Here is a 72,089-nt window from a genome sequence, read left to right on the forward strand (position 1 = left end):
CTCTGAATATATGATTCAGCCCAGCAGTTGCCCTATACAAAAGAGGACTACAGATTTTTTTGTATTATTATTTTTAAAAATATAAATAATTCCCTAACTTTATGTAAAATCTGAAGACCTACCCATTTAAATGCACCAAAGCTATATTGCAAGCTTGTTGATGTAAAAATGCAAGGGTTCTCACTAATGGTAGATAAAATTGCCTCAAGACACATCTAACAACTCACAACTTCTAAACAGTTGTTGCCAAAATCCAGAAAGAACACAGCTTGAAAGAATTAAAACAACCTGAATTTTCTATATCTTTGATTTCTGGGACATTGTTGACATCATGACAATCTTTCAGAGCTTAGTGTTCTTCAGGAGACACCATAAAGTTAAGCATGTCCCAGCTGCTTAACAGCAGCCCCAGAAGCCAATTTTCCCTGGTGACTGTGGGGAGAAGATGCAGTTCTTCAATTTGCACTGCCCTATCTGGCATGGGTTCGCATAAAAGGGATGTTATCAATTCTTTTGGATGTTCCAAACACCTCAACAAAGCTCAGTCAGTATGCACTGGAGAATGAACACATACAGTCTGGAAGGTCTTCTTCCATTAGTACTAGAAATTACAAGGACATCCATAGATTCATATAGGCAAATTTTATAGACATTGGCTGCAGGATAAGTCAGATTCCTGCCTGGTAATTTTGATGAGAAATATGGGATGTGCAAGTTTGGGTTTCACATTATATGGCACATTCAATGAATTTCAAGTGTGAAGAAGTACCTTCTTACTAGACAGAGTCTAGCCTAGAACTGAAAGTCTCAGATGAGAGACTCTTATAACAGATTAATAGCAGGACAGCAGAGTAAGAAATCGTTTGCCTCTTGTCCCCAGGCACACAGAGCATGTGAGATCTAAAAATGCTTTTATCCTTATAACAAGGAGTCAAAACGAATGATCAAAGAAGTGTATAGGCACATTACACACTTTGGATGCAGGATGACTACATTTATTTACCAGGACATCTAAATTCCCTTAAGTCTAAAACTATAGAGGACCATGCCCCTGCCTTAAAGATTTGACTGGTATTCAAATTATGTATCCCACCTCATTTTATCCCACTTGCTCTATTTATACCACTTGAAACATAAGGCTCAGCATGCCCTACAGTTACCAGAGATGTAGAGTCAAGAGGGAATATTCCCTTAATTATCCCATATCCCAGTGGTATATGTCACAAGCCAAAGTGCAAAAAGCTCCTGGCCTGCTTACCATTCACATGCTGTGTGGAATTTATTAAATTCCTTATCCCACGGTCAGTTACTCAGTGGTATTATTGGAATGAGGTATTTACCCCACTGGGTGGTATGGACTGGGGCAGGAAAGTATGCCAGGAACAGCTTTGCTGATGCCTATTTATAATAGATAGTGTAATTATCTTTCACCCTGCCTTTGTTCAGTAAACCAGTTAGTTAGAGCTCCAGCAACAGAGCAGAGTCTATTCCATGTCTTGTTTTCTGCAGTAAATCTCTACTCCTGATGAGTTTTGATCCACAGCCAGTTTAATCTGCCTATTGACTGATAAACTCTGTTTATTGTTTGCACAGGATCTTTAAGAATTAAGCCTTTCTTTCTCCCTCTCCCAGATCCATGTTGGATTTTTTTAAAAAAGGGATTTGGAGCTGGGCTGAATACCTGAGAAAGCCATTTCCTCCAAAATAAAGCTCTTATGGCACTACCTCATGGCCACTGCCCCCAGCCTATCTGGCTGCATATGCTTTAAACAGAGCTTATCATTCAGTCTTCTTACTTGAACAGTTTTCAGACTGACATACAGTCTCCTCACTTGGACAGTCTTCAGGTTCCTTGCTGAGACTGCAGCTTACAACCAGCTATTGTTCTTACGTACATTTCAACCATGCCCTTAACTGTGACGTGAACTTCAGAGCAATACAAATTGTTTCTGTGCATAGTGGGTGACAGTTTCTTTTCCTAACATTGAAGTACTTTGTTTATCCCTACCTACTAAACACCTAAAATAGAGGGGTAAGTCATATGAATCAGTCTTTCTCCCTAGTGATGTGCAGGGAGCCTGAACAACTACCTTACCATTGATTTTTCAAAAAGATGCCCCAACTCCATTTGCATTTATTGCAGTCTACATTGGGCCTCTAGAAGTATGTAACATCTTTACTCTTTTTTCCTGAAGGACTTGCATGACTATTCATCTTTACGCAGGATGCTGTGTTAGATATGTCTCCATCTTTGGTAGATCTCTGGAGAATGGCTAAGTTGCTGTCCTGAGTTCATTTACCTTCATAAAACCATAAGGGAACACTACAGAGTAATAGAGGGATGAAGAAACATCTGGTTACCCAATACATGGGCCACAGGAGTAATGAACCCTGCATTTTAATAGGTAAGTCTGCACCTGCACAAGATTTCCAGCTTCTGCACCAGCAACGGTTCCAAGAGGGATAAATAATTAAGACAAGAAGACTGGGATGGAAAATGGCTGCAATATTTGCTTTCTTTAAGAGCACATTAGGGACATGCATAATATCAGACATGGTTGAGTTTGCTCTAACTGAACTTTGAGTGACCCCAGAAGCCCTCTTAACTGAACAGACTGGTGAATCTACCCTCTGTAATCTGAAAAAGCACTGATTACTCTTTGGCTAGTGCTGAAACCTTGTTGCTCTCTTGCTTGTAATGCCAGAACCCTAAACCATGACTTCAAGCTACCTGGGGCTATGACCTCTGTGTTACACAGCCATCGCACAAGGGCCTGCCATGCTTTTATGGCTATTTCCACACTGAGGCATTTGCCATTCTAGCATATAGGTATGGTGCAATAATGACTTGTATCTGGGGTCTGGAAGAGTCTGGTAACTGTTGCAGTAAAATAGACATGATTCCTGTTGCTGTACTATATTTTTAGAAAATCAGTTTTCCATTGAAATAGCTTCCCCCATGTAAAAATGGTATGGTTTACAGCAATAGTTAGGCGGATGACATCTTCAGTTTCAAAGGCAGGCAAGTTTGAGCAAAGTCAGGTCTAGGAGCGCTGGTCTTGTGGGGTAGACAGAACTGCTTGCTGACATGCACACTAAGATTATTTGAGCTTCCTCAAGAACAATATAGTATGTTGAATTCAAAGGGTCTTGTTCAATTTGAAAACTAACTCAAGTCCTTCTTTTTCTGTGAAATCAATTTGAAGTTAAACTTCTGACCCTCCTGCTACCAAAGAGCCCAACTGAGAAAAAACACATCAGAAGCTTATGGGCTTTTCACCAGTACTCTACATCCCTTTGTATAGAGACATCAACATCGATCAGGTTTCACTACCATAAGAAACAGGCTGGAAGATATTCAAGATCTCAGAAAAGCAGTTCAAAGGACAGCTTGTTATAAAGGTGCAGTGTAACTGGAAAAGAAACGATAATTACATCTTGAAAACTGTTCACACTATTGTAGCTCCTAGCATGCCTAAATCTTGGGCCAAAGTCTCCTTGCTTGGTGCAAATGCAGTGTATGTACAAGGAATCCAGGATAAAAAGCAACAGACACAAATAAACAGGGAAGCGGCACTAAACAGCATCAGCCTTTAGCTGTACTAGCAAACTACCAAGAATGCAAAAAATAAAATAAACCACAGTATTTTACCTCAGAGTTTCCCAAGCAGGGAAATACAGACCTAGGTTTTATCTGACTCTCTTCCCCAAGTAGGTAGCGTACTTTCAGGATCTGTGGTTCTATTTCCCACCCTCAACAATAATTATATATGTGATGGTGGACAAGTCATTGCTTTCTGCCTCCATTTCCCCATCTTTCAAATAGCTTCAGGAGAAAAACTCAGAACTACACTTGCACACAATGCATTACATATGTGCTGTCATCACTGACAGCAATGAACAACATCCAAAATAAACTAACCAAGCTCTATCCCAAATGGAAACAAAACAGATAAAGTTTACCAGAGTATGAACTTAATTTATGAATCCTGCATTCACATTATAAGAAACTCAGTGTACAACAGGATCTTGAAAAAAAAATTGATACTCAACATAACCTGTGAGATAAAGCAAATAACAATAAATAATAGTAATAACAATAGTAATAATACACTGAATAACGTCTCAAATTTCAAGCAAATCAGGGGAGGGTATTTAAAAGAGTGTCTATATTCTTTCTGCCATTATTCAGGGTACAAAAGAACTAACTTAATACACTCCTGAAATTTCAAACTGTGTATATTCTGGTGAAACCTTATTAATAAAGTGTTTATATGTGAAAAGAAGAGACATATTAGTTGTTTTCAGCTTTAAGATTTACACAGTGGTCACATCAGCCCTTCACACGCAACTACGGGCAGATTTTTCTGGAGATTTTCACAATACTTCTACTATGCTCTGATAAAATGTACTGGAGTGCCTTCCAGGCTCTAACAGACTTCTTTGATATATGCTAATGAAAATCCAGAGGTGTGACAGTGGCCACAAGTCTATTGCACCAGTGAAGTGAGAAATACTTTCTTGCTTGCTCACGAACAACAACAACAAAACATTTTCTTTAAATGTTGCATGCTTTTTTATGAATATTTAAATGGCCAAGTAAGCTTTAACTAGAAGTTTCCAAGACTAACACTACTGATTCTGTTATCCCCAAATGATAAACTGGTCACAGAAATCATTCACATTCTTTACTTCAGTTTTTGGACTTTATTTGCTGAGCTGAGGAAGTAATGGTAAGCATCTGTCCTGATAGGTCACTGGTTGATGGATCCACAGTAAACCTCAGACATACTTACAGCGAAGGAAGTTTCCAAATGTGAAATGGTGTTCTGGGAGTGAATAGGTTGGCCAATTGCTCTTGAGTCACAGCAGAGAAATGCAGTATAAGTATGAGCTCATAAAACCTTGGGTGACCTGCAGAATGTAGACATGGAAGCCGTACCACAGAAAAACCCCAGTGCCACATAAATGCCATTTGAATAGCATTAGCTAATTGCAAATCAGTGCTGGCCACTAAAAGAGGAAGTGTCTTTCTATGGTACCACTGTGTGAAAATGAATTGGAAAACTGGAAGCTGTGAGTCTGAATAACCTGCATACAGAATCACCATGGGTGTACTACTCCTGACAAGAAAGGACAGGAAAGATAAGGTGGCCTTGCTTTTAGGATGAAGTTCAGAATTTGGAAACCCATGTTGGACTCCTGGTTTTGCTGAAATATTTCCTAAGTCTGATAAAGTTCTTATGAGATGACATGTGGACACAGTCGTAAATGGAGCTGTTAGCCCTTTTCTACTTCTGGAATACACTGCTGTTAAGGTTAGAGAGAGGCCTGAGCACCAGGGCACCAAAACCAGAGATATCCCATCACATGTAGGTAATCCATGTGTTCCAAAGCTAAGTAAAACCTCTTGGCAATTAAGCAAACAATTGTGCTTGCCAGGCTGTTTCAGCAAAATGGAAAGCCTCAGAGTGAGGCAGAGATGGAACCCATCAGAGAGGTGCAAAGGGAATTCGTAAACATGTTCTCTCAACTATATTGCCATTTATCAAGAGCCTAACAGAGTGACCTGGGTAGCTGGCCAGCATAAACACATGTCATACATATTATGAAAGTTATACTATGAAATGCCAGTTAGGATTAGGAAACCCAAGTTAATTTCATATATTGTTTTTGAAATACTTTGATTGTGATCTAGCGTTCAGCTCTGATTCCCATATTTTAATAATGAACATCTCCAACAATGATCTGAAATGTGTAAAACCTGCTTAAAAGTAAAAAGAATGCAGGTTTCTTTTTCCACATTGTGGCTTGATCTCATAAGATAAAGGGGAGTACATGGAGCATAAGGAAAATATCAGAAGACTCCTTACTTCAGTTATTAGTCACAGGCACAGTTTGAATGTTTACTAGCTTCCACCACTCTCCTGCTCCTCCTCCCCTCCCCACTGCTTTGGCCAATCTACAGCTGAAGTGCCCTGGTTTTGTTTTCTGTTTTTTTATCAGGGAGTGTCAGGCATTTCATGACTACAAAGGGGTTGATTCTTGATCCCTTGAAACCATTGCACTGAGGTTAGCTGTCTCTGAAACAAATATTTCTCAACTTATGCATTGCAAAACCAGGAGAGATAGGGAAGGAAAAGGGAGTGAGGGGTCAGAAAGGCAGTCAAGGGGGTTTATAAGGCATTGAAATGTTATTACAATCCAAGGGCAAGAAAATCTTGCTATTCTCCTCCCTGTACCACCTTCAACTCCAAGGTCAAATATTCCCTGCGAAGATCTCAGTAAAGCTGAGTACAAACATGTTGGAGAGACTTCATCATGTTATCACCAGCAGGTGTTTCGCTCTTATTTTTATGGGGAGTCACAAAAATGATTGACTTCTAGAAAGGGGTTGTGACCTAAGAAGGCTCAGAAGCCTTGTACTTGCTGGACCAGAAATTAGGGGCTAGACTGTGCCTGAACTCAGGGAAATGTCATTAAATAAGCCACAGCAGGAGTATTAATCCCATATTTTAGCATTCACAAAACTTTTTTAACAGGACTAATCATTGAGATGAAATTGCTCGGGTGATTAAGCAGTTTTCTGACTCAGAGTCTACTTGTTTATTGTTGGAAGTTTGGTTTGTTTGGCATTTTTAATTTTTTAATTTATGTTCTCCATATTTAGTCATACCAATGTGAAAACATGGACAAAAGCTCTCCTAAATGCAAATGGAACTAAAAGAAAGTATATTCCTCCATTTTCTGGGCAACTGAATGCAGAGAGAGAGTGGTATAAAATTCATATATTCTGATTTAGTAAAAGTCTGCACATTCACAAACAGATGTTGCCTGGTGGTGTCATCCCACTCTGACTTCTAAGAACTTTTGGAAATAAGTGTCTAAGATACACATCACAATCCAGAATGTATGATATCAAATGCTTATGGGATATTTGCATCACCTTTTGAGCACTATTCTTAGGAGCAGCAAGTGAAGAAATTAAATTAAACTTCATGGATTTTCTTAAGAGTTTGGGTTTGTTTCTCATGGCCCTTCTGATTTTGTTGTTGTTGTTGTTTTAATTACATGATGATTCCTTTTTGCTACACTAAGTTTCTTAGAGATAAGACTGTGTGAAGTAGTCTGAAGAGAAGGACATCCTCACATGGATGAAAATGCAGCTCATTTTGTTTTCAACATATACTTTGCATACCACATATAGCAATGCATACAATACCTTTCAGCTATCTGGCAGTGCCAGGAATCTTTCAGGATTGCTTTCACAGTTGTCTTTGTGCTCACAAAGATGCACTGTAAGCCCATTTCTTGACTGGAGCAACCATAAAGCTGGAGTCTTCTAAGAAAATAAAAACAAAGCAGAGGAAGACTCATTCAAGACTCCAAAAATATAAAGGGGTCTTAATTGCAGGCTAGGAACTGATTAGGTTTTATCCCCTGTTAATTCTTTGTTGAAGTGTGAAAATGCAAAGCAAGGTATGAGTGATCTCCTCCTCCACTTCTGAGAGTGAAATTTTTGTACAGAGCACCACCTTCCTAGATGGATGCCTGATTCTGGCAGGCCTCCATGAAGCATCCTAGAGGTCTTCCCACAGCTCGGTAAGTAGCACTGTGGGTCACGCAATTCAAGCCCAGACCTGGTTGAGGAAAAGGTAGGAGTTTTAAAAGGCTTTTCTTCCTGACTTGCAGCTTCTCCTTCCCGAGTGTTAGTTGAAAAAAATTTACATGCTGCTCTGTTCTTCCTTTTGTGGGGAGTTAAATAGTCTAAAGTGCTTGCATTCACAGGTGGCAAGAACACTGTAGAGCTTGTTGAACGTCAACCTCAAAGAATCTAAACCAGCAGTTTAAATCAATTAAGACTATGAGCCTTTCCCAAAGACCCCTTCCATTCTTCACCCACCTTTCTACCCTGGAGTCAGTCCTGTGCCCTACTCCTTGTGCTGGTTCATTTTAATCTTGAGAGAAAGGGAGGGTATGCCAGGCATGGGGGACATTGCTGCTTCCATAAATGAATAGCTGGCACTTTCAGAGAGGGAGCTGGATGCAAAGTGGATCATGGTGGCATGTTGTGGCCTCTGCTTCAGCAGCCTTTAGCTTGCCCCAGATTTGACAAAATGTCACACGCAGGAGGGAACAAGAGGTTTTCTCCATCTGCTGAAACAAGGATCCCTGTGTGCTTCCCAGTCTGCTGGCCCTTTGGCACAATTCCTTCAGAAACCTGCTGCACATCTGTGCAGGGATGCACTGAAGTCATTACTAGTAGACTGGAAAATGTGCGAAGGCCACTATTGTCTTCTGGGCTGCTGCTCCATTTTGAGTGATTTGCGCTTTAAAGAGCCTGGAGGCTTCTTGAATGTATTCATCTTTGTAAAATTATAAAAACTGACAGTGCAAAGACAGGCAGAATGATTTCATTAGGGCAATGCACACAGTAATTTCTAGCAGTGTCCAGCAAGTTACCAGGGATTGGTAGGAGTATCAGAAGAGTCTGTCCATTCACCACTCCAGTATCTGCAGATCATGGTGATACGTGAGAGACAAAGTGGAGTCCAGCTCTTTTCTCCTCTGCCTCCCTGAACTGATATACTGAAGCAGTCCTCCCTTGTCCCACCTGTACATTGTATCCCTTCTCCTCCCTTCCCAGCCAAGCTTGTAAATTTGTTGCTAACTTGTCCCTTTCTCTTTGCATTTTGTGGGCCTGCTGGGAGAGCAGCTTTGGGCATCTGCCAGAAAACACAAACTAGTTGCTGTGTGAATTTCCTTGTAAAACTTAACAGCATATTTCAGTACTATTTATTATCAAATGTGTGACTCTCCAGGTAAACATGGACCAAGTCTGGGCCCTTTATCTTCTGCGGTGGAGATAATTTTCAATTTTCAATCAATTTTCAGTGTCAGTCTTTAAATCCTGGGATGGAGACAAGGGCAGGAAAGTTTGGTGTAATGGGAGTGCTTGGCAAGTAGAGGAAAGGTTGCTATACACCAAACTGAGTATCAGGAGTACTGGCATTTGTGTTTAAGGCAGATATGGGCTGTAGAAAGAAGAGCATTTATTTCTTTTGATTCAACCTATTTGTTGTATCTGCAGCCTGAGGAGAACAAGCTGATGCCACTGTCTTTGCCAAGACAGTAATCTCATGGATTACAACATGCTGGGAAAGATGATGGGAAAGGTCTGCCTTAGGGTTACATTGTTACATCATATTTCTGTATGACAAAACTTCAGCCATGAAGTGTCCATCTTTGCCCTTCAGGTGCAAGAAAAGAAACATCAATAGAAAATAATGATTAAGACAGAGTGTCTGACACCCAGCAGCACTGGGAACTGCCCAGTAGAGCTGACTTCTGAGAAATTAAATAACACTCTGCCAATGAAAAGGAACATTACCACTGAAAGACTATTTAACACTGAGAAGGGAATCAGCCAGCTACAAGCACCTTATAAACATCCAATTGCAGTGAGCAAAAGTGATGGGGGAATTACTTTATGCCAAGGGAAATTCTACCACATCCTTTAATAATACCTTCAAATTTCACAATTTCAAATAACAACAACTTTTGTCCACATAATGCCTTTCATCCTGGAGGAACCCAAAGAACTTTACCAGTGACTTAGCAAACCATACAACAATACTCACCCCCTCATTCACTTCGAGGTTTAAACTGACTGCAATTGGCAAACCTTCCCTTTTAGTTTCCAATGTTCCATGACTATTTCTCTAGGCCGCTGCTTTTATTTCTTTGTTCAGTTTTAATAGCAAATTTGATATCATGGGGGAAGACAGCTCTTTTCTCAAGGAGAGCTGTATGAATAGAATAAATTTTGAGGGAGCAAGAAAGAAAAAGAGAAGTTTCATGTTACCCCAACACAAAAATGTCAGTTTTTTGCTTTCCAAATGAGAAAAAAAAATTAAGAAAAACCCCACTTGAAGAAAGCACAGAATATTTCATTTGCTGTGAAATAAAATCATTTCTTAATGTTTTCTGAAGACTGAAATTGACTCATTTATAAAACAAATGAGGTTTAAGTTGGCAAGTAGAAATGAAATATTTTGATTTTCAAAATCTAATTTTTCTTTTGGACATGTCTTTAAGAAAATAAGGAAATCCATCTCACCTGGTGGAGTTTTTTTGCCAGGATCTCACAGCAGTGCTTAGGCACAGCCTAAGGAGAGCACAAGTACTCCACTTCCTGCTGTCTTTTCTTCAATGTCCATGCAAACTAGCAGCAGCACCTTCAACAGCCCAAGACAGAATTTTTTCCCCTCCAAGAATTAATTCAGTTCAGCTCTCACCAAAGCTGTGTAAATTTTACTGTTCATGGCATCCTGCAGCCATGGGATACATAGTTTCTGCATTGTGCACAAAAGTACTTTGTTTTGACTGTTTCAGTTTGCTTCTTGGTAATTTGCTAAAAGCAGAAGAAATTCAATGATAGAGTGAACAATAATTTCTTATTCACCATCACCATGCCAATAACCACTTTGCCCTTTCCACAGAGAAAACTTTAGTGTGCATTGTCTACACTCCTGCAGAGGTGCTAAACAATTCCTTTGGCTCCCTCTTTGCTCTTGGGAAGCTACAGTTTTATAGTAGGTTAACTTTATAACCAAATGTGCAAGGGGATCCTGTGACTGAATATATTCTGTTTATCCACCCCAGACCAATCTTTCCATACCACTGGAATGGCTCAGGTACATAAAATATAGACATGGGACAGACACAGGACTTTATTTGACTTCTTACAGTAGGAAACACAGCCGCTTGGGGATCATGGATATGATGAAGACTACAGAAGACATGCACTTCAGAGAAAATCGCATCCAAAATGTACCACATGCCTCTGTACAGGCACATGTTTTTATCTCTGGTAGTTTCCTTTTTGTATAACATCCAAATGTATCAAAAATGCCCATATTTTGTCCCCTTGCTACAAACAAAACTAATGAAAATTACATTCTTCAAGTGGATTCATCTGGTCAACCTAAAAGAGACTGCAATATACCTTAACAGATCACCAGATACTAACCTTAAGAGATGCTTCCTCACATTTCTGGAGTAGAGCTGATGAAGGGCAACTGACCTGTAAAATGAAAAGCAAAATCCTGTCCCAGTTCCTTCTTTAAAAAAAAAAAATAGGTGTTAAGAAACACATTGAGCAGAGTGCGAAGAAAGAACCAGCTCATTCATCCAGCCTTTACAAGCATCTGGGCATGAGCTGAATGGGATTTTGCTGTGCTTTTTGTGTAATGTTATATTATAAAAATGTTATTAGAAGGACAAATTTAGGTATAGCAGGAGGAGAAAAGAGAAAAAAATCCTGAAACCTTGAAAGATAAATCAGCTTCTTTGGAAGAGAGATTTTAAACCTCTCCTTGTGCATTGATTTAAGGTTTTGGCTCTTTCCCCCTACTGACTGGGAAGTTTAGAGCAACGGGGGAAAAATAAAGAAAAAAACCACCTTAATTCCTTTAGGTGCAACATCATTTTCTGAACTCAGTCTACTCAGATAGACCTCAGTTATAGGGCAGTTAGAGCAGAAGAGACCTAGGTCCTGGAGGAGATTCTTCACAAAAACATCTTCCTCTGACTTTGATCATGTTTTATATTGACACAGAGTTAATGAGGAGAGATTCAGTTTGAAGGGGGATCCCCAACATGAGACATAAGCTGAGAACACAGACTTGCAAAAAGGGCTGAAAAACAGAGACTACCTTTTACCTCAATCACCATTCCTTTGCTTTAAGTCTGATGCAGAGGTGAAGGAATGTCCACTTGTTAGAGCTTTAGATGGCCAGCTTAAGACACTTGCCTTTGTTTTCACAGATGGCAAATATCCAAAGGCAAATCGGCAGCTACAGTGCTTAGGGGATTAAACACAAATCTTAAAACATTGAGTAATCACTGAAAATCCCAAATTAGAGGTAATTCAGAAAAACCTCAGTTTCATTTCACTATTCCTTATATTTATCTATCTCAAAAATATCAATTATGTTAATTAATTACTTTCAGCTGCAAAATGTTAAATGCTAAATGAAGTTTTCCCAAAGTGCTGCATTTTAGAATTTAGCATGTCTACCAAGAACAAGAATAAACCTGGTCTGCTTACAAGGCATGAAGTTACTGAAAACCTGTTATTTCCCTTGAGCTTTTATCTTATAGTAGCAAAGAGGCTATGGTGGGTGTTTCAAGCTGACTTGTTAACTGAGTTAAGCCTCTCTTTCTTGAGTTTCTGTGACTTTAGATAAAACAGGTCATTATTTTTTTCCCCCTGGAGTTAGGAACAGAGATTTCGGGTGGATTGCCTGGGTTACCAAGGCCTATCTCCTTGATTACAGCAGCTCTTCAATAACCTTTTACTTAGGGTGACTGCAAATCTGCTATTTCTGATGTTCCCACACAGCAGAGGCTGGAAGATTCTTTCAATTCACAGCAAAATGGAGATTGTAGGAAGAGCTAGGAAACTGCAACAGCTAACAAAAACCATGAAGGACATTACAAAGATTCTAAAAAAGAAACTCATCATATATTTGGAAAATAGACCTTGTCCCTTTCTACAGAGGAGCACAAACACAAATTTGAACTGGGAAAAAATTCACCTCTGTTCCTAGACCCAGCAATTTGATTAACAGTATTTGAGCCAGACGCACCCAAAGCACAATGAGACTGATACAAATAGAGCATGTACATGTGCCCAGGAATGTTCTCTGGCACCAAAATCAACTGGCAGCAAATAACTGGACTGCTGCCTCTTGTTGACCCTCAAAATAAGCTGATTACCTGAAAGCTGCCTCCTGTGAAAGGTTTCTGGGTCAGTCTCCGAACCACACCCGGAAATAAATTTTGGAGAGTATCAGTTGGCATATAAAATGCTGACAAGGTATCATGTGATGTGTTACTCTGAGCAGTGTAAGAATATGGACAATCATATTTCAGTGCCTGAAATAATTTACAATCATTCTTTTCTGCTATAAATGTGGTCTAAGTGGACTCTTGGAAAACTTTTAATGGACTTAATTATACATCTTATTTAATTCTGTGAAACTTACTAGTAGATTTTTTTTAAACCTGCTCAATGCCAGGACTGCAGGTCAGAGTTCCAAGCTGTTATTTTTCAGTACATAGGTTTTATGGCAATGCTTGTGTGTGGCCCATAGGATTAGCCACCAAATATAAACATGAATAATCATAACAAATTTTCACTCAGCAGCTATTCTGCAATATTTTTGTAAAATTTCATTGACCAATAAAATGTTTCACAGTAAGCAAAATTAATACCTTTGAATATGCAGGAAATAGGTCCAAACAGAGCTGAAGAAAAATACAACAGCTAAGTCATTCAGGCACCTCTCTCTAGTAAACACCAACTAGTTCCATGTGATTTGGCCAATTTCAAATACTTAACATGGCTCAAATGAGAAACCTATGGATTTGGCATTCCTTGTATTGTTATTAATTCCATACTTCATAAGACTTCAGCAAAGCTTTTTCAGACTCTGTGCTCTGGTTCATATGTCTTATCTTCCTCTAACTCAAAGACTTTGTGAGCTTCAGACTTTAACTATATACCACAATTAGCAAAAGAAGAGTTCTTACCTAGAGACTTGACATTGTCAGAATACCAATAGCAATAACTGCCAAAAAGCCTGGAGGTTTCAGGATGGGAGTTCCCTGAGAAATGAAACAAATAGTTTGGTGGGTGCCAGATTCAAATAAAAGTCTTTTTATTTCTTCCAGGTGGGTGTCCTCCGCTAGTAAACTTTCCTGCTAACAATTCCATTTGCCCCTTACTTCTCCCCATTCTCAAACCCCCAGAGTACCTTCACATTGTCACATTCTTGAAGTCCATCGCACCTTCAGGTTCATCTCTTTGTGTCTTAACTCTCTTCCATATGTCTTCATCATTCTCATATATTCTTTCTTTTTCCAGTGGGAAAAATATGAATATATTGTGAATAGTTCTGTGTATGTGCCAACCAACCAGCCAGGAAAAAATGGAGAAAACACAAACACACACACACACATGCAAGATAACTACTGAACAGTATTGCAAGCTTTTTTCTTAACAATCACTTTGATTAGTATCTTGGCTGTGCATGACAGCCAATTTTTTACTAAACTTGGTATAAAACTTCCCTGCAATTTCCACCTCTGAAAAATTTCATAGAAATATGTTAACAGCTTAAAATTGTTGTGAGAATATCAAGGTGAAAAGCAGACAAGTAGAGCAAAATCAGGAAAAACTTATTCCTATATGGTTATTAATTCCAAAGCTTTTTGAGATTCTAAATAGAATTTTATCTGTCAGAAATTCAGAAAGTAAGTAAAGAAATGGTAAGAGGAAAAGCACTGTCAGCCATCATTCATGAAGTCTTCAAGTGGTATGTGTATGTGTGTTTGTGTGCATTCACACCCACCAACGGACACCAGTCTCATGAGTAGTACTAACTTCTGTATCCATAGACATTGCGGATGCATGGAGAAGAGTCAAGCTCCAACATATCTCTCTCTTCCCTGCTGCTATGTCTATCTTCAGTCAACTCTGGATGCACTTTCCTTTTATGTATTCCTGGTTAGATATTCCAAACAGAAGTTCATTCATTTTCTGGAAAGAAAAATATTTTGGATATGACAAAGGCAAGTCACCATGTAGAAGACATACCTCTGGCATTTGCCTAGACAGCTTTCAATTGGCCAGGTAAGATGGATGGATTGTTTAAGCAAACTGTACTTGCCTTTTTTAGGCTGTCTCAAGATCACAAAAAGAACTTAAAGCTCATTTTAGGACAGAAAATCCCCTTTTCCTTTCTAGGGAAAACTGGGGTGGTATCATATCTATTCTTAAGGCTGACCCATAACACTTTGTCACCACTGAGTCTTGCTCCTCTGGTGTGCAAACAGGACAAGTAACACATAAATCAGAGGTCTTTGAAAAACATACTGTATTTTCCCAGTGAATAGTAGAGGACTACAGTAAAGTCATGAACCTCCCACTCCTCCAGCTTTCTGCAGAGGTCTTTCACTAGCAGACATGGTTGAGACACAAGCTGGGCTAGAACCTGTTTGCTACAGAGAAGTCTCACATAGACTGACAAGTTAGTCATGCCTCATACAAGATTGCCGCTCGTAAGATCTGCTTATATTTTTCCATCAAAAGTTTTTGTTGTTCTCTCTATGAGAAAATAGAGGGTTTGCCTCAATGGAAAACTGACTTGTGAGGGAATCATTTGCTTTTTGGAATAGAGAATACCAGCTTTTGTCAATAGCTGCAATCCTGCCATAAGGACATTTTCAGAGAACAGCCACAGCTTCCAACCAAAACAGTCAATTTCTGCATTCCTTAAATGAAGCATTGCATTTCCTTTCCTTTATTAAATTTCCAGCCACTGCTTTTCAGCAACCACGATGTCTTGTGAAAATTGTGTTTTCACAGCTTCACACCCCACTACCTCCTTCCCAATAATCTCTTCAGTGAGGCCATCACCTGGTGCACCTATGGCCAGGGTTATGCCAAGAGAAAGGATGGCACACACCCTGAGAGAGACACAGTGTTGATAAAGGGCCTCACTTTGAGGAAGACTGAGTCCAATTTCTAAAATATTGCAGATTTTGTGGATACATCCAAACCAGCTACTGATGTGGCCTCATCAGCAACAAAGCTGCTGTGAAGGCTCTAGCTTGCTATCTTCAAACCTCTAAGATGCTCAGAAATGTCTTGATTTTTGAGCAGAGATGGAAATTGCTTTGGGGAAGCAATACTCTCACATCCCAAAGATGTTGCAGTTGTTGCTCCATCTGAAACACTGGGAGAGTGAAAGGAAAACTGATACTGAAAACTGAAGAAAAATAATGCTTCTGGTAAGATGTTCACAGCTTAACAATCCAAATATCTCTTCCTTCTTTTGACAAATGCCAAACTTATGGGACTTGTCATTGGTGGGTGCTGCCTTCTTTCCACACACTGCTGTACTGATTATGTGCTAATAAACTAAGTGATGACATGCATCTTTATTGAGAGGTCCAGTTACGGTCTGCCTTAACACAGCTCTCCCACAAGGAGAGAGAAGGATATGGCAAGGGTTTGACTTTGTTTTTCAGGTTCACAGCAGGTGGGAGGGTTTCTTTTCTGAAAGCAAAAATGTACTCCCTCCACTGAAAAGAAAAAATTCTGCCTTTTCTGAGCCAATTCTGCTGATTTTTGGCTCAGTGCCTTGTTCCATTTGGAAGCCATATTGCAGTGTGAGCGAGGAAACAGCCAATAAACAAGGGCTCTGTGTGCTGGTTTAAAGGTAAACCGGCAGGAGAAATGAACCCAACACAAAAGAGATTATAAGTCAGAGTTACAATTTAATAACAATATTACAATAAATGCAATGACACAGAGAAAAAATGGTTTTAACCCACAAAACCCCAGAAGTATAACCCAACATCCTGGGGCACAAGCACAAAGGGGTTTGTTAGCCCCTGTGCTGAACCCTATGTGGTTCCCCCAAGTCCAAAGTAAAAGTTCAAAGTGGAAAACCCGTTGCTGCAGCTGACAGTTGCAGTTTGGTGGAGGGTGGTGGTCACAGTCTGGTCAAAAGTGGTGGTCTCCACCTGTCGAGGTTTTTGGTCCTCCTCTGGACCCAACAAGTGAGCCCTGAGGTCTTCTTCCCCCAAGATATGTAACCCCAGGTCCAGGTGGGAGTATCCAGTCCCTCCCCCAGGGAGGGATTCACTCAATGGGTGATCTGACTCTGTGAGTCATGGGGTATTTTGGAACCATTGATGGGCCATTAGCAGACATGCTCCCTCAGGCTGGGTGTGAAGGTGCTAATGACTCCCTGGAGGGGAGTTATCACAGCTCTTATCTCACAGATGTCTTTCACACACAGCTCACAATATGAGGGGTCAGGTATGCCCTGGGCAGCTGCTGCAAATGGTCCATTGTTCTTGGGAAATGACTAGAGGTGTGTAAAATACATAGCTTTTATCACCCACACACAGTGACAAACTGGTCTCACCTGCTGAACTGAGACACTCTGGTATTTACTTCTCTGCAAGTCCCAGGTGAGGTCCATGGCTAAAACACTGTGATCAGGATCCCAGAAACATCTGCTTTGTTTTCAAAACTGAAACATTTTTAAATTTTTTTCTCCCCACCCTCCTCCAGCCCCATAAGCACCTTTTTGCTAGGAGGGAGCTGTGGAGGGAATGGGGGACGAAGGGGAGCTCTCAACTATACAAGGCTGAACAAAGTGAAAACTGAACTCTGCAATCTCTACATAGTTATACCTGGCACCTAAAGGCTAGAGCAGTTATCCTTAAATTTCTTTCACACTCTATTGATGGATGGCGTGCCTGGGGTGTGAAGTCTATTTCCCATTTCCCATCGCTGTCCAAGTGCTGGAGCTACAGGATGAGCTTACTAAAGCTCAACCCTATTTATCAGATGTTGCTTTTTTTTTTTATCTTGGGTCTTTTTTTTTTGGTTGGTTGGGTTTGGTTTGTTGGTTTGTTTTGGGTGGGGTTTTGTTAATATTAACATATGGCTTTAAATAGAAGGGCCACAACATGGGTATGGAATGGAGTGTAGTTTTCAGGCTGCATCCAAAGCTTCTTGCATACATTGGCCTGGAAAATCACAGCTAGGAGCTTAAAAATAGGAACACTTTCAGAGCCTGAAGAGGTGTGTTGTGCTGATAAGTTCTAATGGTTTACTAAATTGTTGTCCAAGTTTTTAAGTCATTGCTGTGAGTGTGATTATTTACATACAGTGATATATCTACACACATGAGTATCTAGACAAATCCTGTAAAAAACAGGGCTTGATGAAGTTTTCCTCACCATCAGTTTTGAAGTCAGGACTGAACTGATTTTTAAAATGTATTTTATATTCTTGTCATAGTTCAAACAGAAATCAATTTTAGAACACTCTTGACTTCTTTGACAGTCACAAGGATTATAAAATCAATCACAAAGGTCTCTTCTGGCTCTGCACTTTATGATTCAAGAAAATATGTATTTGTCCATCAATACACATGCATGTATCTATACATTTTTATGTAAAAGTCATATATGAAAGCCTGCAGTTTGAAAGATGATTTGGGCCTCACTACATTCTCTTGCTAAGAAAAAGTTTTTAATTAAACTGAATTTAGGAAAAGGTGACATTACTTCAATGAGAAAGGTATTTTGTATATAAATAAATAAGTTTTGCTACAAGAAACATTCCAGAGATAATTGTTTGAAAGCAACAAATATGCACGGCAGTCGTTTGTGCCAAATATGAAGTAACAGAAAGTTTCCTCCCAACACTTACCCACACAATGTCAAGCCACAGGTATAATACTGTGTAGCTCATGTTAATTCAAACGTTAAGAGCACTGTCTCTACCCCACTCCAAAATTTATTTTTATGATGTCAATAGATTGGATATTTGTCCTGCTGATAAACCTGCTGGATTGTTTCTGGATCTGTCTTGTATAAAAAGGCACAGTATTACATGATGGATTTCTGAAGTGCAGAAATTATCCAAAATGCTGGAAGTAGATTCACAAAATTAAACTTTTCAGTTTAAGTAAGCTTTTGAACTCAAGTTTCCAGGAGTGATTTATTATTATTATTTCTCAAAATATATTATGGGGGTTTAAAGAGGAAAGCAGAAAGAATTTCTGCACAGCATTCCCCCCCCCTCCCCCCCCCCTTTCTGGTTTACAGTTTCCCCCTTTTCCAGTGAAAAAGTCAAGATTTAATATTTTTAAAAGATATTTATCATAGAAGATTTGGGTTAGAAGTGATTTTTTTTTTCAGTTAAGGAGGATTACATGACTTTTTGAAAGAGGCACATGTATACATGGAGTGAAGTTTTACAGAACATAAAATCAGTGAACCAAAACCTGGAACCTCCTTTCTAGCTAGGAAGAAGGAAGATTTACTGAAAAAAATTTAATTGACTACATTCAGTGCTCAAACACTTAAACACTACGCTGATAATAAATACAAAAGTTAAATCAAAGTTACAATAAATAGCTTTGGGTAAACTGAGACTATATTAAAAATAAAGCAAAACAAAACAAAACCAACAAACAAGCAAAATACCCAATCCAAAAACCTATGGAGTATAGGAAGCAAAATGACAAGGGAGAATTCCAACACTCTTTCTCCTTGAAAGTGCCCTGACATGGCTGTTCCTCTTTGGACAGCACCACTAAGATGAAGCTCAGAAGTCTAAGGAATACAGATTTTTATCTGTTTAGAGATTATACCCAACAAGAACACCGCTCTTACTTTAAATGCAAGCCCCAAGTTGGAAGGATGATGTGGCTGAAGCTGTGTCTCTGAACACAGAGCCTTAGGCAGCCATTCTTGAGATCTTCAAATAGTAGAAAAGATGGAAATTGGCCTTCTGTGAGATGTTTTGCCATGACCTTCATCTCAGGGTGTAGTAGTTTTGGCTTTAGTCAGCATAGGTCCCCATTTAGGCCTCAGTTTTTAGCAGGCCTCAAAGGTTGTGACACAGATTAGAGGGGACAGGCATCATCTGACTTAAGCAGCCATAGAGGTATTTCATATCATCTGACATCATCAGGAAGTGTCGGGGAGTATAACAAGCAAGGTGGGAGGAGTCTCTGGGCTCTTTGGTCCATGCTTCTGACCAGGACGGTTCCCGCTCCCTGACTGCTGATATCAGGCCCTGCTGCCGGTCGGCACGTCTGCTTAGCCGGGGACGTGAGCACATTCCTGTTAATTCCTCTTTCCCTCTCGCTGGGAGGTTTCCTCTGGGGAGGGAGTTTGGTTGGTTTGGAGTTTCACCTGTTAGCTGGGGCGACCTCGGTGAGCCTGTTGTTGTCTCCTGTCACTATGTGCTATTTCATATTCTGTGTTAAGCTCTCCTCTTCTCTGTATAAATATAAAAACCTCACTGTGTTTAAAGCCTCGTTTCTGCTGTTTTCCCTCACTCTCCTGCTCTGGGAGTGGACTTTTTGACTGGGTACCAGGCAGTTGGCATTTTGCCAGCTCAAACTATAACACAGGGTTATATCTGAAGAATGAAGTCAGATTGGCTTTACTAATTGGTTTTTAATCAGTTTCCAGTTGCTTTTATTAACTACCACTCCTCCCTGCTAGAAACCCAGTATTTACAGTATTATTTTCCTCATGAAATATTTGCTGCTTTTGGATTGTAATTATAGCTAGGCAGAAACCATATTCTCCTTTCCTTAGGATACTCTGGCATTTGAAAGAAGACTATTTGTGTTCCAAATCAGAAGAGAAAGCCAATGTTGTGACATTTCTAGTGTAAAGAACACACTAGAATTTTCTACAGGGGACCACTGAAAGTTTTCATAGTCATAAGATCAAAGTATGCTGTCCATGTAAATAAAAACATATTTTAATAAGGAAAAAAAAAGAAAACTGGGTTTCAGGTTAATCATTTTATGCATCTGGACATTCATGTAAATATGATGATTAAGCTCAAATAAATAAAATCTCACATTAACACTTTATAAAAAGTGAAAGGGAACAGCACAAAGAAGAGCAGTTATCAATTGTCATTTATAACCACACCAACAGAAAAAAAACCCAAACAAACACCATTTTTCCCATGACAATTTTCTTTATGAACAATCATTTCCCCGAGATTGAGTGCAATGCAGTGATCCTATCTTTCTGACTTTCTCAAGGCACACTGGATTAGCCTCAGTGCACATCATCTCTTGCCAGGTGGAAAGGACATAAGAAACATGAAGTTATTACAGGGGAGGTAGAAGAAAAGAACATCTGGAAAAGAGGACACAATTCTACAGGAAATCTGGCTTCTATAGTTCAACTGCTCATGCAACAACTTATTATTTCTGGAGATATTGGCTTAGCATGAGAAGCCCCATCTGGGGTGTTCTGCTGCTCTACGAGGTGATGAAGAGGGTAGGAACAGTTATCTTTAAGGATAATACCTGAAGTTGTCATGTCAATAAAGTAGGAAGATTGAAGGAGCCCTGCAAACTGCATGAATGCTGCACTGGGCAGGAAATTTCACCCTCATGATTAGATTGTACCGTGCCCTGCTAAGTTCTAGCCATTTCAAGTTTCCTCTGCACGCAACAAAGAAACTCAAACCTTTTATGAATTCCCAGACACTAACATAAAATTTAGACCCCAGCTGTTTTGAGGCATAGGGGCTCTTTTGTTGGACAGAACATAATGTGATGAAAAAGAATCTTATTTTGAGCTTCTGTACATATTTGATTCTGATTGCAGTGAAGGTAAGCCTGATGGTTTCTATCAAAGACACAAGGACATCTAGCGCAATCTCTGCATATTAATACTGGTCCAAGCACTTCATTTGGAAGACTTCGCCAACCAGTAAACTGTGCTGTTTAGTTGTCCTCAAATCTCCAGTTTCCAGAAGCTTCTATATGCATACTTCACTTCCCTGTGCCAGCAGGTCTGTGCTGCCTCTTGACGCAGCACAAATATATGTGGTTTTGAAGATCAGTATCTAAGATCAGTATCTCTGTCCCTTCCACTGCCTACTCACACAGCTGATGTCCAGAGGATTGTTGTAGATCTGGACCAAGCTGAAATGGCTCTAGTGTAACAAAAGGTAGAAACTTTCTGCTCACAAGCCATCAAAAATCAAGTTGAACAGAAAAAGGAATGACTTACAGATTATGCTTCACGTCAACAAATCTGCTGAGACCAGGCTCAGGTCTCCAAACTCCAACTCCTCCCCATCCTCCTGACCAGCCAATATTCTGTGCAGCAGATGTTACCCACACTCAGAGCCCCAGAAGGATGGCTAGACCTTGAAAACCCCAACGTGCTCCTCCATTCTGAAGCAGGATGCATTCATGTGAGCCAACAGCTACACAGGGAGTTCTTTTGCTGGACTGGTAAGTTTGATGGGAAGTTTAGCTGATGGAAGGAGTCTGTTTTCTTTATATGGAGGTGTTACAGACAGATGTCAGGTAACTACCAAGACAATGTGAGGGAAGAGACTGGGAAATAAATCTCAGTATCTTCTGGCCCTGTATACACATCAAAAACTCCAGCGACTTTGCCTGACTGCTGAGGAGTTCATCCAGAGTGGTAAGAGCACAACTGAGATCACATCCCGAGCCTTAGGTGCAGAAATAAAATGCCTGTTAGTCTGATCAGAAAGGGATATAGAAAACTACACTGACACATTTTTTCCTTATGGTTGTATTTACAAAATTCTTTTCTTTTGCATTCCTGATATTTTCACCTCAAACGTCAGCTTTTTTTTCCCCCCCTTCTCCTTTCCTGCCACGGCAAAGAGATCTTGTAAGGGCCTGGTCAGAACAAAATAAATACTGTTCCACTTACACCGGAGGTGCATCTATATATGCTGATGTCCCTGTTATCAAGCAGGCTGCAGAAGGAAACTCTGCTAATCATCAAGACCTGCAGCATCAAGTACTCAGTGGGCAGGCTGCCCAGCAGGCTGAGGTGTGCCTGTGCATGTGCATGTGCGTGTGCGTGTGTGTGTGTGTGTGTGTGTGTGTGTGCGCTCTTGCCTGCATGCATTTCTTTGCCTGCTTAATATCACGTTGCAAGTTGCCATGTAAAAGATCCTACACATTCCAGAATAGTACAGGCTGTTTCCATACATCCACCAGGGAATGAAAATAAAATCACACTCCTTCTTCCATGCCTCTCAAATCAGGGAAAGATTGTTCTACTTAATTGGACCCAGTCCTTGGGTGGTGTAAAGTGGTGTTGCTGTCTGGGCTACTGTCCTGAGCTCAGTCACTGTCTCAGTGTATCCACTCAGCTTCTGATGTATCTGTACCAAATCTCTGTCTTTCTAAATAAATTCTGAATGAAAGCAAAAGTAGCAAAAATGTGCACAGGGATAAGCAAAGAACTGTTGAGGAAAGCTCACACTGGAGAGCTGGGGCCAGATGGAGGCAAAATGCCTTTACGCTGGCAAGAAAATTGTCACAAAATTTTCACTTGTGCTCATCTGACCTATCTGAGCTACCAATGTAGGAATGTAATTGTCCTATATTCCCTCTGCAGGTTAAAAGAGAACAGATCCAGTTGCACTGGATGACCACGTTTACTTTGGAATTGAGATATTTCTTTGAATCTACCAGTCTCCTTCTCACAGATGTTGATGAAAGTTGCCCTTGGTGGGTCACTGAGTGAAAGCAAAGCTTCAGTTTGGTTCATTACATTTGAATATCATATAATTAGAGAAGAAGCCCAAGGCCAGATTCCAATTAGTCATGTAGATCAGCATATTCCTTTTGGCTGTACTTTCCTCTGTTATCTCTCTGCAAGTGGAAGCAGATTTCAGGACTGTGTAAACCAGGTTTTCACATGATGTAGCACACCAGTGATGTGGACTCAAAAATTGTTGCAATTTGTTCATTTCCTACATACGCACTAACCCTGTTTCCTGGAACAGCAGTTGTAACAAGCTGTATGTGAGCACGTAATTCACTGTAGCAGAATCTAAAAGTGAGGAGAAATGTTCCCTCTTTCCACTGTAGTGGTGTTCAGTCATCTTTTAAAATAGCCCAACCAATACCTCATCCACCACTTATCTCTAGAGGCTGTTCTTCAGCCTGGCACATCTTGCAGTTAGGAAATGATGCAACATAAATGTCCCTTTCCAACTCAGACCTTTTACACATCATGCCCCTTCATAGGTTCAGTTTTTCTTTAATTCCTTTCAAATGTTTAGCTAATGTACATCACCAGACACTGGTCTGAAACTTCCAAACCAGGCTCTGAACATTACCACAGAATATCAGAGATGTCTTCCTTCCAGCTTCATAGATCTGATCAAGGGTGTGCAGTAGATGCAATTTTCAGGGCTAGTTTAAAAATTTGACACAAGCACAACAATCTATCCATTTCTCTCCAAATGCCTCTCCAATGCCTGCTGTGAAAAAGAACATAAATATTTGTCTGTATTGCCTGTCTGAAGCTCCTATTTTAAATAGTTTTCAGTATGGTGGCAAACTCAGAAAAATCAATGTAGTTGAAAAGTTTAAGCTATTTCTTTCCTGGGTTTTTTTGTTTGTTTGGGGGATTTTTTTTAACTTTTGGTGGAGACCAGGGAATACCTACAAAATATTAGTAATGGTCTAAGTCAGCAGTGTGTCTCTCAGTGAATTGTAAGTCATGCTCATTGAAAGCTTTTACCTCCATCAATACATGGTGAAAAATGATAGACCCCAACACAGATATGCTGGTAGTCCCACAGTAACAGTTCTATATGTACACAGATGCTGATCTGTTCAAAAAGACAGTGCGTTTTTCATTTTAAGGAGATCATGTAGTAGTTATGGATTGGGTGGCTATCACCCAGGTCAGCGAGGCAGGTATGATTTATTTATCAGCTTTCCAGCTTTCCACAGAAGATAAGGGGGAGGGGAAGGTCTGAAGAGGGCTGTGGGGAGAGAAAATGAGGAAAGTGGGGGAAGGGGACAGGGAAAAGCATGATTTATATCCAGATGGGAATGCTGAGACAAGGGTGGGAGCCATAGCAGGGAAGGAGCATCCATAATGAATGCTATTCATCAACCCTTGCAGCAACACAGCTCTGAAATGGAAAGGGATAGAAACCATTCCTTCAGCTCCATCCCTGGGGGACTTGGGGTTCCAGTAAGGAAGCAGTTACACTCTGGTAGCTGCACATTTTGAGCTCAAATATCTCATACTGCAATTGCATCTGACTTTGAGGATCACAGAGAAGCTTTTATTACTTTCTTCAACTCCTTGTATATCAGTAACAAAGTACATTCAGCATCTCTTTCATCATCTGTCTCTGAGTAAGGTGGGCTGCAACAAGCCCAATGAAGTAATGAAATAAAAGCACAAGAGCTACAAAAGGTGCGTGGTACTTAAATTTTTAGGATCACAGAAACACAGAACAATTTAAGCTCAAGAAGACCGCACAAGGGCTCTGTTCCAATCCACCTCTTTGGTAGAGATCTCCCAGTTTTAATATCACAGACTCTGTTCCCAGCATGACAAATTACCTTGTTTTCTTGGTTCAATTTGGCTGTTTGTTATCACTGCAGGAAAATTTGTCCTAGCATCTTTGATGATTCAGATCTTTCTTGATTATAAAATCATAAAAAGAATTACAGTACTAGCAAATCAAATAGAAATATTATTATGTGAAAATAATTTATAGTTGCACATTGTCTGAAGCAAATCCAGTTTTCAGAGGAAGATACAATTCATCTGGAAAGTCTCCTAATTTATTGTCACTATTACTATGTGTATTTGCAATGCAGGAACCTGTGGATGCTGAGATACATGATGGTGTAATTTGCCAGATTTACATTTTGCCAAGTGCCAGTAGATTCACTCATTTCAGTGGGATGAGGCAATGAGGTCAGTTTAATAATCCACCAAACATCAGGTCCAAATCTTCTTTTTCTCCTCTTTTCTTTTTCTCTTGTTATTCATTTATAATCTGGCCAGGCTAGCAAGAAAGCAATGACTTCCAAAGAAAACAGTAACTGACACAGAACAATGACCTGGCAGTTGGAGAACCAGACGCTTATCATTTCTTAGAGTACCCAAGTGCCAGTATCTATTTTTAATCAAAATCTTGCCCTGTTTACATAGGCTGGGATTTCCCTATGCATGTAGTGACATAGCAAATGCATGAGTTGTGTGGAGTGCTGGAGATTTCTTTGATTCCATACCATAATGCTCAGTAACCTTCATATCTCCACTGCAAATTTTGATCTTTGATAAGAAAATCCTGCTTATGCCCCTATTAAAATATCTCTTTAAGTAATTTCTCTGTTTATTTCATCCTAAGTCTATGTTCAATAAAAGCCAAAATCTCCATCTAGATTAAAACTCTACATGAACATTTACAAGGTTTACTGGTAACACTGGTAGAAGCAACACATATGACTGCATCATCTGATGTTGTCAGAGTACCGTATCCATGCAGTTCCTACCATTTAGCTTGGGATAGCCTCCACCTCTACTACCATTTTAATACAATCTGATGAGATCTTGCTTGTAAGTGTCCACAGGAATGTCAATGACTGCTGCACAGGGTATGAAATCTTTTTCTTATTTCCTTTATTGAAAAGTCCAGTCTGAACCTCCAAATGGGATACGAATGTTTCAGTATAGTTTTTATTGTGATAATACCACATCCCCTTTTTCTTTGGGTCTTCTATTTATGTCCTTCAGAGACTAAGCTATTGGACACAAAGACCCTAACAGAGATCCAGCGGTAGCATATCTCTGATAATTGCTCTGAAAGTCACCACTTTCTAGAATGCAATCCCCTTGGACAGATATCTTTTCCCTCCATGTCCAAGGCTTTGGTTTCCTTGTTGCAGTTAATAATAAATTTCTGTTTCCTCTAAATACTGTGTGATTCAGCCCCAAATACTCAGTTCAGTTAGAACAGCCAGAGCATGCATTTCTCTCAAAGCATGGGTAAGCTTTCTGGATCTAATACTATGTTTAAAGGGGTTTGTGACTTTCAGTATGATATTATATTATCTGACTAAGCCTACATATTACTCAAGACCTTTCAGAGTAAAGGTGAAAAAAAGAAAAGAACAGAATGACTGGTTCAACGGAGCCCTTTGATGGTAGGATGCCTGAAAGACATTTAATGATTTTCAGCTTCATCTCATAATGCACTAATGGATAAAAGGTTAGGTGTGCAGACTAAATTACTCAGGTAGTCTCCTTGACAAGTTGTAGGAAGAGATTATTCTCTTATTGTAACATCTCATCCCTACCTTAAACAAGCAGGTTTATTTATCCTGCTGAGATGCCTCATAGACTAAAGAGAGAGATTAATTGGCCAGAGTAAAAGTCTGGGTAGAGCACTCTTCTCTTTACAAAGATTTTTTTGCTCTTCCATTTGTCCATGCTAGCCTAGAAAGACCAGTTGCTCTGCCCCAAATCCCTATGCTCAATGCATTAACTCCCAGTGCTGCAGACATTGGGTAGCACTGGGATGACCTTGCACAATATCCTAAGGGCCTCTGTCAGAGGAATGGGGAGGGTGAACTGGGAACAGGAATAAAATCCCCAAGATTTGCTCCCATAAAGACTGAGGGAAAAAAAAAAATCTCAGTAACTCCAACTAAAGGGCTTGAGTGGAAGACATCTGGAGAGCACTGTTCTGAGACTCAGACCTCAGAGGCAATGCACTAGGCCAGGGAGTGACCCCCAACAGAAGAGGAGGTAGAAGAGAAAGTCACCCAAAGCCATGGCAACCTTGTAACCTTAGCTGTTAGTTACAGATTGCTTATGTGAGTGCTCTCCCAAATAATGATAGGAAATGCTATCCTGTCATTGAGGAAATGGCCACTGCTTATTCAGATACAGATGAAGCAGATGGATCTGAACAAAAGTAAGTTAAATATTAGGAACTTAACTACTTTTAGTATCGTATGCTTTTTGGACATCACAATAAGGGTTTTATAGGATGAATGATATACAAAAATCTGATATGTATATCTCCAGTGGCAGATCTATTTTTAAGCAATGTCTTGTCATTGAGCATTTTCTAAGATAGGTTTTAGAAGTATTTCACTTCTATGCTGTCTATAAGCAGAGTACATACAAAATTTTCTTTCCTCAAAAATGTCAAGGTTTCTAATTTTTTCCCTCCCACTCTCATGAGGAAAAAGCCAAAATTCCCATGTTCAAGAACCAATTATTTAAGAAATATTCACGTGGCATGAGTTAAAACATTTCAAAATTGGTTCTGTTCCAATTTTAAACCTTGTTTTTCTTTTAATATATGAAAACAGCTCACCAGAGAGTAGTTTAGAACCCAAAAATCTTCCACCTTCTTTTCATTTTGAAAATGCTGAAATGAGATCTTTCAGTGCAATCTCAAAAGTATTTTTCACTTTCGAATGCAAAGAATAGTCAAAAACAGCTCTTTTCCAAATTCATTAATTTGGATGAATCTACAAATTTGAATAGTAATAAATTCTTTCTGGAAATTCCCTGAGCAGCCTTTCCTCACAAAAAAACTTAAAATGTTTTACAAAAATACCTCTGTCTCTGCACTTGTAACTGAGCCCACATCAAGGCTACATAGTCCTTGGGTCTCAGGATCAACTGTTGTGTAAAATCATAGCAATTTTTGTTTAAAAGGACATCTTAGCTGCTAAACAGTATGTGATGATGATGTCTCCTGAAGTCTCCTGAAGTGGCACCTCAACCTGAGCCTTCATGTGACATTGCTTCTCCTGAGTTTGCTCATGAGGGCCATTCATTCAGCAATGGTGCAGGAAGAGATGGACTTTAGCTGCATGAGGTGCTACTAGATCACAAATTACTGCATTGTCTCTAGTTAATCCCCTTACAAAATTATAATTCAGTTAGTTTGTCTAAGGGTTGAACTTCCTGATTCCTAAAGAATTCCCATAGCGGACATCAATTGAGGCTGGAAATAGACTGATTTGGGCAAACCCAAATGAAATACCTCACTCTTGGTATTTGTAAAACTGTGACTGTAACTGAGTTATGCACAGGGAAAAATAGATATGAAATCTAATCACCACTTGATATTTCCAGCATCCAAGTATTGGAATGCAAGGAAAAAGTTGGCTCCTCCATCTCAGTGACTAAGTCTCAGAGTTCATTTAGGCATGAGCTCAAAATATCTTAAGTACAGAAAACAGAATGAAAGAGTAAAACCAGTCATATGCTATCACCCTTTCTTTGAAATGAGAAATCAGGTGCCACAGGAGCATTTCAACAGATCTGACTAGGACTGGATTTGATCCACTTGCCTATAGATCAAAAGTCACTGTGATGATGACACCAGGAAGCATCCATTCCTTATGATCATTTACAGGGTATTAGACATGAGGGCTCATGACACTGTCATGGAAATGAGGCCATCACTCTGTGAGGAGTCCTACTGACTTCATGCTTTCCTATCCTCACAGCTCTCATATACTGTGCTCATATGCTGTCAGCAGATTTTGCTCCAGGCAGTAGTGAAAACTGGGAGGAACATGGTGCATGCCCCAACTGCAAACACGTGAGAGATTCCTCTACTGATAGTCACCTGGTTTGTCTCCATCCATCCATCCATCCATCCATCCATCCATCCATCCATCCATCCATCCATCCATTCATCCATCTTCTCTTTTCCCCTGGATAAACGAATGGCAATAGCAGTCCCTATTAGCCCTATAGGACTGTGCTGGTTTAAAGGTAAACTGGCAGGAGAAATGAACCCAACACAAAAGAGATTATAAGTCAGAGTTACAATTTAGTAACAATATTACAATAAATGCAATGGCACAAAGAGAAATTGGTTTAAACCCACAAAACCCAGAAGTATGACCCAGCACCCTGAGGCACAAACACAATGGGGTTTGTTAGCTCCTGTGCTGAACCCCCACCTGGTTCCCCCAACTCCAAAGTAAAAGGAAGTGGAAAAACCTGTTGGTGCAACTGATGGTTGCAGTCTGGTGAAGAGTGGTGGTTGCAGTCTCGTCAAAAGTGGTGGTCTCCTCCTGTTGAGGTTCTGGTCCTCCTCTGGATCTGATGAGTGGTTCCCCAAGTCCCAAAACTGCCAAGGTTATATCCCCTCAGGTCCAGGTGGTACTGCCCAGTACCTCCCTCAAGGTGGGGAGTTACACAAGAAGTAATCTCACTCTGTGAGTCATAAGGTTTTTGGCATCATTGATGGCCCATTAGCAGACATGACAACTCAGGCTGGGTGTGGAGGTGCTAACAACTTCCTGGAAGGGAGTTATCACAGCTCTTATCTCACAGATGCCTTTCACATCCAGCTCACAGCCTGAGGGGTTGGGTGTGCCCTAGGCAGGTACTGCAAATGGTCCATTGTTAACAGTTCATGGGAAATGAATAGATGGTGTAGAATACATAGCTTTGGTCACACCCACACAGTGATAAACTGGTCCCAACTACTGAATCAGGACAAGGACTCTTTAAAATATCTCTTGAAAAGGAAGGGAGGTTCAATTCCAGAGTTGTAGCCATGTTGTGGATGCTTGGCTGGACATTGATTACATGTATCTTGTGCCTTACCTCTATAAGACGCAGGAACCCAAGGCAAAGTCTTTCAAGTGTTCACAGGGCCTGTAGACCTGGGTGCTTTAGCAGTATACGGGTATCAAGGGAAAAAAATAAAGAAATAAAACATCAGGCTCAGTGCCCTGCATTTTCTCCTTCTACCTATTGATAAATAAGAAACTTCAGGATGCACCCAGCTGCAGCAGGCAACTGCATCAAGAAGATAAAGCGTGGAAAGCAGGTGGAAAATTAAACAGGAGTGCTGTGTCAAATGGGTCACTGCAGGTTGAAGTAAGACATTGTGATGGAGCAAAGCAGATAATAAACCTGCAGATGGAAGCCGACTCCTGGACTGTCACTGAAAGACTGTTAGTAACTTTCCAGGTCATGTTGAATGATCTGAAGATCCACGGGATCCTGTTGCCTTTAGTATGCAGTGAGAAGTTTGAAAAGATGTTTCATGACAGGCCAAATGAAACTTTAAGTATTAACAAGGATCCATGGCCAGCAGCTGGGAAGCTGGAATCATGTTACTTTCCACTGCTCCACTTAGCAATTATTTCTGAATTCTATGTTACCTTCATATAAAATGTTCAATTAAGAAGTTTATTGGAGGGAAGAATAAAAAATTCACACCATTTTTGGTAAGAGAAAGCTATTAATTCTAGTCATTTTTGATGATAATTTCCATGTTTTTTCTGTAGCACCAGAACAAATGAAAATCCAGTCTCTGCCTTGAAGAGTGCTATTTATAAATAGCACTACACTAATCTTGTGAAGGGCATGAAAGGGTCAAGGAAAGAAAGGAATTACTTAGGGTAGCCCAGGGAAGCAGAGCTCCTAGTGAAAACCTAAGAAGTGGAATTTGAGGCTTAAACATTATCATAGTGCTTCTTGATATGTTTTTGACCTTTAAATGGTCTTCCAAGAGATAAGAGGAGATCTTAAATGCTTGGAACATTTCGCTTAGATTGGATTAAATTCCTAAAATTTGGCAAGTAGTTAGCCTTCAAAAGAGATAAACAAGTTAATGAGCTCCTTTTCCATCTCCAGCTACTGTGGCTTTGTGTGTTGCTTGTGCTGACCTGAGAAAGGAAAACATGGGACATATCTGTGGCGTGGTACTATGCATAGTGCTGTATTTCTATGCACACCATCAGGACCTCTGGCACTGAGCTGGATAAAAAAAAAAAAAGAGTACTCAAAATAAAGTACTCAAGAATAGAAAGGAGAAGACTAACCTTTTCAAAGGGAGCTGATGCAATATAGTTCTTCAGCCCCTAGTATGTTTGATTTCTGAAATACCATTAAAAAATAGTGATGTTCACAAAAAAAATAAAGTTGGTTAGGTTGGCACTGGTCTTTGTGTGTCCCCTAGCACACAATTATTACCTATGAAATACTAAAGTTTTAATAATGGCAGTAGGCAGCTTAAAAAAATATTTTATATATGTATATTATGTGACAAACCAAAAAGGTCTTCTGGAGTCACCATTTTTGATATATAGTAGAATTATGGATTCTTGCCTTCCAGCACAGATTTCTAGGGTATTTGCAACTCTCCCTGGAGGACTGGGGCTGAGAAGCCAGACATGTAGCATCAGGAAGTATTTATAGTTGGAAAATCTCTCCCTCTCCAGACAAATCTTGTCTCAATGATCTTCTCTTGCCATCACAGCCATAGCAACACTACTAGCAAAAGATGAAAGGTATCTGACAACTTTGTTTCTCTGGAACCACAGAGTTTTCTAACATAAGGATAACTTTCATGTGGAAGAGACACAGAACTTTTTCCGGGATTGAGTCCGACACTTTGAAACAAATTCTCATACGATAGGAGAACTCTCCTAAATCTCACCACCTTCAGGTCCATTTGCACATCAAGTGATTTCCTTCTTGCCTTCTGCAGTATAAACATAAAGAAATGCTTGCATACTTGTTTAAGCCTTCCCCAGGTAAGATGTTCCACTACTCCCACCTCTCTTTCTGCTCTTTGCAATGCTTAATCATGACAGGAAAATATGTCAGCATTTATGAACATTATGAATAGTGTAAGAATAAAGAGTAGATAACAGGAATATATTCTCTCTCTTAGCTCAACAGATGGGAGGAATATGGGGAGGGAGAGTGGAAAGAAGACAACTCTACGGAACATCAACTCACAAATGAAAAAAAAACATGAAAAGGAGCCACTGAAGATCTAGTTTGGCACAGCAGATTTATGCGCAGATCAAGCACTCAGAAGTGACACCCCCATGAAAGCTGAGGCAAAGGAAAGTTTGAACATTTTCAGTAAACCACAGCACAAAAGTGGAAAAGGGCCTCTTCCTCCTTTGACAAAGAAATGAAGAGGTAAATTATTCAGCAGGTCTTAGGAAACCAAGGATCAAAAATAGTTTTTAACTTCCCACTAACCCGGATATATTCTGAAGAAGCAGAAAGGCCTTGGCTGTTAAGAAAATAGGTCATGGGGTCTGAAACCAGGGATAATGTAGCAGTGCAGGTTTATGTCAGCAACTACACTTCTCTTTTTCAAAAAAACACAGATGTCTTCCAAAATTACTTGTTCTGGTGAAGTTTTCAACTACCTGGAGCATGTCTGACTCTCTTCCTTATCTCTTTCTCCTTTTTTGTTTCCCCACTTTTCTGTCTATGTAGTGTTTGACAGCTTATTTTACCATTCTAAAAAAACCCCCAGTCGCTTTGTGCATCTACAGTCTGGATACTTGTGACCTGCTCACCCCAAGTACAGCCTGTTTACAACTTTCAAGCAGTGTCCTATTTTTTCTCCCCTCACGGATTTACCAAAAGGATCCTTGGAGCATTGACAGCCATAACCTTTCAGAAAACACTTGCCCACAGACACTGGAAACTGCTAAGTATGACAGTTCTAGGTTGCCACAGAATTGGTACCAGGAAGCATGGGGAAGCTCAACTGGGCTGACCACCATTCAGGGTAGGTTTAGTCCTGCCAGACCTGCTTAGCACTAGAGTCAGGCTGGAAGAACCACACGAGGCTTTCTGGTTTCTGTTCTCTACCCAGCTGTGCCCATATCCTGACCAGTACACCAGAATTATTTTTATTTTTCTGGAAGTTTACAGTTCTATCTCAGACCTTTAAAACTTGCCTCGCACTGGCCATTAATGGTTTCTTCTGTCAGTGCCGATGCCAGCAGCAAGGTAGTGTACATCAGACCTGTGATCTGAGAGGGCTTTACTTGTCAGGCCAGGGGGAGTGACTGGTACAGTCAGGAGCTGCCTGCCTGTACTGCACTTATCCTAAGGAGCTGAGAGCTGGGGTGCTGCAGATAGGAGCTGGGGAAGTGCTGAGTGACTGTGCAGCTGAGAGAGAACAGTCCCTGCCTTATCCTGAAGTGGGAAGTTCAACCAAAAGGGATTTTGCTGTTTCAAATTACAGGCTGGTGGCTTCAGGCAAATATGGAGGGGACTGCCATCTCCTGAAATAGCAGCAGCAGCAAGGGCAGCATGTTCAGATCAGAAGCACCAGGATGACATTTAAGAGTGAGGTTTGCTGCTCGATGGCCTTTGAGTGCCAAGGTCACAACACATCAAAATGCTGCTCATCAGTGTCTGACCCTTCACTCCATCCTCTCCCCACCTTCACTAGGATCCAGTGGAAAGCTTGCAGGGGTCAAACCCCATTGCATCAAAACCCAAGCCAGATCCTGCATCCAGAAGCCCTTCCCTCCTAACAGCTCCCCTATTTCTCACTGAATCAAAAGCCTTTGCCTACATGGGAGCTTAAATATTTTATTGCACCCTGATCACTTACAAGGACATAACAACTGATCCTAACACTTTAATCCTTCCATTGTCTTTAAAAGCTTTTTATATTGTCACCAATAAAGATTGCCTGTCTCAAGGGTTTTCTTCCTTCTCTGGCTGGGTTACAATGGTGGGATGGGAGTAGAGGAATGGAGGTATGGGGAAGGGAACAGGGATGGATCATTGCCAGGCTTTAAAAGGCTGCTTAAGCATTTTTCTGTGGCTTGCAGGGTTTTATTCAGCAAAGTCTTCCAAGCCACAGGATATGCCCCTACTTGTATAATGTTACAAAGTCAGGATGATTAGAGTGTAAGCCTCAGCCCTCTGAAAGTTGCTCTTTTGTCTCTGGGGTGTAACGATGCATTATGTGTCCTTGTCTAGTTTTTATCTTACTAATGCACTGCATTATTTCTTCTCTCCCTCCCTTCCCCACTTCTGTACACACACCTCCCTCTTCTGTACTTCTCTCAATGGAACAAACAATTGTCTTTAACCCTTTTCAAAGCTCCAGACTGTAAGAGAGAGTGTGTGTGCACTGAACACACATGTTGGAATGAAGCCTTCCTTCTCCTCATCTTGCCTTCCCTGGTCTGCTCAGCACACTGTCATATCCACCAGTTGCAAAGTTGCATCTGAGTGCTGCAAAATGCCCCAGCACTCGAAGTCTGTGCTCCACTGGCTAGATTGTCTTTAGCTCAGGGCTCAAACCCTGCCTGTTCACAGCACATGGATCCACAAAACCTCAATACTACATTTAATTTGCTTTTTTTTTCATTTTGTCACCTCCTTCTCACAACATGCCATTGTTCTGTTGTCCCAGGAATTGCCTTTACCTTGCAATATGTTTTGACATGGAGGGAGGGTTCCCCTCCTGTACCTGTGGCACAATGGAGAATCAGGCTAATGGAGGTGGCTTATGACTTCTGAGTGTTTTCATGCAAATGAGAATCACTTGTAAAGGTTTGGTAAGAGTTCACATAGGAGTCACTGGCTTGGGCCAGGAATACTCCACAAGATGATGATCTAGGGAATGGCTCCAGTTGAATTGCAAAAGAAAATCTTCACAGTTTCAGGAAAGTTAATCACTGTGTTTAAAAGAAATGCCAGGATTTAAGAAAAATAGGAAATTCACTTTGGAGTTAAAGCAAAAGAAGGAGTGAGGGTATCCAGGCTCGACTTTTAGCTCTCTCACTGGCTTTTATCATATCTTTGTGAGCATCACATCCTTCCTAGTATGATGTTGAGCAATATCCAAAATGTAGTTCCCTGGTTTGTCCTTACTTCCTGACAATCTGTAGAACATCTTAACCCTTGTCTTCTGCTTCAGTCATGAACCCCTTGGGACCTGGTCTGTCTTTTTTCCTTAGAATTTTGACAGCATCTGGCACACAATGGTCCATGGCAGAGCACCCTCTGGGCGCTGTAAAAATTCAAACCAGCCACTGCAATAAATAGCATTGCAGAAAACAACAGGGGTTAGGATTTAATTTTACTCATCATGCTTCAGGTCCTGGCCACTAAACTGGAAAAGAAATGCAGATGGGCAGTGAAGTACGGATGTCTGTGGAGTTTGCTGACTGGGTGAAATGCTCCAGCATCACTTACTAGAAGTGCTAGGAATCAGAGTGCTCATGGACTACAAAGAGCCAGTAGATCATGCTGCTGTCCTCACTGCAGTCCCTCCCAGATGCTTCCTCTGATCTTTAGTGGTGGCATCTTCATTATTTGACTCCCAGAATTTCCAGGGCTCAGTGTGAGGCCTGCAAACAAGGCTTTGATTGGTATCATTAACATTTCTGACAAAATACTGCCAACTCCTGGCAATATACCCCACAGAGCACCTCAGCAGGGAGAGAAAAGGGGACAGGATGGCCATTTCATTCTACAGGCATGCAGTGGAGGACAGAGTGAGACTGTTTATGACAGACAAGCTTTAAAATGCACAATAGGAATATATTTCAGAGAAAGAAAGGGGGAAAGTTTGTCGCCAAATGCAAAAGCAAAATTCAATCAGAGAAAGCCAAAGGAATCTGTCCCACAAAGTGCTTTCCTGAGGCTGCTCACTGCTCTCTCTGTAGTAACTGAACACCATTGGCAGGAATCCCCTCACAATCTCTCTCTTCCTCTTCCAGGAACCATTACCCCATTCCTGATTTCATTAGAAATTATATAGCCTTTATTTTGTCCTGACTGGGGAGAAGAGGAAGAAGAATTTTACCCAGTAAGCAAGAGTATTTTTTTCTCTTTTTTCCTCCACTCCTCTTAAGATTAACCCTCAAAGTTTCCTCTCTTCCCATCCACAATGGTTGCAGGCTGATCTAGGATCAGGCTGTACCCCAAGCAAGCACAGAAATTCACTCAAAATCTCAGTGCCTGCTCTGTTTTACTGCTTGTTTTCCTGTAAGAGTTTTGGGACAGATTTTAATAGCACGAGTGTCACCAAGACTCAGAAAGAAAAGGGAGAAAAGCTTTACCCAAGTTCTTTCCCTTGGCTTCAGCAATTGGCCAATTTCTAATATTCCCAGTCTGCACAAAGACCAATTGCTGTGTAAAGCAGCAATCACTACTATGCTCAGTATTTTGAATTATGGCAGCATAGTCATGTTGCACAAGGGAAAATGGTACAGAGAAGGAGGCAAGAGGATAAAATAAAAAAGTTTGGTTGATCCTCAGTACCAACTTAAAGAAATGGAGAGTCTTTTTCTTCTCTTTCATAAAATCCCTGTAAACAGTGATGCTAATTTTAAAACCATTTGCATGTTTGTAAAGTTGAGATTCCACAAAACCCAGACTGAATCTAGATGCTCACATTTGGTTTTAAAGGTAAATATTGCTTTCAGACAGGTAATTAATACTGCAATTACTGTAACATTTTGCATATAGCCAAACGTGTAGCAGAAATAGAGTATGTTCAAATTAATTTTTTCTTTCAGCATTTATGGAAAAATGTCTCTTGTGAAATTAAAATATTTGAATTTTGAACATTTATAAATATTTGAGTCAAATATATCACTTGGGAACAAAAATATTTTTGGTACTAACTTATGCCATAGTACTTGCCAAGCGTAGAACTCAGAGTGCTTTACAAAGGAGGCGAGGAACAGGGTTCTGATGTCCCAGATAGGGAAAGAAAGGTCAGGAGAAGTACATGTAGGCATTAGTAGAATTGGGAGTAATTATTTTTGAGGGCCAGGTGTCTGTTTTACTCATGACCTCGATAACCCGTGACTGTCTCCAGCAACTTCACAATGAAAAGCAATTCCTCACCTGCAAGTCCCCTTATAATTTCAAGCATTTCCTCACTTCACTGTTGAGAGAAGACCTGATCCATAAAGCCCCTTGTGGCAGTCTCCACTGGTAACATGCCTGAAAGCAAATTGCATAATCAATGGCTTAATACTATTACTAGTCTGTCTGCTGAATGTTTGTATGCACTTGTTATTCTTTCTTCCAAAATCTGAGCATTGGGAAGAAGGATTGAACTTACATGACAGCAAAGAGCCCAATGGTTGGGCACAAAAGGGGATATTGGGGCGTGTACCTTTACTTTACTGGTCTAAATATTTGTCCAGACTCTGTACTGTGGTATCCAAACTGAAGGCAGGTGAGTCAGACCTAGAAACAGTTTGTTTGCAAAAAGAAACATAGCCACACAAAAATATGACACAAACGTGGGCTGATGTCATCAACTATGTTTGCCCAAGGTAAAAAGGTCTTGAATTTTTCATAAAAGCAAAGAAACAAACATACAAATAAGTATCTCAGGAAAGACTGCAAAAGTTCACTGGGCACAAAGTTTTTGCACCAAGCATTCAAACCTGTCATCAACACCAGTCCTCCCAGATACCGTGTTCTGTGTGTATTGTGTGTGTGTATGTATTTGGTTGCTTAGACAATAAAGGATGGATTTTCTGGCACTAGCAAAGAGGGGTAATGCTGAGCTATGCTAATCACCATCGTCTGGTGAGCCTATCCTCTCTAGCCATTTGAATCAGCTGATTTGCCAGAGCACTGTCCTCTATGTGGGACAGCCTGTTTTCAAGATGGTCGCCTTGCTGAAGTCCACATTCTTGTTGGCAGCCAGTTGCAGATCTTGCCAAGAATTTTCTCTTCCTTCGATGTATTTTTTCCTAGCTCTAAAATGAAAATCTCAGAAAGGAAGGAAGGGAGGGGTCTTAATTGCATCAGGGCTGAACAAAATGTTTCAGGTCCTTTGCTAACTGCACTTCAGCTGTGGGGTAGGACTGCAGCCTGCAATTCGCCATGCTTGAAGCATCCCATATGGTTCCCCAGCCTCTGAGGCAGGTGTAGAAAGTGGTTCTTGCCTGTTTCATAGGCAGCAGGGGAAGCCATGACCTCCTGCTAGCTGTAAAACACAACTTTCCTGCTGGATGTGTTAAAGATTGCTCCAGCTTCTCAGTGCACATGAGCAGCACTTACTCAACTGCATAACACCCTTATGCTCACTGGAGAGACCGGTAATGAGACACAAGCCCTTAATTAACCACTTGTCAGATGTTAGAGTTAATTCCCTTGCAAGGCAGTTATGTGAAACAAAAAAGTTCTGGGACCAGTAAGCAACCATTAGTCCTTCACCAGAGGGAGGTTTCTATTTTGCCAGCCTGTCCTGTTGACATCCATTTCAGAGCAATCTCCAGCTTATGGGAAAACCAGAATGGAGAGTATCTGTAGGAGCATTTGGCTCTCCTCTCAAGTTCCCCTGAGAGCAGGAGTGCAGCATATGTCATGGGGGCTCATCACAGCACGTTTGAGAGGAGCCGGCAAAGGCACACGAATGGCAACTGTTCCCTCGCTTTTGCTTCTTTGTGCTCCTTCCTCCTTACTCTGGGCAGATTTTGCATCTCCATTCCCTCTCATTTTCCTGCTGGAAGCTGCTGGCTTATGCATGGGGAGAAGCTCTCTTAGGTGAGGATAGCTGCCCAGCGACAGCACAGTGGGGGCTTGCTCCACAGGTGAAACTGCTGAACTCCATGTTGGTCTAAATCTAAATGCATTCATACATCCAGAAGACAAAGAAAGAAGCAATCCAAGACTGTGCTACCACACCTCATAAGAATTGTCCTAAAATTTTCTGCATTGTCAGCAGTAGACAACAAAGATTGGACTGCAGACACCAAGTTGCATCCCCCTTCCTTGCTGCGCTCCTGTAGATGTGTGGATAAACTGTGCAGGAGTCATGGCAAGCCTCATGACATTTGACTGGATTGTGGCTATATCTTCATCATTTCTCAAATCACAAAAGTTATGTGGGCAGCAACACAGGAAGACCTTGTGTAACTACAGACAGTGCTGGGATTTATCAAGCCTCCCCATGACACACACACACACACACACACACACACACACACACACACACACACACACACACAAACACAGGCACACACACACAAACACAGGCACACATGCAAGTACACACACACCGCCTTGCCTCCAAAAACATGACGGCAAATTGCAAAGACAGAATTCAGCTGGAAGGAAATACCCATCTGTTCTGGGGTAGGAAAAGTGACAGAATGGAGTGGGTGCAAAGGTAGGATTTCTTGGGCTGATCCCCTCTGGAGGAAATTCCCTCTTCTGCTCAGCTGAAGGGCTGGGAGGGTATGTGTCTAGGGCTGACAGTTTTGTCAGTGATGAGACAAATAAGATCTCCCTGGGACAGAGGCAGGTGGGGACACACTAAGATGAAAAGCTCTCTTTGCTTCCCCTGAGTGTGGGGCATGGGCTTGCCAAAGTTACATCACTTAACCCTTTCCCACCCAGGGGTAGTGTTCATGGTTTAGCAGGTGATGTTCTGCTGTGGCACATGGTGAACCAAATGGGCATGAGACAGTGAGGGAACCACCACACCAACAAAACAGACAAGTAAGGACTTTCTAGGGTTGTAACCTGCAGTCCTGAGCTAACCTAAGTCTAGAAACAGCCTTCACACTTCAAGAGCTGCCTTGAGGCACCAGGTCAACTTCATAAGTTCTACAACCTCTCCCAGATCCAGCACAGAGCTAGGCCAGGCCAGGTCTGCTTTGAAACAAAGGAGACACAGAGAAAGACGTTTCCCATTTGAATCTAAAGAGAAACTCTTCTTTGCCATCAAGTGGAAAAACACTGGCTTGCCTTTCACCTGAATCTTGGAAATCAATCTGAGAATTGCAACAGAACTGGGTGTATTCCTTTGTTTTCTTTTTTTAACTTGTGTCACTGGATAATGCCAACTTTTCCCTCAGAGGAGGGAACTCTTCAAATCAAAATGAAGAATGCAAATCTCTTGGCAATGAGTGCCAAGCCTTCCTTTTCAGAATCCATCCAAGGGGTGACACGAGGGGGAAAGTGAATGAGAAGCAGATGGCAGGAGACACATCCCAGAGAAACGATGGATATTTCTGCTGTGACCCACCAGGGAAAAGTTTGGAAGCGCTGACACTTTTATGGCATTCTGTTTTATTGTGAGAGCATTTTTTTCTTGTTAGTCATATTTTGAGTTCTCTGGGCAACACACTTCTAAAGGGCAAGTGACATGAACCCTACATGTCCATCTGCAGCAGCACAGACACAGACAGCTGGCAAGGAGTGAGCTGGACATTACCTGACCTAAATCTCTCTCAACAGAAAATATCAGTCTTATGCTATGCTAGAAAAATCACCAAACTGAAGGCTCAAGGATCTCCATTTTCACAGCACAGACATGTATCTGATAAAAGACTGGCATGCCCCCCTGCTGTTTGCTGTCCTGCTCTTGTAATAGTGTGTCCTCATTGAACACTAGCAGATTACGCTTTCGTCATCAAATGTGGAATTTACATCAGTTTCCTCACTAACTGATAATGTGACCCTTCATGAATCAAAAGTCACTTCCTACACTTCTGCAAAAGACTCCCAGGACTTCTTCCTTATCCCTTTTCTCAGCCCCATCCAAGGACATTCTTAAGCCATTTATCTGAAGACATCCAACAAACAGTTGTCCTCACCTTCTTCAAACTGTCACAGGGAAAAAACCACACAACCCAAACCCACATATATTTTTGGCCTCTTTTCCCTTAATGTCCTTCAGAAATCCCTGGATGGTTTATGTTTAGAATGACTGTAAAGCAGAGTGAGGATACCCTTAATCTGAAGCTAAGACTTCTATTTAAAATCCAACATAAAATATAGATACTAGAGGTGCAGACCTGAGAAGAGACACGTGCAAAAAGCTCTCAGGTTTAGGGTGCAGAGCTTCTAGGGAGCGCAGCACAGCAGTGGAGAGATCAGGACAGAGAAAACAACACCTCACAGCCAGCATCTGCCAGTGACTTTGCTAATTCATCAAAATAGCCAGATGAAAGCCAGGGACTAACCTCACTGTACATGGTGATTTAACAGCTCTCTGAAGAGAATGAAATAAACACAACTGCTGCTTTTCAAAGCTGTTCTGGTTTTTCTCCTTACAAAGATGATAAGGCTTCCAGGATATCAGAAGAGATATTTACCTCCACGTTTCTTTTAAATACAGAGTTTCCCATAATACAGACAAGAGGATAAAGGGTAGAAGGACAGGCTAACTTTCTAATCATCCTGTTTGTCCATGGGATATTTTGTCTTGGCTGCATACCCCAATAGGTTCCTGCATGTTACCTATCTAGGTGAATGTGGAGATACTAGCAACAAATTCAATCCTTTCCCTGTTGTCAACAGTAGCAACTAAGCTCTAGCAATGTGGACATGATATCCATCTCCTCTGGTGTTACCAGGGAGTCACATTCTCTGGGAAAGACCCTTCAGGGTGTCTGTTGCTACAGGCAACACCACATTGAGAAACTGTGGATCTCGGTGAGCATCACATGATCCGGGGACAAACTCACAAAGAGCCACACACAGAGCAAGTGTGTCAGGAATGCATGTCTACCAAAAGCATTGAACCATCCACTTTTATCAAATGATGAGCTCAAATGATGGTTTAGAACAGCATTTTCACCAAGTTGTGCAGAAGAAGAAGGAAAAAGAAGAAGGAAGAAGAAAGAAGAAGAAAGAAGAAGGAAGAAAGAAGGAAGAAAGAAGAAGGAAGAAGGAAGGAAGAAAGAAGGAAGAAGAAGAAAGAAGAAGACAAAAGAAAGAAGAAGAAAAAAGGAGGAGGAGGAAGAGGAGGAGGAAGAGGAGGAGGAAGAGGAGGAGGAAGAGGAGGAAGAGGAGAAAGAGGAAAAGGAAAGATGAGGAAGAGGAAAGAAGAAGAGGAAAGAAGAAGAGGAAAGAAGAAGAGGAAAGAAGACGAGAAAGGAAAGAAGTAGAAGAAGAGGAAAGAAGAAGAGGAAAGAAGAGGAAATAAGAAGAGGAAAAAATAGGAAGAGGAAATAAGAAGAGGAAAGAAAAAGAGGAAAGAAGAAGAGAAAAGAAGAAGAGAAAGGAAAGAAGTAGAAGAAGAGGAAAGAATAGAAAAGAAGACGAGGAAAGAAGAGGAAGAGGAAATAAGAAGAGGAAAGAAGAAGAGGAAAGAAGAAGCGAAAAGAAGAAGAGAAAGGAAAGAAATAGAAGAAGAGGAAAGAAGAGGAAAGAAGAAGAGGAAAGAAGAGGAAGAGGAAATAAGAAGAGGAAAGAAGAAGAGAAAGTGGAAGAGGAAAGAAGACGAAGGAGGAAGAGGAAAGAAGAAGAAAGAAGGAAGAAAAAAAGAAGAAAAAGGAAGAAAGAGGAAAGAAGAGGAAAGAAGAAAGAGGGAAGAAGAAGCAGAAGCCAGCAAATTTTCCCTCACTGTCCAATTGCAAAATATTTCCACTCTTGTGTTCCAGCTGCTGAATACCAACATCAGGTTTCTATGGTTTTAAAACTAAAGTGACTCTAGAGTAAAATATAGCCAGTTGCAGAGGCTTCATTCATGTGGGTAGTTGATGGCACCAGATAGACTTACTGATATCTTCAACTTGCAGTTCATGTGCCTTTTCTCCGACATCATTGATAGCACCTCTAAACCTGGGTCTCTTACCTTCCTACCCTGGTGAACCAGAGGCTTTCTGGCACAACATTCTTGTCACCAGTGATAGGCAGCCCTCATTAATATTTACCTTCACTGCTGTGGAATCCTTTTCTTCTTAAAGGCCTTCCCAAGAGCTATGAGAAATGTGCACTGGTATCTTTTTAGTCCAATCATAATAACTAAAACCTGCAAATAATCTTGAGGGCTGAACTGCCAGTCAGTTACTAACGGTCATCCAGTTATATTTTCTATTATTATCTCTGACAAAGACCATAACCATGAACACGTCACTTCTGTGTTGGCATCTAGTGTGTAGGCTTTGGTGCTGTCTGCTGAAGAACAATGTGAACTTTGAAAAAAGATATAACTACAACAAAACAAGGCTGTGGGATACTGTTTGGACCTTTTCAATCTCACCACTACTCTTTTTCAGAGAAGCAATGTTACTGCCCTATTTGAACATGAAATCCAGCCCTCAAGAGCCAAATGGGATAGACCAAACACTGTAATTGCACAACATGAAAAATACAGAATTATACAGCAATGAGGGTAAGAACACAGGGAAAAAAGTGCCAGAGGATATGTATATCTAGTTCATTAAATATAGTTTATTTGAAAGTATTTTACATTTTATTAAAGTAAAGCAGACAGGATATAAGGATTATAAACTTTCCCCTGAAAGTATTCATTGCTGGCATTCCACTTGCTTAAATTATTACTTTTTCAAAGGCTGATTAATCCTTGCCCCTCTTAGTTAAAAGAGGAAATAGTATGTTGGGTGTTTTACTTCCTTGGCCAAAGCAAAATTATGCTTCTGCAGGACTGGCAGAGTCTTTCATTTCTTGGGTTTTATTCCTTTGGGAATTTATCTCTGTGTTCTGGCACATGACTACATTTTTTTTTCATGGACACTGTCTCTTGCTTGAGATGTCTTCTGACAAGTCACTGTTTGGATGAGATACATGATTAAAGAGACCAGCTTTTATATTTTATTACAGTAAGTTAATTGCCACTTACTTGTTTCCAACTTACTTGTTACTGTAGGGAAGAAAAATTCTCTTTAAACACCATTTGTGATTTAATTGAAAAATTAACAGGTCAACAAGCAGAAAAGACAAAATAGCAAGAAATATGAGTATTTTTTCATTAGGAAATGCCATTTTGCTGGAATGTATTTTCAGAGAGGGTAAATAATTCTGAAATTAGACTTTCATTTGGACTTCCTTGGAGCATTTCATGGAGCTTGCAATTTATTTGAACTACTTTTTTAAAAAAACAAAGCTTTTAAATTGTGCTATCATGAATTTTGAGCCATTTTTATGTCTTTCTTTAGAATGTGTAGAATTATATTTGGACTATACCAAAATAAAAGATTCCCATATACTTTGGTAGTTCAGAAGTCAAGAAATTTGAAGTTGCATTCTACAAATCATCTGAGTTTTTAATCATTTGGATCAATGCAAGATAATTTATTTAAATCCTCTCTGGACTTCTGACAGGATAAGAATTGCATCCTTGACAACTTTACCTGCAAAGTTGAACATTTATTCTGAACCTGGACCCAACTAAAACTTTCACTCCAGACCCCAGTTCAGTCTTTGTGTTCTATTATTGTACCCAGTGGCATTAGAAGTTCTTCAGAAACAAAAACCTGTGGCACTGCTAAGGTTGACCTCCCACAGGTTGACATTTTGGGCTCCTTTTCCTCTCTCCCAGGAAATCTATCCAAGTGACAGGAATTGGATGGTGAAGTCCCTTGCTGGCATGGACACTGAGTCCTGGATTCAGACACCAGGTGTAACGTGCAGGTATGGGCACAGGCAGAGGAACAGAGGTGTAGAAAGAGAGAGAACAGTGAAAGGAGAGTAGTTGATTCCACTCTCCTGCAGACCCAAGACATGTTTTGTGAGGCCAATGGAACAGGGGAATTACAGTCAAATTCCTCTTTCTCATTCCTAGTAAATTACATTCCTGGCCTACAAGCCAGCTATTCTCAAGATTAGTCAAAGGTAATGGCAGAAAAGTACACATTAGCTGCTGTATCCCAATGTAGTCATCACAGTTTTTAATTTGTCTGTTTTAAGAGTCATGGGTCACCAGAATTAGTTCTATTGGCTACCTCTGAGTCAAAAAAATTAGAAAAGAAATCCTTTTCCCTGTCATTTTGCTGCCTGCAAGGCAGGTGCAAGCTGACAGCTCCATGACTATAAATTGCTACTGGAGCCATTGAAGCCTTTTCTTCAAACCAGATGCTCCTCTTTTCTACATGAGTAGCAGAACACATGCCCTGACCATCTACATCTATTTTTAAAATATGGGTTTCTTCATCACTTGTTTATAGCTTTATGTGTTGAAAAAAAACAGATTTAACTTAAAAGAGGAAAAAATGTCTGTGAGTCAACATGCATCCTCTAGAGGCACTGGAGAGATCTGGAGAATTAAAAAATATATTTGGTTTGTTGCAGGAAACTATAAAGCCAAATTAAAGAGTTAAAAATAAAATAAAATCCTAAAGAGGTTTTCGAGTTAAAAGTGGAGAAGAATGCTAATAGAAAAGAATCTGCCACAGTAAAAAGTTTCAGGCCATTATCCTGCAGCTGCAATTTTCCTAACAACAGTTGTATCACATGTTCGTCAGCTATGCAGGAGCTCAGTCCTTGCCAGGTCACTCAAGGATAATGTACTGAGACTTTGGACTCCATTTTAAGAAACCGTTTCACAGACGCCATCCTTCTTACCGCAGACTCCAGCTTGCCTGTGAAGACACCTCAAGTTTTGCATCTGTAAGGAAGAAAATTAAAACCAGAGGAAGCCCCCACTGATGGCCTGTCATGAATCTAGGAGCTCTGATACAAACAGCATCTCCCCAGTGAAAGAATGACAAAAATGGTTCTCAGAGCTGCAGAACTTGCTGCTGCTTTTTAGCTGTCCCATTGAAGAGGGAGGAAATATGTGTCACTGCAATAAATTATTCTTTTTCCACTGTCAGGGACCCAGGACAACCTCATTACTCATGTGGAGCCATGAACAAGCTGTACAGGTCTTTCCAAACAAGTGATAATAAAATTTTGCTCCTGACCATGCCATCTCCAGGGTTGATGACACATCTTTCTTTGCTTTCATTCAGATTTATGTGGATTTCCTAGGCCTCTCTTCCCTTTCTTTGATGTTGATCACAGACAAAATGATGTCACCCTTGGCTAGAAGCTGGCACCAGGCACAAGTGCAACAGCAAATGAATTTTATCAGTAATTAATGACATGTTGGCAGTGCATGGTTGGCCCTGGGAACCTCTTTGCCCGGGTCTGTGGCCAAGCTGGAGAGAGCAAGAGCTTACACCCAGCCCAAATGTACTTCATTTACTTTTCTCTTTCCTATTCACTCTCATGCTGACACCTGTCTTCCTGATCAATCCTGTACAGCCCTGAACCCATTATGTAAGACTAAAATAAGCCCTCTGCATACTCACTATTTCACAATGCCAAATACCTGAATCCCTGCTGGTCTGTAGGCTCATGCCTACCTGTCCTGATAGGATACATAAAATAGACTATTTTAAAATCTGACAAAATCTGGAAATACTTTGTTCAGGACAACCAAGTGCACCTACAGTTGTAGGTGTATAACTGCTCCCTACCATCAAATTCTATATTAACATTCATTTTTTCAATATTTACTAAGAAAGCTATTTTATCTCCAATATAAATCTTTTGAAAAACTGTGAGTTTCATTCTACTTGTGGTATAGAGATCTCAGCATTACTGAATCACAAAGGAACTTTTATTTGTCATTACTCCTGCACCCAGCTTTGAATACCTGGGCATTTGCCCAGAATTTTACACCTTAAAAATAAAATGGAACACTACTGGGTGCTTTCTTGTCCCACTGGGGTGTTCACTGGCTCAGTGTAAAAGTTCCAAGGCCGCATCTGTGCAAAAATGCACGTGTTCTGCAGGCAGAGGGGTCCCCCATGTCCTGCAATCATTGTGGCAGGTCTCAGTTTGGATCACACTGTTGCCATTCAGCAGCTCTGGGCCTGAGTTTCAGTTGCTTCAGCTCACTGGATGGGGTCCAAGAACTTGTCACACTGCCACAGCTCTGCTGGGGAAGTATCTCTTCTCCTGTGCCAGCTTTATCTCAAAGCTTTTCTTTCTGTATATATTTCGGTGATTTAAGTAGATGACGCAGAGGCACAGGAGTTGGGAGTACTTGCGTGCTGTGTGCGGCACCAGTGGATAAGAAGCATGTGAAGGAAGTGAGTTATCCACCCCCACACAATCAAGGCAGCAATTTGATTTCATTGCCTTTTTTTTTTCCTTTTTTTTTTCTTTTTTGCCATTGGAATTAAAAAAGCTTTTCACTACCTTGATCTCCAAGTTCCTCAACCTCCTCCTCTGTGTGTGTCCATGTTGCTGGGTCCCTTGAATGTTTATTCTGTTGCAAAGTGCAGTGATTTCTGGGCAGGATGTCCAAAGAGAAATGTGGCTTGTGACAAGAGTTAAAAAGATTAGAGTAAGGCCTTGTTTACAAAAGAGAAGAATCAGCTGCTGTTCTTGGAGCTTGTTTAAAATTTTTTTTTAACCATCCTTCTTTGCGTTTAGGTTTGTTAAATAAATAACTGGTAAGGTCTCCATTGATCATCTCCACCCTATGCATATGCCTGAGGAGAGGAGAATGGGAGGGAATTTCATACCTTTTTGGAGAGGCCAGACAATTTCTAGGAAAACTCTGTTAAGCATTAGAGAGTGGCAGTGTTAAATGTAGTTCAGAGCCAACCAAAAAGGTGGAGCAGGTGAGGGAGGAGTCACTTATGATAAACAATATACTTGTGAATATTCATTCACAGCTAAATTTTTCATCTTTATGCTTTCTGTCCTTCCAGAAGAGGGCCTGAACAGTGGCAGCTACTGACTCGACCTGCCTGTGGAGCCATCAGCCTCCTTTCCAGAACAGGAGCCCCAGGATGGAACAGCCAGAACAGCAGTACGGTCTCTGGTAGGTCAAACAGCCTGGCCAAACTAGAGGGTCTTCTGAGTGATGCCTTGTTACCAAAGGGCTGATGAACAGAAAACAGAGATGAAGAGGAAGCTAATGCTGACCTCTGTTGACAAATCAATAGAAGAAAAATTCAAAGACAGCTTCTGGCTCAATCAGTCCTTAGATCACTTCCCAGTGTGACTTTCCATCCTCCTGCATGCTTTCCTTCCCTAGGTTCACACTTCACAGGGACCAACAACAATGCCTGAGGTTTCTTCAGCTCACTGAATGCTCAGCAGTGTTGCCTCCACAGGCACATCCCACTTCTCTACCATTCATTGCCCTGGCTATATGGCAAAGACACATTCGTGCTCTGGGGTTCAGCCCAGTTGTTTGGGACCACTTTGACATACAGAACATAGGACCATATGTCCCTTCCCAATGGTGGAAGCCTTTTTCTTACAACACACAAACAAGTTGTTGTTCAGGAAGATAGATCTGAGATTTTACATTGGAGAGAACAAACTAAATCTCAAACTGCAACAGTGTTTAGAGGACAAAAACAGTGCTTTGCTTAGCTTGGATTTCAAAAAATAAAATAAAAGCAAGGTATGAGGGAGCAAGAGAATAGAGTTCATTTTAGTAGCACAGCATGAACACGTTTGAAGGTCAAGTAGGTGTTGTTTTTTCAATAATGCAGTGATGTATTTCAGGACCTTGAAGTCTGATTCATTGTTAGAACCATACTGTGGAGACCCAAACGCATTCATCAGTGTATATGACCTCTTTACCTATGCTTACCAGGAAATAATAACCAAGAGTGTGTAGGTTTGAAATAAAACAGAAGCTACGACCATTGAAATTCCTCTATGGAATAAGAGCTCCATCTTCAAAGAAGGACTTCCTTCTGCAGTGCCTCTCTCCTAAAAAAAGATCATTGTGAAATAGAGATCATTCTACGTTGTCCGGACTTGCACTACATTTTTTGCAAGTTAAGAAAAAATCTGACAATACTGAGAAGATCTTCTGTAAAATCACCTGGTCACATAACAAGACAAGACCTTTAAGGCTGACAGTTTAAACTATAAGAGTTATTGTGCTTTGATCAAGACCTTTCATTCTGTGTTAATAATTTGTTTGAGTAATCAAGTGTTCAATAATTCCAGGCCTGTAACAGTTATATACATTTTAAATTTATACTGGTAATTGTAGCAGCCCCAAGTTGAGGACATAGAAGAATAGCCAAATATCTTGTTATCTGTTCCTCATGTGGCCTACAGACAATTTTTTTATCCTATTCTATAATGTTCTTGTAATGGCAAAGTGGTCAAACCAAGACATGCCTAAAATGCTACTTTACAGTCTTGGCATTCCAGACCAAGTTTGGCACTGACAGAAATGACATTTTCCCTGGAAGTTTAGTTCCACTCCTGTTCTCCATGATGCCAGAATGGAATCTCTGCAAAATCTTTAAAAGGAGTGAAGCACATTTGTCTCATGACAGCCCTTCACCTGGGGTTAACATCAATGCCTAGCTTTCCTCACTCAGTGCCAACAATGACCAACTAGTTTCCTACCTATCATTTCCATTCAAAGTATTGCCAAACAGCTTATAGCCAACTACTCATTAGGTCCATCAGAAATATGGTAGCTGAGGTTTTCCAGCTCCCATCCATCCCTTTCCCCATAGATTAGGACAAGTATGGCAGCGAGGCAGATGCTCAGAGCACTTTCTAGTTTTCTGTCTCTAATGGCACCATAAGGAAGCTGACAGAACCATTAGGATTAGTTTAGTGGAGGAATTAAGCATCTGGACAAAAATTGGATATGATGGATTTTCCCCATTAAGGTTTTTGGTCTGAGCCCAAGATAAATGATTATCAGTGTAATTACAGGGTGATTATGCTAAGTTAATTAATGGTATGTAGCTTTATTTACAACATATTCTCTTTCCCCAGAGATTCAGATAGTGTCTTCCCCTCCCAGTCCTCCCCTCCTTTAGAATAGTTCTGCACAGACTTTGGCACGCTCCAGAGAATTTAATCAGTTGCTTACTTACAGAAGCTATAAACAGATGTATGGGCTTAGGGATTCACTCATCTGGCCTCTGATCTGGAAACAAGAGGGGCTGTATCTGCTCAGAGCACCTCAGGATGTGGCCCCAAGGCATTTCTCATAGTTCAGAGCTGATCAGCACATAGACCTCAATGCAGCTACAGTGCTGATGGGGATAGAGATATGTCATGACCCGGGGACCTCCTTTCCCTTTCCTAGGAAAGAACATGGATAGTTCCAAGCTGACAGGGGAGACCTAGAGACAGTGTGTAATGATGATAGCCCATTCCCCAGTAAATCTGTTTTTTCTGTAAATATGAAGAGGAGATAAACCAGACACACATAAGCCAAAGTGCTCAAGAGGGAAGAAAAAGAATGAGCAAAACCCAATAACAAATCAAAGACAAAATCCCTGGGGCAACTACATTTGAAAACTCCCTGGGTATCCAGGACAACAATGATATGTAAATAAAGGTTGAAAGACAGTCACTTGCTTTGCTCACTCCTGCTTCTTTGCAGCAAAGGGTATCCTACCCAACAGGAAATCTTAAACAAAAGGAGGGTTGAAAAGGCAGCAGGTGTAAAGGCACCTCCTATACAGATGCACTTGTAGTCAGAGGAGGCACTAAGACTCCTGTGTGTCCCCCATCACTGCAGAGTGAGTTCAGGGTGCCTGTTCCCACTGTGCACTTGGGAAGAAAGCCAGAAAGCAGGACATGTAGGGAACCTCTAAATCATGCTGCAACCTTCAGACTGCACATTTGAGGATAGGTGATGCAGAGGGATGAGAAATGACCTCTCTTGTAAAGCACTCTTCTTCCCCTTTTTTTCAATGCCTTGTACTGGTGATATGAGTACCCAGCTCATACTTTCAGGCTCTGATATATAACACCAGGAATTCTGAGTTTGACCTTTCTTAGGCACTGACTTTACCCTTCTGCAGGTCTTGGTGGATCTCTTGCCTCTTTTAAGATACTAATGACTAAAAGCAGTCAAATACATACATAAATATTTACCTCATTTTGCTAAGGAAACAAGACTTACATGATTGAACTGTGCCTCCTTGAGTCAAATAGTAGATACATTGAGCAACTAAAACTGGTGAGCAGAGGTCTCAAAACACTTTTAGCTGAATGCAACTAGATGACCCATTAGAGAAGAGATACTTAGTCAATGCTAAGATATGTAAGAGTAGCACTGTAATAGGCATCAAAAAGTCACTTGCACAAACAGCATTCAAGTTTGCAAAAGAGATTATGTCATGAGTCATGACTTCTTCATCATGCGTATTTCCTGGTATCTAGTAAGAGGGTTGGCAGCTTGTCATTACTTAGCTGTTACAAAGAACAAGCATCAGATAAAAAGTATTAAAAATTAAACCTTGTTGGAGGTTCATCAAAGGGCCCTCCATCTGTAAAGGCCACTCAAGATGGTTTCAAGTCTTCAGTCATCCCAGTCCATCATGCTTCCCTAACAAAAGCGTGAAGCTTTTATTTAGAGTCTCTTCATACCTTTGTGCCTTCGGTTTCCTTGCAAAGGCTTCCTGTCAGCTGTTCCCAAAGCAAGCCAGTTCCCATTTTAAATGCATGGGGAACTACGTTCCCTCCTCCTTCATTAGGTGCTTCTAAAAGTCTCAGCCTAAGTTATTTACCTGCATCTGTGGCAAAACTAGAAGAGTGTCCCAGGGGTCCCATCCAAATACTTACCCTGGAGAATCATCCTTCTTCTATGGAACCCAAAAAAATCTCTTTCCTGGGCTCTGAAAATGATGGGATATTCCATTTGCCTTTGCATTGCCCAGAAGCCTGACCCTATTAGGAAAAAGTGGTTATTAATACTATAATCCTGAATCTAGTTCAGACCTGAAGCCACAGTGCCTCCATCAGCTACTCAGTCAGCTCTCTGATGAGTGTGTTATCTGACATCCCTGTTCAGACAATATTCACTCTCTAGCCTACAGACATTCACCCACATCTGATTTCTCCTGTCGTTGGGAAACTTCCAAATTTTCCCTACAGAGTGAAGGAAAAGCACAGCCCAGAGGCAAGGGAGAAATTATGTACTCTGCTCTACATCCTTTCTTAGATGCAAAGATCTCACAGGCCTCGAGCTGCTGGGAACATGAAGGGGGAATTACACCTCTTGTCACCTTAGATTTGGGTCCAAAGAACAGCAAGCACATGACTCTTCCATAAATTACTGGAAATTGTGTCCAGTGGTATTGAACACAAGGAAGGAGTACAAATTTCTGAGTCAGGAATTTTGGCATTAAGGCTGAAGGATTTTACGTGGGAAGAAAGGTGGGGACAGACTCTATAAATATATCTCAGACAATGCCAATTCTGTATCTCAAGTGTCCCTAACCCAGGGCAGGAGAAAGAAGCAGTTCTCTGCTTAGAATAAGGAAGCAGAGCCTTGTGTTACTTAGAGAAACCAACCCATTTCCAGTATATGAGGCTCTGGTTTGATTTTGTGTATTTGATTCAAACTCCTGGAGTTAGGTCTGTTGTGCTGTATTGTTCCTGTCTCTTAAGGAGCATCCAGAAACAATTACACCTGAAGGACTGAAGGGCACAACGCAAGGGTAAAGACAGAGCAGGTGTGGAAAGGTGAACTGGAGCCACCAGGACTTTGAATGGAGAGCTGTGCTTCATGAAATATTGATATCAATATGGCAGATCCCTGCAGGGTGGATGATGGAGAGATCAGTATCTATTGAAGGACTATGTGAGCTGTACCACCTCTTTTGGTAGCCAGATACATATCCAGTATCAAGCATAACTCTTGGATGATGAGCCAACTCCAGAGCAAACAGCAAGATCTCTCAGGTTCTTCTGGATTCAAAGGGTAAAAAAGTAGACTCATTTCTCTACAGGTGTGAAATACATAGCTATACTGCCTGATTTCAACCTTAGCCTTTGTTTCCTTTCCATCTGAGACATATAGCTGGGAATATTTCAGATCACAAGAGAGGTTGATGTCTTTTGTGTGCCGCAGTTCTCCTTTCCAAAACACTCATATGAAATCATAGAATCACAGAATTGATTGGGTTGGAAAAGATCTTCAAGGTCATCAAGTCCAACCCTTGGTCCAACTCCAGTCCATTTACTAGATCATGAAGAACCTGGCTAGATATGTGCATAAGTAAGCACAATAGACAAGTACACAGATTTTATCTATGGCTTTTTCAATTTTCAGTGAATGCCTTTACAATTCATTGCAATTCATCTCCCTTGTTCTCAGGCAGAAATAGCATACGTGTCTGGAGACTGGAAAGGCAGGCTGTCTGATTTCATTTGAGGATTCTTAAGTTCTGGACCTAGAGGACTTCCTAACAGCATGTTTACCAAGGGGCAAGGATTTGAAGATATTTGTCGTGTTTCTAGGCTGTCAGTCTCACCAATGAGCAGCCCTTTCTCTCTTAGGTCTCAGAAGCATAATTATTACCAAGGCTCAAATTATGTGTCAATAGAGTCACAGTGATGAATCGCTTAAGCACTGCTAGGAGCAGAGCAATGAGGACTCAAATGGACCTCAGGAGGTCACTACAGCCAGCATTCTTCATTCTGTGGTCCATGGTCTGGTAGGCATCAGGCAGTAGCCAAGAAACTTTGCAACAACTTAATTTTCTAGCATATACACTCATATCTGCATGTGGGAGCAAGCAAGGAAGTCAAGGCAGAGGGGCTGGAAGGGAGCAGGGATGACGACAGTAACGCGGTTCAATGTTTGCACTAGGCTGGAAGTGCAATCTATTGTAGAAACTTTGCACTAGGTGAAATGTAGTTCCTCATGGATCAGAAAGGTGAAGTCATCCTTGGATGAATTAGTAGAGGAGAGGATGAATTAGTAGAGGAGAAGCAAGGGCTGAGGAACACCAGTTGAGTACAATCCCCTGTCCTAAGGCAGGATTCAGCTCTATTAAAACATTTCTGCCAAATACTTTTCTAATGTCTTAAAAAATTCTAATAACACAGATTCCACCCCTTCCCTAGGCAAAGTATTCCAGCATTTAACTATTCTGACTGTGAAAAAGTGTTTCCTGATGTCTAACCTGAATACTTCTCATTGCAATTTAATCCCATTATGTGTTGTCCAATCCATAAGACACCTAGAAAACAATGTAGTCCCTTTCCTAGCCCCAGGCATCATGAGGTAAAACATGTTAGCATAAATCTCACTGAAAGGCATAAGGTATACAATGTAGAGAAACTCAGAGTATTTAGCCCAGACAAATCTGTGTTGCTGGGAACACAAAACAGCATCCTTCTCCTCCTCAGCAAAGACAAATACTTGGTTCATTTTAAAGAAGGTTAAACTGTAAGGCCCAAGATAGCCTTGATCTATTCCCTGAAGTCTTCCTTGGGGGAAAAATCCCATCTATTTGTTCCCCAAATGGCTTACATTTTAAAAAAAGGTACTGAAAGCAAGGTGCCCCCAAGAGGATCCCACTGTCTCCAGAGTTCTCTTATTCCTCCTTTGCTGTATGAAGAAATCAGAAGGACTAATTAAAAAAAAATGTATAGTCTTATGAAAGAAACCTTTGTGGGCAGCTGCTAAAAGAAGGTTGAATGCTTATTTATTTATAACATTGATGGGAAGAGAGAAAAACAAAGAATTGTTTTTGGAGTAGTCCAAAAGCTCCCTGCTGACAGGTTGGCCCCAACCCTTCTCTTTCCAGTGCACAAGGACCCTTTTCAAAGAGAATCACCTGGCCCATAAATTAAAATTTACGGCAATTTAAGAAAACAAATTACCAACTCCAGCCTCTGACAGTGTTTAGGAAAGGCAGGATTAAGCATAGCGATTAAAAAAGAAAAGCACTTCCTTGCCACTTGACTTTGTAGGTGGGATTTCCTCCAATTCTCACAGGTTTGTGGCTTCACTACACAGAGCCTTCAAGGGGTTAAACTAACACAGACTGGGGAGGGGGTTACAAACACTGTGCAGGCTGGGGAAAGGGCAAGAGGAAATTAAGTGGCTTCTTTCTTTCCATCTTCTTTTTTCTAGTTATCTCTAGCCAATCTTCAGAGCACCTATATTTAGACTAGGATACATAAAGAGACACAGATGCACACTTGACACAAGAACATTTCCCATTTTCTATTAAATTGACTAATTTTTAGCTTCTGTGTTGCTTTCTTCAGTGATCTGGAATTTGGCCAAGGACCAAAAAAAAAAAGGTTTTTCAGGGTCACTTACTGAATAAAGATCTTACCCACGACTTAATTACAAATTTTGTGTTCCAGATTGGATAGGCAGTGATGTTGGACTCAACAGGGAGATGTTTCAGTAGCCAGGGACAGATGCTTTGGCTTTGTGGAGCAGAAGAAGAAAGAATATGGGGATGTTACATCCCCTTCAGTCCTCCTGGGATCACATGTCTTCTGATAATAAGCATATTATCCTCTTCTCATAGAGGGCAAAACTCTACCAGAAGGCAAGTTGAATTCTTCATCCCTACTCCTCTTCTGGCAAGACCAGAAGTTTACTTCTCAAATGGTCAGAAATTCTCTCCTTTCCAGTTTTAGTTTTTTCCTGGCCACATTTATCTTTGTGCCTTGTGAAACATTTTCACTTCAGCTTAAATAGCTCTTCCCCTTCTGGCATCTTACTTTCTCTAACCTCAGCATGGTCACAGAAACTTTCTTGACCCTTGTTTTCCTGCAAAAAAAAGCAAGCAAAGTTCCGTGGCTTCTCTTATGAAATAGGGTCTGCAATGCCCTTTTTCTTCACAAAGTTCTACTATTCTAACCTCAGTGTTCTGTGTGTACAGAAATAGGCTTCAAGTCTAGTCATGAAACAGAAACTGTACAGGATCTTGCTTAAAGCCACAGTGCCAAGGCTGTGATACCATGGATGACCTGACAGCAGGTTCTGGGAGAAAAGCTCAGAAGGAACTTTAGTATGTACCCATAGTATTTTATGTGGGTCTGCACCAAGGAATGGCACTCTAAACCTATCAACACATGTCTTCCTGGGCTAATATCCCATATTGCTTCCAAAACTCCATGGTGCATACCAGGACCCCACATCTCACCTAGCCATTTTACTATGGCTTTTCTAGCAAGGAAATTCCATGGGAGATCATTTCTACAGACACACATGGTTCAGGAGTCAGGTTGCCTTTACCTCATGAGTGGATAACAAAAGCTCCCCACACCAGCCAAGCATGATTGTGACATCCACATCTTCCTACCTCTTCCTCACTGTGGACACCTAGTTCTACACTGCCACTCAAAACCTGCCACCACATCAAAGCCCAGGAGTTTGTTCCTCTCACTGCGTTATGTCCCAATCCCTCCTGGCCCAGGCTACATCCTTATTCCCATCAGTCTAGCCCGTCTGGTTTTCACATCCTGTAGTCTCCATGTCCAAGGCAGACTGAGCAGGTTCACTGGAAGCATTTGGGGAGCAGGAGGCTGGCCAGGGTCGGGGCAACAGGGGAGGGTGCAGTCAACACTCCTTGGTGCTGCTGTGGTGACTAAGGTGGACAAGGAAAGGTGTGGGCTTCTCTGAGTCAAGAAATACTAGACAATAGTGATGATGCATGATGGAAAATGCAATCTGGCCAAGGCTGAGCTTGGCCATTGCAGTACCCTGACTTCAAGTTTCCATTATGTTTTTGTTGCTGTTTCCAAGTACAATCATCTTTTTCCTGGGAGAGAGGAAGTGTTGAATAATTTCATTTCCCACCTGGAATTTCTGTGAGTTTTTCTAAAAGTTGAAGGCATGGAGGGAGACCTGCTTGCTTCCTTAAATTCCTTTCTCCTCTTCCTTTTATATCTCTCATTCTTTCAAATACAATTATCTTTTTCACTGAAGCATGACTATCTCCTTTTTCACTTCCTAACCAGATCTGACCTGTATTTTCTTAGGCACAGATTAATATTTAAGATGCCCAATTTAGCCTGCCTGAACTGAGTCTATTTTCCAGAAGATAAAAGTACAGTTCTTTATAAACCCAGTTCCTGTGTTCTTTCTCTCAAGATGTTCCAAATTAATTCTTCCACAACAGAGTCAAAATCACAATCATTTCAGAAAACACTGGTTCTTATCTTTGTACAGTAAAGGCAGTAGTCTGAGCTGTAAAACAAACAAAATTTATTCCCTAAAAAACCACAAAAACCTGAAAGATGCCAGCATATTCATTCCTAAACAAAACTTTTCTAGCTCAACCCTGGACTTCTCAACAAGCTAGGGAACTTTATAGTATGACATCAGTGAACAGATGGCAGGCAAAGCTGCTGGCAATGTGATGAGAAAGCTGGCCATTTATAATGGAAAGTGTCCTGATAAAATGGAATGCGCTTATTTTATTCCATGGTAATGTTTATAAAATTCCTTTCCTCAGGCTTCTTCGAGGATCTTTTCATCATTATTGCATTATTATTAATAATAAAACATATAAAGGAAAAAACATGCATAGCAAATGACATTTTAAATACCCCAGAGGGAAAAGGAAAGGTCTTCAGCACCAGTGGGATTGATTGCATTGTGATGATTTGTTACAAGCTTTACAGTTATAATCCATGATGGCATGGACATTTCTCCCAAGAGGGTTAATCATATAATAACTGGCAAGCTTTCACCCTTCAAGGGAGGACACTGAAGTGTGAAGGCATGCACAGATGCTGCCAAATTTCTGTACCTTGAGAATCTCTGCATGCTGATGTGCCTCAAGTCTTTCAAAGGCAGACTTTGAGCTGGATACAATGCAGGATGGGTCCATTATGTAAGCAGTGGGGAACAAAGCTGGGCCTTCAAAGAGCTTGATGCTGTTAAGGAATAGTTTTGGCCTTGAAAAGCCAAATCCAGGTATTGCAAGTTAATTTCACTAAAATTCATTCTAATAATGTTTTCTGGAAATTTCCAGTGATGGCACATGACACAAAGCTGGGAAGGAAGAGATTCCTCTTACAGATAACCACTGGAAATTCTGCACTAGTGCCTCGCAGTGGGAGACACAGGATATGTTGGGAGTGGCATTCCTTGCCCCACCACAGTGCTGAGTCACGGCATAGAGAAAGGAGACATTTCTTCCCACTCCTCCACATTCCACTCTATTTGCCTTTATTCCAGGAGCTCAAAACCAAATAGGCTTTGCTGAACTTAAAACTTCTTATAAAAGTGATTTCACCTTGATAAGACAGGATGAAGACTTGTGGCTTGGATTAATCCCAACACATTCCCTTCATACATAGCTGAACCAAACTAAGAGAAATGAGTCACAAGGTATAAAAGCAAATAAAGAAGGGGAGCAATTCATAATAATAATTGAAGGGTTATTATCAGATAGTCCTTATCAGTCCTTATCTCCCAGCTGTTTATAAAAGCAATGGATATTATTAATGTCATAGTACAGATAGTGAAACTGAGGTCGAGGGAGAGCAAACAATTGATGTATAGTTGCCTTGCCAGGTAATGGTAGAGTTACTAACCTGTTCAGTCTTTGCCTGTTACACCCTGATACAATACATCCATCACAATAAAAATCTGACAGAATTTGCCCCAGGACAAAATGATAGGAGTCAAAAAGTTATCTTCCAGAGAAAAACCACCTGGGTAGACAGGGTCCCTTTCCAATCTATTTAGCAATAAAACACAGAGAGGGCAGCTACGATTCCATGCTATCCACTCATGACTGACAGGCAGTAACCTTCTGGTGTGTTACAGCAACATAGCTAAACAAACAACTTGCTGTTCCAGCCCCCCTCGAGGTAGATTCCGTAGCGGGGACAAGCTATTTCCAGCATTTTCATATCTAGATCTGGAAGTCATTATATCCCCCTATTCCTACAGTGAGCCACCATAAGTACATCTAAAATCTTTGTCTCATCCTGAACAACATGCCAGAGATCAGCTATGCTGGAGGAAACTTGTTTTCTGGTACAGTCTTGGACTCAAATCTTAGGCATGGAAGACCAGCTAGTCTGGGTGAACTGGATGCTGAATTCTCAACAAGCTCCAGGGCCATGCCTGAAATCCAGTATATCACCATTTTACATTGCTTCCTGCTTCCCCCTTTTCACAATTCTGAGATGTCCTCAATTTACCTGCAGATATGTTAAGAAAGCTCTTATCTTTTGGGCAAAATCTCAACTTGGAAAAACCACAGGAACTATAAACTATACTTCAACAAATTGCCTTCAGCTCTCCAGCTCACTGTGGTTTGATGCCCTGCCTAGTGGACAATTCCATGCCCTCAAATTCATTTGCAAAATATTTTTTTCTGATTTCCTTCCATCCACAGCTTTTTGTGTTCCACCTCCTCTATACAGCCTTGCTGCTTTGGGACAACAATTGTAACAACAATAGAATCTCACAGCAACAGTGTGTTTTATTTCAGGCTCCACTGTGGTCACTTCTCTGCTGAACATGGTAGAGAGACATGGACACAGGCACTGGGTTTCCTCCTTCTCCTACCGAGAATCCAATATCCTGTCCTCAGCTCATACATTTTGGATCTGTCACTGTTTCTGCCAGAAAAAGCTTCATTTTACAGGAGAGGAATGAGAATAAAACAAGAAAGAAAGTAGATGAGGAAGGAAGATTTTTAAAGGGCAGCCAAGGTAATTCCTTCTGGATATTTTGATCTTTTTAAATAATTTGTTCTTGAAGAAACTATATTCTGGTAGCTCTCTGCAAGAGAGTGCCTATAGGAAAAAATCTTATCACATGGGAAAGAAGAAGATGCATGATGATATTGTTCTTTTCTGACTCTAAGAACAAAGGAATTGTTGGATGAGAAAACCCTACTAGGAACAAGAGGAGATTAATCTTTTCAAGTCTGTTGCAGTGCTTTATCTCATATATGGGTAGATGTGTAGGAGACACAAAAAAGGTTAAAAAATAGGTTCAAGTGAAACAAATCAATGCTGGATCCAGAAACAGCCACTAAAAATCACTTTCCCAGAAATTCCTTCTTGCTTTTATCTCCACTGCCAGGAATCATGTCACCTGTTCAGGGCACTGCAATAGCTCCACCTCTGTCCTCTGCTTGCTCAGGTCTACCTCCAGCCATCCTGTGTTTGTACCTAAAAGCTCCCCTGCATATTGTCCAAATTCAGTTAGTGGTCACCTAGAGGCAGAGTCCTCTTCTGTCTCCTTTCTGATGAGGTGGACATGCAGCTCTAGAGCTTGGTAAACAAAGCTCACACCTTTCACTGTGAAAAGCCAACCAAGATCATGACTTCCACCCTTTTCGCCAGGGTATTCCTAGCCTGAGATCTCCTAACTTGTGCCAGTGTCAGAGACCTGCTCAGGTGTGCAAGGAGGTAGCACTAAGATCATCACCCTGAAGATCCAAGTGAAAGACACAAAGGCTGTTTAACACCACAGCTTTCATGGAATAATTCCAGGTTTACATCAGGTTTGATGACAGCAAGCAGAGCCACTCTTTTATTTTTGTTTCCTGAATTTAGCACTACTTCCAATTCATGTTCCCAACCTGTACCCTACTAAAACTAAAGACTTTAAAGTTCTACTTTCTGTAGAGCTGTATTACTTTCTTCATACCAGTGGGAACATTTCTGTAGAGGTCTTACATGGCTCATTACCATTCCCCTAGCTCCAGTTTGTTTTGGAAGTCAAAGGTCTCAAATCGTAAAACTCATCCTAGGTTACAGAAAACTCAAAAAAATCTCTTTTTTATGCTTAGTGGGTTTCTAGACTAGAGACAGGACTTTTACTATTTTTCCAGCTGAAATGATTACACTAATGTTTTAGGTCCTGCAGCTGGCTTGAATTTGACCTCCACTGCAACGACAGCCTACAAGAAGAATGGAATGAAATAACAATTTTGAAACACGCTGATTTTTTCTTTGCTGAACAGTTTAAGTGAAGCTCTGTTTAACGAAGAGTGCAGCAAGAATTCTGCAGGCATTTCAATATCCATAGGCAGTCACCTGCCATTGCAAGGTAGTTAGGTTTAAAAAATGTCATTTGCTATTGTTATATGGCAATGAAGTACATTTAATACATACCATGACCACTTTGAAACTACTTAATTTATTGCAAAAAATTTTCAAATGTTCATTCAGAAAATTAAATTCATATTTCAAGACCATCTTTTCTAAAGCAGCTGCTGAAGACCCTGTAATTTGAACAGCATCTCCTGAAGCTCAAAAACAGCAGAGCTGGAATTTGGTCACGTTACTGTGGCAGCTGAGCCAGTAACCAAAAATTCAGAAATCAGTGTAAAATGATGCCACTAGACTATGAAATTCAACTATTGTGCTGTTGACATTTTCTTGTCATTTTGATCTGAAAAGAATCAAAATGCCTTGAGTCATTTAGACTGTACTTCAAACACAGCCCTATTTTCATTTCAATGTTGTTGATGCATGCAGTAGTAATATTATCTATGCATGCTTCTTGTCAATAACATTAAGAAAAAAACCTATTTATAGATCTCCCCAGTTAAAAAATGCTGCATAAAACCTGAGTTATTTAGTTTGAATGATAATACAAATGGCTCCACCCTCCAGCTAAGTTCTAGTCCCTAAAATTCAGAAGCCTAACTCTGTGAGGTTCTGTCTCCTAGCAATAATATTCTGCTCTGTGCTTCTGAGCATACAGCCAGCACTGGCTGGCACTGCATGACATAGCCTTATTTAGGCAGAGCACAGGAACAGCCTAGAGACACTCATGTCCCCAAGTCTCAGACCAGATGAAACATTCTGATATTAGACTTTGCTACCCCCGGGGAGCCCAAGTAACACAGCAGTCACTGCATTTGGAAAGGATTTGTATGCCTGGCATGGTAGATCAACATTTTGTCTCTTTAAACAGGGATCTCCACACAGTTGTATTATTCCTTGACCAGGTAAGTGAACTGTATACCAGAACTTCATATACACAGTCTTTGACCACTGGGCTAGAATATGTTTGCTATTTGTAAGCTGGAATACAGAACCTTATCAACAAGCTTAGCACAAGATTTGGTGCCCTGGCTCTCTGGTTTATTGGAGCAGACAGTGGATCATCCATCAAATCATGCAAAAAACAGTCTCTTTTGCATGTAGAAAAAACATGATTGTTTTTCTAATGGTGATTGCCTCCTTCTCCACGTGCGACTGCAGAATGTCTTACCGCAAATGAAAGGATGATTTATAATATCTCACTTCCTTCAATTTTCCTTCCATCACTTCTTCCTAGAACTATTTTTTCCCCCACCCTGGGTCCAGTGATAAGATGACTTCATTGGACTTGCATCTAGGCCTCACATTATTCAGACAGGTGTTATTCATACATCTGCATCAAAGCTATGCAGAAGAGAAGGAAAATCCCCATTTCTCCAGAGAGTGCTTTTAAGCCCCTTCCACCAAATTAGCACTGGCAGAAAGGGGAAGGCAGTGACACACTTGACTATACTGCCTTCTGCTAAGTGTATGCCTAAACTCCCATTAGAGGATTTTGCCCTGTAATTACAGTATGGCTTAATCCAGCATTAGAAAGCTATTGTGGCCAAATTAGATGGGACCTTTTTCAATCCTCACTCAGCAGTTCTTCTAGCAGAGTCCATCTAGAAGGATTCTGTCAGCCCATGAGTTTTCTTAGTGGGCTTCGGGAGGTAAAACTAAGAGGTAAATCCACCATTGGAACGGTATATTCATCCCAGCTGGATGCTGAAGAAACTGCTTCTCTGTCCCGTCATTCCTCTTCCTACCTTCTGTGTATATAATAATAGATTCAGGCATTACAGCCTTCATTTTCAAGTGAGATTCTTCTTTGCATATTTGTCTCTGCAATTACAATATTTCCACTTTTATGCCAGACTGTAAAAGTGTGGTAGATCATTTATCTTAGAGCCCGTTGAGTTTGAGAGATTCCTGCAATCTTCAAGCAAGGCCTTTTATCCCCACATGTTCCTTTCTAAGTTAGTAGCATAAGCTAGCAGAGATGAGTAATTTGGAACCCCACAACACTGCCTTGTCTTTTCCTGTTATCGGTTTTCAAGGTGAAACTTAAACAAGATCTAGCCTTTTCCCCTTTAAATTCATTGGAATAAAATGGATATTCCATTCCATTGTTCTTGCTAATACTTGAAGTGTTCCTCCATCCCTCAAACAGCTTTGATGTCATCTAGCTACACTTGAAGGGGAAAGAATGTGTTTGGGAATAATTAACAAGCTAAAAATTACTTTGTCAGAACATTTGTGTTATTGAATTACTTGCAGCTACCAGCTTTAGAGAGCTGAGACAGTGGCTAGGCACAACTAGAGCCCCTTAAAGGGAAAAAAAAAGAATAGTCTTTTGGTGAAGCACATGAAGTTGGACTTAAGAGGGGCAAGTTAATCTCCCAATTCTGTCTCAAAATTCTCATGTAACCTCAGGTACATAATTTAGTCTACCTACACTTCATCCGTTCACAAAACATCTCTCTGGTGTTTCTTGACTCATTATAGCATAAGCAAATATTAAGATTACAACAGAGTTGTCTCTTAACCTGCATTCCTACCTCATTCAGCATGACAGTCCTGGACTTTGTCAGTAGCTCTAAGAACTACTTTAGTACAAATAATACTCAAGTCAGAAGTCTTTCTTCCTTCTCTCTTGTGTAGAGTATTGCTATTTCAAGGAGATACAATAAGAAAACGGCCAGCCTTTATAACAAGGACTGTGAGCAATCAATACAAAAACACATGGCTCTTTCTTCTGCCACTACAAAGCAGGAAGACACTTCTGTTATCCCTCTACAACTGATTTAGAAACTCAGACCATGTAGTCTCTTGTTTCACATGGAAAACTAGTACATGTATATATATGATTGCTTTAAAATTTCTTTTTGGTTTGGGGTAATTTTATAGAAAAGAAAAAGTTCTGGCCTTAATAAGCAGCATTTCATGCCTGGATTTCCAAGAAGTTGAGCTATCTCACCCCTGCAACTAAGATAGCTCTTCCACTAGCTGTGCTTGGATGTAGCCTAAGGCTCTTGGAAATTCAACCTTTTCAGGTCACAGTGAAGAACCTAAGATCAGATTTAGAAACCCAGTTTACCTTTAGCTCTCTAAACGTTCACTCTGATAGATCAGACTAGCTATTCCATACCTGAAAAATTGTACAGACAAAAGCCTATACATACAGTATCACACTCAATAGGAAATCTAGCTTGATAGCAAAAAAGAAAAGTATAAACAAACAAACCAATCTTTTAGCACAGCCCTCTATGCAGTAACACAAGCCCCTCAAACCTCCATTTTTCTCTTCAAGCCCAAAATCTCCCCTCTCCCTACTTCATCCCTTTTAAATGAAAGCTAGGCCTGGCAACATCTGTGGGTCATTAATGCTATCTCCAGTATCTGTGGTTCATTGCCCTTATATCAACCTTCGTCTTAGGCCAGCTTGTATTCTCTGAGATGCTTTGTGTTATAGTTTGAGAATGGTTGGTAGTGCTTTGGAGGGAGGAGCAGTTCTTTACTTGGGGGGAAAAAATAAAACAGTGAAGCATAAAAATGTTTTTCATTTCTACAGAGCTGCTGTTAATGGCCTGTTGTAGCAACAGGAAGTGTTTCTGTAAGAAAGCAGAAGAAAATCTGGTCTGTCCTAGATGTCTAAAAGCCTAGGTAGGCAAAAATTGTCTGTTGCTATTGTATTGCTAACTTAGTCTCTTCTGTATGACTCTTAAGGACAACTTGCACTTATAAATGACAATTATTTCTGAGAGCGGCTATTTTCTCAGTAATATGTTTTATTATAAAAGCTTTTTTTGTACTTGTTTATCTTATACTTTCAGTTGAAGGGAAGGACAAAGCACATAATGTGAAGGAGCAGGAAAAATTAAAAATCCATGAGGAGCTTTTGGTTGTAGAGGGTGGGGATGGATGTGCTGTCCTTGACAACTAACGTAGCCAAGACTGGCATGTGTGAAAGCTATTTGCTTGTCTTTGAACTCCCCAAAGGAAATATCTGGTGTTTGAACTAAGAGGCACCCAAAGCCATGCACCATGATTCAGCACCCTTTTTTTCTGTCTCTGCAAAAAACTGTGGGTTCTGAATACAGACCATGCTGCTAAATGAGTTTGTTGTATGTGTATTAAATCCTGTATTGAACACACTTGTATTAAGCTCAGCTGTGTTGCATTTATTCTGTTGAAAAACAAAAGAATGCTGTGACTTCCTAAGGAGTTAATCCACTGCCTGTTACCATGTGGTCTGCCTCAGAAGCTATAGTTAAAGCTCTGCCTTTAACTACATCCTCTGTGTTGCGCGTTGAGTTTGTGCTGCTTTGTGTTTCTTTCTCTCTGGATTGTGAGGTGAATAAAAGGTGTGAGGGAAGCCATTGGGAAGTGTGGCTAAGGAAAAGGAAATATGACATATCATCCAGACCACCCAATTACCACTAAGTTGGAAGGTGTTAAAATGTAAATAGAGGTTGCTGTCACTGTGCAGGCTTAAAAAAAAAAGGATAAAAAATTCAATTTAATGTGTAGGGGGAAAACAGTCTTGCTGATTAAAGTGTGTGATGAGATCTGAAAATTTAGAGGGCAGACATTGTAGCAGGACGCAGAAACATGAATTTCTAAATAATGTGTGTCAAGTGCTGATGTCCTGATTTGAACCCTTAATGCCAGCTGAGGAGGCAGCATAAGATGTTTGCTGCATATCCCCAGCATGCATGCACTCACAGTATCCCTACAGCCTGTGCATGGTTGTTCTCTCTTTCTGCTTCAGTTTAGAATTCTTTGAACTTTAGTTCTCATTATTTTTGGACTTGTCATTTTGTTTGGAAAGATTTATTTCCAGTGTTTCTTCTCTGTTCTTTCCTTGCCTTTTCTCCTCTGGATGCTTTTTTGGCAAAGCCCAGTGCTATTTTTTATGACTTTGTGTACGGTTTCAAAACAGTAAAATGTTTTTGAAGCAAGATGATCCTGTGTTGCTATGTTCATGCAGTAGCTCCTCCACCTCTGCTCTATTTTAAAAGGCTTGTGCTGTACTTCTGTTTTTCGGTGCTCATTAAGAAAATAAGTCGCTCCAAATTGCAAAACTGGGAAAAAAAACACTCTTCTGTGTGAGTATCATGATGTTACTGCGTATTTTTACTTCCCTCCATGACAGAAAGCCAGGTGGTTTTTTGTGACTTTTAATCACAGATGTGAGTAAAAAAGAGCAGTCCTGATAATTCTGCCAGATGAAGTAGAAGTTGGCTGAAATAGGTGGTGAAAGAGGGACTGCCAGCCGCTTCCTTTGGACACCAAGACTAAGGTTAAAACGTTTGTTCCTGCATATTTTGAATCATGTTGTACCATTCTAGTGACAAGTGAACTGATTTCACTTGGAGGTTGGAGACAAAGATCTAAATCTAATTTTAGTCGCTCAAAAATCATGCCAATATATAAATATACATGTAAATAGTTTTGATTGGCTGAAATGTTTTTTCTTTAGTACTTTGGAGTGAGGCTAGCCTTGTGTCTGCAGGCTCCTACAAGAAGCTCTTGAAAACTCTTTGCTTCATTCAGTACAATAAATGATAGCAATAGACTTTTAGATCAAGACTATTTGGAGAAGTTGTTTCTGTGTACTTAACTAGTATAGCTTGAGTGTTAATTTTATATTGGGGTGGGACACAAAGCTCAGAGTTTTGTGCTCATAATGGGAATAAAAGCAACTATTAAAGTTGTATTTCTAGAGTTAATACTTGTGCTTCTCAACTCAACTTTTTTCCCTAAATTCAGGTATCTGTAAAAACAGTCTTTTTCACTTTTCTGACAGTCGATTTTTTTTTTCAGAACTTATTTTTGAGATGCTGAGGTTGCTACACAATATTGGTCTGTGTTAAGGGTTTAAACACAGGTAAGGAAGATGACACATGAACAATAGTTAAAAATGAGCAAAATGGTCATGGGATGTGCTCTTCTATGCCAAAAAAAGCTGTAAGAGAAGTACAGTTCTATCTTATACTAAGGAATAGCATAGTCTTACCTGCCAGGAGTGCCGACTCACCTCTAATATAAGAGATCTGTCACTGATGGAGCTTTTCCTGATTTTGTGTCTCAGTTTTTCCATCACAAGAATACAAAGATCTTAACCTGTATTACAATGCCCTCCATCAGTACCATATTTTCATATTTTATTTGATGCTCTAGACCCTTTGACTGTCACATTTGCAAGGTTAAAAAGAAGCTTTCTATTGGTGCTACATGAATCCTATAAAAAAAACCTCTCTGCATCACTGTCTTCTACGGAGTCTAAATCTAGGTTAAAAGACTTCAGGTTGATAGAGGCTTCAATTTCTCTTGCTGAATTCTTTAGATGACTACAGAAAAACCCTTATCAGTAGATAAGGTGCACCTAGGTGTAGTCTGCTGTCTGGTTGACTAACAAGATGCTGGAAATACATATCTATAGCTTTCCAGAGATGCAGAGCTAAGAGGCCAGTGTGACTCTTTAGGAAGGATTGCTACAGCATTGTCCAGGAGAGTAGCTCCCTAATTTGAACCTGTAACTGATATCAGTGAAGGACAGCCAAATGTCAAATTTAGGACCAGGAAGGATGTCTGGTCATCACATGCAGTTACCTACAGAGACCATCACACAGTCCTATGTGGAAAGATCTATTGCTTCTTTCAAAGGTAACAATTTCTTGTATCTTTTCTGTTAGAACTTTCAAAGGACCTAATTCTTCTCGGTTTTTTAAAGTTGCTATGCACTTTCCACCTGTCTCTCTTGTGAAATAGTTTATCCCTACAACCTTCTCTGAGTCAGTGCTGGCTGCAATACCTCTTTTTCCCTCCTGATGGATATCTTCAATCTATTACTAAAGAAAAGCTTAATTCCACTTTTAGTAAGCTATCTCCTGCACCTGCTTCCTCTTTGTTGAAGAGCACTGGCCAGAACGGTACACTCAGGTGTGACAAATATAAAATCTAAGAAAAGAGGATTGTGGACTACTCAGGAGAAAATGGTGAATTCATCCTCTTTTGGTGGAAAGGGACATCCCAAAATGAGAGCAACTCTGTCAACAGTTGTAGTGCTGTTGCAATTTGAACCAGACCCATGTACATCTGCAAAAATCATTTGTGCAGCGGTCACTGGAGGGGTTATAAAGATTTTTTTTTAATCCAGTTATTGGTAAAATGAGTGGATATTGTCAAAAGAATCCCTTTCCTGTATGAAAAATAAGCATGCCTTGGTTCAGTTTCTGCAAGACACAAATGCCCCAATCAATTCCCCTTCCTTTCTGGAACTCAGAGCAGGCCTTCAAGGGCAAAACAAAGAATTTCAAATTCAGTGAGACCAGTGGAATGCAGCTCACAGTGAGTTCTATACAGAGGGTCTTCAGGCAACCAGGAAATTTCCACTGGTAAGTGAAAAACAACTCTCATCTGAAGACATGAAGAAGTTGAAGGTGGAAGTGTTGGAGTTTGGAATGGCCTGTGTTAATGGTCTACAGGGACAAAAGCTGTAAGAAGAGAGGAGCTGCTGTCAATCACTGTTGTTAAGGCAATCTCCTGTTATTTTGCCTTGTGGTGTGGAGTTTCTAGCTCAACCAGCTTCAAACCTAAGGAAATGTCTCTGCTCCCTGCACCAAACAGGGCTACTTCTCTTTTTTGAGGAACATTTACAGGGCTCAGTTTGCAAGTGCCATGGCTGCCTACACTGGAAGTGAGTAACTAATATGAGACCAGGCAGAGGCGCTGTCTGATACAGCACATGCTTTCCATACAGTACCAGATGGCTGTCACCTGGGCTCAAACGATCCACACAGAGGAGGGAACATATTTGGCTTTATCCACGCAGTGTTTCCCCTGTGTGAGCTAAAATTTTCTGGGGGCTAAATTCCCAATTTAAGAACTTCAGAGATATGGTTTGTGGCCTCTTACAAGGTTTCTGTTGTATTGGAGGTGTAACTCTGGTACTGAGGAAGGTTTGCACTTGTATGTACGTGGAAGTTTGTCTCTAAACATACAGATTGTTCTGATCAGTGTGACTTTCTCCTTTCTGTGTAACCCAGAAGGGAGGAAGGGAAGACTTGGCATGGCACTGTTTGGGATGTAACATCATCAATCTCAGGTCTTCTAACCCTCTCATGTGTTTGCAGCATGGGAAGTTGTCATGTTAAGATTCTTAACAAGCCCCAAAACAGCAAGATAGTGGGTGATTACTAGAAATGCTTTTTAAAAGGTTGCTTATAGAAGATGCTTTGGAGAAAAAGAGGGTTTCCTGGGAAAAATGTTTTCTTGAACATCATATGCAAGTTATTCCATGTTGTACTGTGTTTTGAGCTCTGCAGAATGGATATGGATTTGCCCACATAGTTTTCAGCTGCATATTTCCTTCCATGCCCCCACTCTCCTCTAATGTTCAGGGCAGCTCTGCCATTCTCCCATCCGGTCACTGATCTTGCTTTACACACTGTCTTTATTTCTAATCAGTTGCAGGGAGAAGGGAATCCTGTGTTTGGCAGAGCTTGTTTCAATTCTATTCAATTTAGCTTAGCTCTCATAAAGTTTATTCCAAAGGGCCCTGTCCATTGCCTCAGCTTGCTGCTTACTTTCAGCTTCCATGCTTTTGCTTGCATGTGGGCAGTCACCCAAGAGCAAAGTCAAACAAACTAGGCTACCAGGAGGCCAGCCAGAGGCTGTTCTTGCAAAAGAAATTTCACCCATCTTACCCAGAAAAGGGTGGAGAAACAGGCAAAGTCTCTATTAAACTGCTGGCCAAGGGACACCCTGAATACTCAGTCTCCCTTTTGAAACAAACATAAATAATTTATTTTTGTTACGGGTGTGGAGGGACCTGTTCTGAACACAAATATTTTACTGCTTGTAGTTTCAATCTAAATTTCAGTGGCCAGCATGTCAGGGCTATGTAACAGCCAAAACAGAGAAAACAAATTAAATAACCACAAATTCAACAGTAAAGCTGCAAAACTGAAACACTCATCAGTTCAGGAAAGCTAGATGTAAAGGTGTCATGGTCAAGCTCTGTTCATCTTTTTTTAAAGTTGTTGTTATACATCATCACAGCTTTCACTTAGTGAGATAAGGCACACTGCCTAATTTGTATTTCTTTAATGTGTAGAGTCTGCTCCTCTTCTGATCTGGGGAGGTATTAACAAGAAAAGAAATGGGAGCACAGAAGATGTTGTTTCCCTGCATTAATAAAGTGCCACAATGTTCTCCAGCAGCTGGTACCAGAAAGCCCAGCTCAGCTCTTGGCACCCAAAGCAGTAGCACACTGCATGCATGAGAGCAGTGAAGGGATTGGAGAATGCTCCTTGCATGTTGAATTTAATTGCCAAACAGTGAAAATTTTTTTTATTAAGCCTGTGGGGGCTTTTTAACTTTACAACTTGACCATATTTATGTAGATTTTTGTTTTTGACATTGATGGTGTAAGGGCCATCTGTGAGACCAGGGCAATCCTTCTGTCAAATTTTACATTTCTGTTCTAAGCAAAGGCATTACAGTTTTTCAATGGAATGGTTATTTATTTCTTTTTTCACTTTGATGAAAAGATTACTTTCTTCAATTTTCCTTTGGAGAGGAACTGTTTTAGTTGCAACTTTAAAGAAAATAATTCTGAAGCACTGTCATGGAAAACTTCAGCTTGAGTAATCTCAGTGTGATAGGTTTAATACAGAGGCCTTTCTTGAAGAAAAATATGTTAAATTCTATCTGCATTGCCTCTGTTTACAAAACATGGGATAATAGGGTGTTTTAGGGACCCCCATGCAAACGTTCTCCCATTCTTTGTGGGAATAGCACCAAATTCACCTCGAATCCTACCATTGATTTATGTGGAGGGTCAAGAGCTCTAGAACCCTCAACTTCTTCAGGGTTACTGAGTACATTTAAATAGAGGCAACCTTGACTAATGCCATGTGCAGGAAAGACTAAGGTCTGTATAAATCCCCCAGTTCCCAGGAGACACCAAAGGATGGTGTTAGCATGAGAACACCCAAGAACTCTCTTCTGAGCCAAGCTGTAGCCTGAGGACCTTCAAGTCCAATGAAAGCACTGGTCCTGAGCAACTCCTGTCAGCAACCCAGAGCTCTATGCAGTCCTGCTGTCTCTTCTTGGAAAATTTCCTTGGCTTTGCTTCCTCAGCAACTTTTAAAAGCTCCATGGAGACTGTAACTCTGATGGCTCAAGTCAGCAAACTCACACTGTTCATCCATTCCCAAATACATCACTCATTTCGAGAAACAAAACGGAATTAAGAGCTTTCTTTAATATATGTATATATATTAAAAGAAAATAAAAGAAAAAATAAGGAAGCAAGCATTTGAGGCAAGCTGATTTTTTTTTTGCCTTTTATTGTCTCTGCTTGAATCAAACTATTCAGACTAACACTATTCTTTCCTACATATTTATGAGTATGTTACTTCCATGGCTCACTTACAACATGGGAAGTGGGTGAGGGGCATGTGCCAATGGGCATGAGCTTATTGCCCATTGGGTCTCTGCTGTTTAGCCCAAAGAAAAGGCTAATAGCCATTATTTTGTCTTTATTCTCATGGAAACAGAAAGTGAATTTGAGGTGAAACATCTGGCTTGTTTTGGGTAAAAGTTATTTATCTCTTCTTTCCCCTTGACTTTTCAGTTTTTTTCCTAAACTCTCGCCCCTTTTTATAGTACGAGCCTTAGTTGAAGCCCATTGGATATTTCCATCACCTTCAACAAGACCTTGGACCAGGCCCTAGATACAGATAGGGATTTCTTTCTGCTCTCCTTTTTAACTGTCCTCCTGTGATTCTTGGTGGAAATGCCTTGCACATTTGCTGTGGTGTTTGTTATATCCCTGCCTACTGCATGTGGAGGTGTGTTTTCTTATTGTTAAATTTCTATTTGTACCATCAACATCCTAGATAACGTACAAATATTTGGGGGAGTTCAGAAGGGAGGTAAAGTCCTTTTCCCAGGAGACAAAGTTGATAGTGTATTGAGGGAAAGGGTTCTGACACTGATTCTAATGCATTGCAACACTATCAGGGACATGTCAGTTGTATATGGAAATGGAAGGGAGCCTGCATTTTATTAAACTCTCCAGTAGGCCATTAATAACTCCAAGTATGTGAGAAATTATGTCTTCCAAACCTGCATGTGATCTACTGCTTGAACAAATTCCCCAAGGATGTGCTCATGGTACAAGTGACCAGGACAGCAGCATTACAGACTGAACTTCTTCCATCCTAAACAGCAGATTTGGGATAGAAATTTTAATGTTTAATACCATCACTACTGCCTGACAATCTCTGGCGTGCAATGTGCCTATAAACCTAGGACTGGAGAAATTTTTATTTTTCTTCAAATAATGGCATCCTCTACATATTACAAAAAATAAT

Source organism: Pithys albifrons, chromosome 8 (genome assembly GCF_047495875.1).
Source record: "Pithys albifrons albifrons isolate INPA30051 chromosome 8, PitAlb_v1, whole genome shotgun sequence".
In the NCBI taxonomy this organism is placed as follows: domain Eukaryota; kingdom Metazoa; phylum Chordata; class Aves; order Passeriformes; family Thamnophilidae; genus Pithys; species Pithys albifrons.